General features: G+C 52.5%; 2 protein-coding genes across 5 annotated transcripts; both read right to left on the bottom strand.

The window, feature by feature from the left end:
• Positions 1-12,276: 12,276 nt before the first annotated feature.
• MYL7 (myosin light chain 7) lies at positions 12,277-14,321 on the bottom strand. Its single transcript, XM_061166380.1, has 6 exons — positions 14,214-14,321; positions 13,953-14,028; positions 13,570-13,674; positions 13,070-13,148; positions 12,808-12,856; positions 12,277-12,378 (listed from the first exon to the last, which is right to left on the bottom strand). Exons 1-6 carry the CDS (start codon positions 14,247-14,249, stop codon positions 12,277-12,279), a joined length of 447 nt encoding a protein of 148 aa, XP_061022363.1. The 5' UTR covers positions 14,250-14,321.
• A 2,196-nt stretch (positions 14,322-16,517) lies between these two features.
• GCK (glucokinase) lies at positions 16,518-53,180 on the bottom strand. Of its 4 annotated transcripts, XM_061165617.1 has the most exons (10): positions 53,057-53,180; positions 26,500-26,662; positions 25,799-25,953; positions 24,565-24,684; positions 22,895-22,990; positions 22,589-22,688; positions 20,441-20,624; positions 19,374-19,529; positions 18,501-18,734; positions 16,518-18,246 (listed from the first exon to the last, which is right to left on the bottom strand). In XM_061165617.1, the coding sequence occupies exons 1-10, from the start codon at positions 53,099-53,101 to the stop codon at positions 18,102-18,104; spliced, it is 1,398 nt and encodes a 465-aa protein (XP_061021600.1). In that variant the 5' UTR covers positions 53,102-53,180; the 3' UTR covers positions 16,518-18,101. The 4 variants fall into 4 exon arrangements, with proteins under 4 accessions (XP_061021600.1, XP_061021597.1, XP_061021596.1 ...); XM_061165614.1 differs by lacking the exons at positions 19,374-19,529; positions 20,441-20,624; positions 22,589-22,688; ... (3 more) ...; positions 26,500-26,662; positions 53,057-53,180 and adding an exon at positions 18,832-19,220; XM_061165613.1 differs by lacking the exons at positions 19,374-19,529; positions 20,441-20,624; positions 22,589-22,688; ... (3 more) ...; positions 26,500-26,662; positions 53,057-53,180 and adding an exon at positions 18,860-19,220.
• Positions 53,181-53,547: the final 367 nt, after the last annotated feature.

The following is a 53,547-nucleotide window of genomic DNA, read 5'->3' as shown; positions in this document are numbered from 1 at the left end:
GGACACTGCTGACAACAGGGCGGACTGAGGCCAATGGTCGCACCGCCCACGGGGAGCGATTAACTCCGCCGCAGGCCCGAGGACTAGGTGGGGCATTGGGATACTGGAAGTCTGGAGAGGGTTTGAGTTAGGGTCAGGACTAGGGAAACTGGATGTCTAAGGCCCTTCGCACAGGGCCAACAGGCCTCCCAACCTCCACCCAACACTCCTCAGTCTCTGTTTTCCTCACTGACCCTCGTCTTTCTCACTCCTCCCTACCCACCAAGACTTTCCCATGCCATCCCCCACTTCATGGGGGCTCTTTTCCACATCTCCACCAATCCACAGAATTCCTAAACGAGCCCTAGTGGCCATTCCGCGTGAAGCTGCCTATTGGCTTCAGAGCCGAGATTCAGTCTCATGCCCTCTGGTTCACTCTGCATCTGTTTCCCAAGTACCGGTCTTGTCTTTGGAACAAAGTAGGTAATTGTTACAGATAACACATAAAAGCCCTTTCTGTGGACCTGACACTGTTTTAAATTCTTGACACATACTAATTCAACTAATCCTCAAATAACTCTTTGAAAATGCGGAAACTGAGGCACAGGTCACATGGCAGGAGTCACCCTGTGAGTGACAACCAGGATTCAGCCCGAGGCAGCCTGACTCTTTGCCTTAACATCCTATGTGTTCTGGCCCTCTTGTGCAGGTCAGCTGAACTTCCCATCTAATTATCCATTACTTCATTTTGCCCCTGCCATTTAATTAGGCATTTGTCAAACATCCAATTAGACTGAACTGGAGTTTGCCCTCAGAAGATGTGTGGAAACCTAGTCTAGTTCACTTACCGCAGTACTTGGCACATGGAGACTCCCAGATCTGCTTATATTTATAAGGTATAAATAAATATAAATAGGTGAGCACTTTTTGGGTGCATATTATATACTAAGTGTCCTAAGAGTGAGGCCAGTCCTAGGATTTCCATTTTATAGAAAGATTCATAGTTGCACAAGGTCACACAGCCAGGAAACCAGGACCAAAATTGGAACTAACCTGCCTGATTCTCTTGCTCAGACATAAAGCTGGGCGGCCTCTCCACTGAGCTCTGCTACTGGCAGGCCTGTGTCAGGCACGCAGTTGGGGCAGCTAAGGGGGTCTGGGAGAGACCCTCAAGACAAAAGCCATAGTAGGAATGAATGATGGTGGCTGGTAACGGGGGATGGACAAGTGGGTATAGTTCCTTGGGTGGCTTGCACTTCCCAACTGTCTTCCCCTGGCTGACTGCAAGGATGGAAGGGCTGAAGTGTTGACTTTTTAGGCCTCCCTGGCAGTCATTGGTGATGGTGAGATCAGACCTGGCAGAGACATAGGGGAAGTCTGGCAGGAATGGTTGGAGAGGGGCGGAGCGTGCGGAGGCAGGTTGGGCTTCTGAGAAATCTGGTTTTGTGATAAAAAGGAAAAGCACAGGCCTGGAGGGGAGGGGAGTTTGGGGGGAGACTGGGTATATGTATATGTTTGGCGGAGTCCCTTTGCTGTTCATCTGAACCTATCACAACATTGTTAATCAGCTGTGCCCCAATACAAAATAAAAGTTTAAAAAAGAAGAGACATCAGAGAGCTTTCTCTCTCCTTACCACATGAACACACCAAGAGATCATCCGAGCACACAGCAGTTTCTCTGCAAACCGGGAAGTCTTCATAGAACCCAAGTGTGCTGGCATCCTGATCTGACTTCTAGCTTCCAAAACTATGAGAAAATAAATTTCTCTTGGGTAAAAAAAAAGAAGAAGAAGAACCAGAGCCTACTCCCTTTCCTCCTTCTTTCTGTAATGAATAGAGTTCCTGGCAGTATCCTGCCAAAGATGCCAACCCGGATACCACTTAGCTACTGGATCAGGACCAGCAATTGCTAACTTATTTCACTTTAACAAAGGGACCCCCTAAAGTTTTCTCCACTTTGAGTTTTCTGAACGTGAAACCAAGCATATTCTTAAATGAATTATGTAAGGACTTCCCTGGTTGTCCAGTGGCTAAGACTCCACACTCTAATGCAGGGGGCCCGGATTCCATTCCCTGGTCTGGTAACTAGAACCCACATGCCACAACTAAGAGTTTGCATGCAATGACTAAAGATCCTGCATGCTACAACAAAGATCAAAGATCCATTGTGCCACAGCTAAGACCCAGTGTAACCAAATAAATGAAAGTTTTTTTGAATGGAGTATGTAGGTACATAAAAGAGCAGAGGTCTCCTAAAAGGCTTAACAGAAACAGTGTCTTTGGGGTTGGGCTTCAAAGTAAGTCTCGTTTCCACTGAAAGCAAGGTCTGGGTGGAATGACATTAGAGGGACAGGGCTTTCTGTGATGCTCATTAATGTGTTTTTATTCTTAAAAATTTTTAATTGTGGTGAAACATAATATAAAACAGTGTTTTAGCCATTATGAAGCATACAGTTTATTTGATGTTTTTGTTTTTCTGTCGCTTAGTCATGTCTGACTCTGCAACCCCGTAGACTGCAGCACGCCAAGCCTCCCTGTCCTTCACTATCTCCTGGAGTTTGCTCAAACTCATGTCCATTGAATTGATAATACCATCCAAGTTTATTGGCATAAGTATATGTCATTAAGTATATGCAACCATCACCACTGTCTGTCTCCAGGTGTTTTTCTTGATCCCAAACTGAATCTCTGTATCCGTTAAACAATAACTCTCCATTCCCTCAACCCCAGCCTGTGTTACTCTCAAATCTACTTTCTGTCTTTGTGAATTTGCCTATTCTAGGTACCTCATATAAGTGGAAATTATATTATATGTCTTTTTGTAGCTGGCTTATTTCAATTAAAATAGCTTCAAGGTATATCATGTTGTGGAACGTGTCAGAATTTCATCCCTTTTATGGACAAATAATACTTGGTTGTATGTGTATAACACATTTTGTTTATTTATCCATTGATGGATATTGATTTGGGTTGTTTTCATCTCTTGGCTATTGTGAGCAATGCTGCTAGGAACAGGGACATACAACTATCTGTTTGAGGTCCTGTTTCAATTCTTTTTGGTATATACCAGAAGTAGGATAACTGGATTAAATGGTAATTCTGTTTAGTTTTCTGAGGAACCATCATAATATTTTCCACAGCAACTCTACCACTTTGCATTCACACTAAGAATACACAAGAGTTCCAATTTCTCCAGTCTTTCTACATCATCACCAACACTTGTTTTCTGGGTTTTTTGGATAGTAGACTTTTGCTCCTTGGAAGAACAGCTGTGACCAATGTACACAATGTATTAATAAGCAGAGACATTATTGCTGACAAGGTCCATGTAGTCAAAGCTGTGGTTTTTCCAGTAGTCATGATGGCTGTGAGAGTTGGATCAGAAGCTGAAGCTCCAATACTTTGGCCACCTGATGAAAAGAGCTGACTCATCATAGAAGACCCTGATGCTGGGAAAGATTGAAGGCAGGGGAGAAGGGGATGACAGAGGACAAGATGGTTGGATGACATCATGGACATGAGTTTGAGTAAGCTCCGGGAGATGGTGAAGGACAGGGAAGCCTGATGTGCTGCAGTCCATGGGGTCACAAAGAGTTGGACACCACTGAGTGACTGAATGACAACAACAACAACAAGCCATCTTAGTGGATGTGACACGGTATCTCCTTGTGGTCTTGATTTGCATTTCCCTATTGATTAGTGACATTGCACATTTTTTCATGTGCTTGTTGGCTGATTCATGTCGATAAATGGCAAAAAAATCACAATATTGTAAAGTAATTATTCTTCAATTAAAATAAATTAAGTTTTAAAAAAGGAATTTTCATTCCTGTATCTTCCATTTTTTAAATTGGGTTGTGTTTTTGTTGAGCTTTAGGATTTTTTTATATATTCCAGATGTGAATTCCTTATTAAATATGTGATTTGCAAATATTTTCTTCCATTCCATGGGTTGCCTTTTACTCTGTTGATGGTGTCCTTGGATGCACAAAAGGACTCAGCAGTGTGAGTATACACTGTAGAAATCAAGCAAGCAAAATCAGTAACTGTTTGAACACTATACAAACATTCTCAGTTTCCTGTTGGAGAAGGAAAGGGAAACCCAGTCCAGTACTCTTGCCTGGAAAATCCCTTGGATGCAGATGCCTGGTAGGCTACAGTCCATGCTGTTGCAAAGAGTCGGACACGACTGAGCGACTTCACTTGCACTTTCTTTCGGTTTCCTATATGGCCTAAGACAAAGATTGAATTTCTTGACAGTGATTCTTGAGTTCCTAAAAGTTGTTTCTTCCATAGGCCCAATAATAAGTTTGTAAATTAGCATAAAAGGAAGAAAAGTTATCACCATTGTTTGAAACATTTTTGTATGTAATTAGTATGAGGTGGAAGCAGAACTGGATACACACCTGGCAGACTGGGTGGCCCTCGGCTTCCCTAGGGAGACAGGAGTGTCACTTAAAGGCCACAGTAGGAGACAGGCTGGTTTGATGTCTAAGCCCTGTGGCAGGGTGTGTAGGATGGAGCCACATCACTGGGCAGGGCAGCTTAGGAGCCATAGTGGGGCAGAATGAACAGGAGGAAGAGCCAAAGCAAAGGTCAAAGTGCAGTGGACCAGGGCCAGTAAGCCTGGAGGTAGAGGACCCAGACAGGGAAATCTGGGAGGTAAGGTGGGGGACTCTGAAAACCAGGATGCTTTCAGCCATTCTTTGGTCTTGAGATACCTGGCTCAAGACATGGTGGACATAAGATCAAGATGGTGGCCATCCTCGTGGCTGTGGGATAATATACCCTGAAGGGGACTGACTGCTTGAAAGACTTCAGCCTTTGAAAAGTGCTGAAGTCGGGCAGAGTCAGCTGCAGTTCAGTGTATCACGTGATCATGGCCAACTTAAACCTAAGGTAGTTGATTAGCTGGATATCAGGGATACACAGCATTGGTGGGAGGTTGGAGGATGGGTTTGCAAGCAGATGGGGCCCATAGGAGAGCCATGAAGCTCGAAGCACAGCAACTGTCTCCTATCAGGAATTCTTTGATCTGGTGCCAGCCCTGGGATGGATAGCCTCCAGAGTTCCCACTTCCCTTGGATTTACTCGCTCACGAAACAGTCTGGGAGAGGTGGTCTAGCTGACTGGCAAGTGCCCACTGCCTGCTGTGTAGAAGAGGTCTGAGCCCCTACGTCTCTGTAGGGTTGGTTACCAGGAACTACCCCCACCAGAGCCACACACGGTCTGAGAGCAGTTACTCCCCGTGGGAAACAGTGCTTTGGGAATGTGGACAAGCACTGAGCTGGTAGATGACCCCCTGTCCACTGCAGGGCACCTCCTTGCAGTATGAAAGCAGAAAGCTGTGGGCATCTGTGGGAAGGGTCCCAGGGGTCAGGTCAGACCGACAGCTGGAGTTGGAGCGGTGGAAGTCCCTGGAGGGGTGACATGGGTAAGAGCAAGATGAGGCTGGCTTGGAAGGAGGTGTTCTGGATGGGGGTGTGGGGGATGTGCAGGGGAGATTATAAGGCTGGTCTACTTCCCAGAATCAGTCCTGAAGTAAGGACCTGGGTCCTGATCACAAGTCACAGAAACCAGCTGGAGGCAGATTAAGCACAAACTAGGTCTCATCACAAGGGAAAGCCCCACAGGACCACGGGCAGGACGGGCGGCCCCCTCCTGTCTGTCACTTGACCTCAGGGCTTGTGTCTCTGCCCCTGTCTGATCCCCTGCCTCTCTCTCCCCCTCAGACCTGCTGCCTCTGGTCTGTGTCCCTCTGGGAGCAATGGTCACCCCAGTCCAATTGCCTGGGCCAAGGCAAAGTCCCCATCTCCTAAGGGGGCCACAGCAAGTAGAGGCTCTGAATATAACCCGGTGGGACCTCAATGTGGCTAGACTAGGCAGTGCCTGGAGGGGGCAGGAGGACCAGGCCGACCGGGGCACTTCACTGGGGCCTGGGGTGGCTCTGGGGAGGGCAGCCTGGTAGGGGGAGTGGCGGAAGGGGGAGGAAGTGGAGCATTAAGGAGGGGGTCCCAGGAGGAAGATGGGAGAAGTGTTGCTGACGGCAGAGCAGGGCAGGCGGGGGTGATAAGGTTCTATTTTGGACCTGGGTGTCTCAGCACGTCAGCAGAGCATCTTGTGAGGAGAGGCAGGGCCGAGGCAAATTGGCAGGTGGGAGGTCAGAGCCTGTTCCAGAGCCCTGGGGTGGGGCAGACAGGCACTGAAGGGCATCAGGTGGCAGAGCTGGGGGTGTGGGCAGCAGAAGAGCTTTCCCTTCTTCCCGAAACCACAACTCCTGCCTCTTTCCTCTGTGCCCTTTCCTGCAGCCAAAGCCTTGCTGGAGAGAAACCAGAGATCCCGCCCTCCAGGGACCCACAGAGTCTACAGAGCCTCCTGGTCTCAGACTCCAGAGTCTGGAGAGTCATAGTATCACCTTAACTATTCATGAGACATTCCCTGAGCACTTGCTACATACCACACTTGGTGCTCGGGTGGGATAACTCTCATCTGTCCTTTTGGTGCTGAAGTTGGGAAGCTGGGCCAATCTCAGGGTGGGCTGGATGAGCCCTAGGTGGAGCATGGCCCAGACCTGCATCAGGAGAGGGCTTCCTGGGGAGGTGACACCTGTGCTGGGGCTGAAGCCCAAAGAGGCCAGATGCAGGATCTGTGAAGGGCTGGGCACAGCCCGGATGACGGCCAGAGCCGTTCCAGCACCTTCTGGCTCAGTTCCCTCAAGCCTGGACTCTGGGCACCTCTGTGTCCTGTGTCCCCCATCAGAGGAGCCGATCACAGTAAGTCTCCAAACCAAAACCATGGGCACCTGGGCTACCAGTGAGCCATGAGTCAGTTGGAGTGGGTCTCTTTTCCAGTAACTGAAAGTCAAAATGAAGGAAAGAATCTCAATTTTCAGTTAATCTTTCTTAAAGTTTGCTAAAAGCAAACAAAAGCATTCTTTCTTAAAGAATGCTACTGCTGGGGCTCAGGGCAGACACCCCCAAAATATGCCACAATGGCATATTGATTATTTTGAGTTAAAATCACTTAAGAAATGGCCAATGCAGGAGGGACACCCCAAGCCTCCTGTCTCACTGAAAACAGGAAGTCATCTCTCGTGTGAAAGGTGTGCTCCCTCCATCTAGATGGAGGACACCCTTACCAATAGAGATGGGGAATTCGGGCGAGAAGCCTGTATGAACATATCTTGTGACTCCTTAAATTTACTACCCTAAACCCAAACCCTGCTTAGATTCTTCACCAATTGAGCACTCAAAACCTTACTTTCTTCTTGCTGTTAATGCCTCCCAAATTTGTTTCTTTGTCTAAAAAGTATAAAAACTACCTGCTTTGGCCACTTCTTAGGGCCCCTTCCCATGAAACCTCTATGGGCAGGAATTAAAATGTGTTTCTTTTTCTCCTGTTAATCAGTCTTGTGTCGATTTTATTATTGGTCCAACTACAAGAACTCGAGAGGGGGAAAGTGAAAGTGTTAGTCGCTGATTTGTGTCCGACTCTTTGTGATCCTCTGGACTATAGCCCTCCAATCTCCTCTGTCCTTGGAATTCTCCAGGCAAGAGTACTGGAGTGAGTTGCCATTTCCTACTCCAGGGAACCTTCTCAACAAGAACTAGAGAGGGGGAGTGGTGGAAATTTCCTCCTCCCAGACAGTACTTTAGTATATAGATAAGATGCTGGATGGCATCACCAATGCAATGGACGTGAACTTGGGCAAACTTCAGGAGATGGTGAGGGACAGTGAGACCTGGCATGCTGCAGTCCATGGGGTCGCAAAGAGTCAGACACGACTGGGCAACTGAACAACAACAACAACAGCATAGATAAGATGGATGTGTGCTCAGTCATCTCCCACTCTTTGTAGCCCCATGGACTGTAGCCTACCAGGCTCCTCTGTCCTTGGGATTTTCCAGGCAAGAATACTGCAGTGGGTTGCCATTTCCTACTCCAGGGGATCTTCCAGACCCAGGGACTGAACCCGCATATTCTGCACACTTCCTGCATTGCAGACAGATTGTTTACTGCCGAGCCACCACCAAGGAAGCCCAATAGATAAGATGATGTACTCCTTATGTTCAACTGCAAAACAAACCATCCCACATCTTACTGGCTTAAAGCAACAATAGTTTCCTATTTCTCGTGGTGCAGTGTGTACCCCAGCTGCTCATCTTCTCTTCCTGCTTGAGCTTGGACCAGACATTTGACAGGAACTGGGGGGGGGGGGGGGGGGGAGGGCGGTCCAACCATCTCAGTTCAAAGTCCAGCCTTGGGTGGGTTGGCCAAGGGCCAGATCTCCCTCTCGTGTGATCTTTATCCTGAGCTTTATCTCAACACAGTGACCTCTGGGTTCCAAGAAAGTGAGGACAGAACCACAGACTGCTTGAGGCCAACAAGCCATAAACCAGCTCAGATTTCTGGTTGGAGAAAATAACTTGGTCTCCTGATAGGAGCAGCTCTGCGCGAACGTGACATGCAGAAAGCCTTGACTATGGTGTGATCGCTCCACTGTGGTGAGTGGATGAGCCACGTGGCTCCTAGGGGCTCTGTCATCTCAAGGCAGACAGCAATCCTCCAACTTACCACCCTTTCAAGGTGCTCTCTGTCCCTCCTCTTGTTGCTGCTAGGAAATTGTCATCTGTGCAGACAGCACCTGTGAACTGTCTGGGGTACCAGTCTACCCCCAAGCCATCTGCACGTTCCTCCAGCTGCACATTTAACCAGAAAAACAAAGTCAAGGGCTGTAGTGGCCTCTCATTTGCTGCTTACCAGCACGGCCCAGAAATACACATGTGGGGAAGTCAGTCACAGATAAATGTGGCATCTTTTTTTGCTGATATGACAGGAGATATTCCATTTCATACCACCCTTGAAATGACTGTACAGAAGTGAAACAAACACATCCCCTTGCCTGAGGCTTGCCGTTCTAGGGGACGTTTGCAAGGATTGAATAGTCTTTTTACTTTGTTTCCTCACCCCCCACCCCATCTCAGATCCATAAAAGAACCTGGCATCCAGGTCCCCAAAAGATGGCTATTTTGAGGCACTACCCTCCCATCTTCTCAGCCAGCCAGCTCCCGAATAAAGTCCCCTCCTTATCCCAAAACCTCATTTTGGATTTATTGGCCTATTGTGTGGCAAACAGAGAGAGCCTGGACTCCATAACATATTTAGACCTAAATTGACTAAATTGACTGGTCTCTCCAGGATCACTGTATTCTTGTTGCGGTGAAATCAGAGCAAAGCACCAACACCACCATCTCTCAGATCCTCTCTCTCAGCCTGCTGGGAGAGGCCCAGAGCAGAGGATGGGCAAGGTGGGCTGGGGACCATGACAGCCATCAGACCCTGTCGCCTAGTCCTCCAGACAGGCCACATCTTCTGCAGAAGCAGACGGATCACAGATTTCTCATGCCAGAGCTGGTCTTTATCAGTGGTGTTAAAATAGCTAAAGAAAGAAAGAATGTACACCCTGCCTCCAAGATGGAGTGGGGGCAGGGCAGGGACCAAGGCCCGGATTGGGGGCTGAACAGTCTCAGGATAAATTTAGAAAATACAGTGAACAGAAGCCTGGATCCACACTGCCCACCCAGCCAGGCTGGCGAAGCCACTCAGCCCCCTACTCCCACCCCATCCACTTCCACCCCACCATCCAGGCCGAGGCTCTGGTGGCATGGGACCAAGCTGAGGAGATAATTCAAACAAAACGTCTTGCCAATCCAGAAAACCTCTCTACCAAAGTCACAAGAAGAAGGCAGATGTGGTCCTGAACAACCACTAAGCCCGGCCCTGTGCTCATCACAGAGACATCAGACCAGGAAGTAGTCCCTCCCCTTTCAAGGCAGTTCAACCCATCCTTCCCCAAGAGAAACAGAAACCAGTCCTGTCACATAGCTCACCCCCCACACACCCCCGGCCCCACTGGGACTGGGTGGGGGGCCACCTTTGTTTACTGATTGCCTTATCTGGAGGAAAAGCAAACTTCTCATTTCTTTACAACTGGAAGTACACTCACAAGCCGGGCCATGGTAGTCAGGCTTCTACGTCCCAGGGAAACTGGGCAAGGAGGGTACTACTCTCTTCAGAGAGATGTCCCCAGGTCCTTGGGAAACATTTCAGGGTTGTCACACTGGCGAGAGGCTGATTTAGCTTTTAAACAGATTTATACACACGCGCGCGCACACACACACACAAAGGAAGGGAAAGAACTTACAGGTTTTCTAAAGGAAATGCTCTAAGAAGAGGGAGGAGAAAAGTGTTTACTTTCTTTGCATCGGGGAGTATTAACGTTTTCTCATTTTTAATTTGCATTTGCCTCTACAGCCATCTCTGCATGCACTCAAAGCCCAAGGGACTGAGCAGCACAGCGGGCTGGCCCTGGCTCCAGGCCCTCCTGCAGGTCTCACCAAGGACTCAGCCTGAGAGACAGCTGATAGTTAGCTCTGAGGAACTGCTTGGAAGAGGAAGGGGAGAGGCCAGTTTCTATGTGATTTTCTTTCTTTTTTTTTTTGGCTAGAAAATACCTGCAGTCAAGCATATATCATGGTAAAAGAGTACTGCTAATCACAAAGAACAGACATCTCATGGTAATGATTTTAGAGTTTTTCCATGTATGGGAAGAGATAAGACTCTGGGGTCATTGGAATCCTTCCTGAGATACGCATCTAACTATCTAGGGGCCCCAGTTATCCACAGCACAGAGTGCCTCCTTTTGTTTCCGTCCAGATGGTGGGTGACTGCTGTGGGTTGTGAGTTAACCCTTGTAGAACTGGGTGGTGAATGATACTTTTTTTTCTTTGTTCACACATCTATGATTTTTTTGGTCTGTTTCAGAGTCTTTCACAACTTTTCTTTATAGAGGCTTGAATTATTAAATCACCCCTTACTTCTTTTTTTTTAATATTTATTTTTATTTAGTTAGTTGCACCAGGTCTTAGTTGCAGCATGCTGTATCTTTAGTTGGGGCATCTGGGCTCTAGTTCCCTGATAAGGGATCAAACCCAGGCCCCCAACACTGGGAGCACTGAGTCTTAGCCACTGGATTACCAAGGAAATCCCCATACCCCACTTCTTGAAATCAGTTTGATGAAAAAGCAGAACTCATGAGCTAGAATCATAACACATGCTTGATCTTATTCACCCATCTTCATAGCAAGCATGCTGGGAGGGGCAGTTTGCTTGCTCCCTGATGAAGATTCAGGCAGTGCCATGACTTCTGTGATCACAAATAAGCAGTAGAAGGCACCATTGATAACTTTATATCTGAAGTCTCAATGTAAGAATTAAACTTGCCAAGTTCCAGGTAAACTCAAAATTGAACACCTCTCGGGTGAATTGTTTTTCCTCTTGTTTGCCTTCTGGAGGGACTGTGGTCAGCTCCCCCTTCTCCCTCACCTCCTCCCACCTCCCTAGCCTGTAGTGGGGGCGGGATACTGCATCAGGGCTTGGAGGGGGGGAGGAATCAGGCAGAGAAGGATTTCCTGTGTTCTAGGTCTTGCCCTCCCCTCTGCACCCTCCTGCCCTCTCCTCTCCCCTTCTCTGCTGCTGACACTCTGGAGGTTGCCCTGCTGCCCCTCCTGTTCCTACGATGAGGCTGGGTGCCCCCAGCTCCCGGTTTCTGCAGGTGAGGTGGGGGACGAACACGCACAATTCCCTCCAGAGAAACCCTCTCCTCTCTCCAGCAGCCTCATCTTTTCACCCGGAGGCATGAGGCCCGTTTCGGTGTACTTCCCTTACAAACTGTGTGTGCTCCAGCCTCTCCGTTGGTGTCAGGGCACCTCACTTGTGTTTTCACATGGGTCCTTCAGTGCCTTTCACACAGAGCCCAGCACACCACACGCGTGTACAGAGAAGCCCACCTGAGCCTGGGTGCAAAGATGGGGGCTGTGAGGGGGAGGGGGTTCCCAGGAGGGCAGAGTCCCCGGGCCACTGGCAGGTGTTTGCTGAGCAGAGAAACCTCATGTGGCTCATTCTAGGCCTGGTGGAGATGGGCATAAAGGCCCCCATTTCCTCTCCTAGAGGAGTGGCCTTGGGTGCCATGCCCACCCTCGCAGGCCTCAGTGTCCTCATCTATAACCTGGGCACATCAGGGTTCGTAGGTCACAGGGCAGTGTGGGATGCATGCAGGGGATTGGCAAGGGCCAGGCTGGTTGTCACAGCAATCTCTGCATTGGCCCCTCAGCTCACCTCGGCGCCCCCACCCCATCTGCCACAGACAGGCCACCACTGAGATCTAATTCAGAAATAGTGTTTATTGAGGTGTCCCCACAGGCCTGGCCTTGAGTCCCAGCCGCTGGCACCTCGGGCTCACTCCTCCTTTTCGTCCCCGTGGGTGATGATGTAGCACAGGGACTTGTAGTCGATGTTCCCCGCCAGGTCCATGGGCGTCAGGGCGAACATCTGCTCCACCTGCGGAGGCGCTGGGCAGAGTGATCTGACAGAGGCCTGTGACCTTTGCCCTGCCCCTGGGGCCATGCACTGCCCCTCAGCTTTTTGGGCAGAGGGTTGGGGCAGGAGTGAGGGGTGCAGTGGGCCACAGGGCCCACCCTGCTCACAGAGCCACCCTCCCTCCTGTGTTGGAAATCTTTCAGATGCTAAGGTTCACTGCACTCTCACCCCTGGACCTCTGCACACAGAGCTTACCCAGCCCGCACACCTCTGACTCCACGTCCTTCACCCTCCAGATTTCAACAGAGGCAGCACCTCCTCCGGTAAGTTGGGCTCTAAGCCCACAAGGGTAGTGAGTGGGTCACTGAGGCCCCCACACTCCAGACCCTGTGGGGTGGAGCCCTGTGAAGGGGCCCAGGAGGGATGGTTGAAGGAGCCCAGAATCCTCACCTCGGCTGGAGAGAACTTGTCTGCCTGGGTCAGGAGAAGCTGCTTGAACCTGAGCGAGTAAGTGGGGAACAGTGGGGAGAGCCTGGTGGGGCTGGCTGCACGGGGAGAGGATGGAGGCTCTCACAGCCCAGATGGTCAGCTCCCCCCAAAAGCAGAGAGGACCCCAAAAGACAGGTGGCCACCCTCACAAGGGGACCCACCTCCCTCCCTGCTTCCGGCACGGTGCCCCCCCCACCGCCATCCACTCCGTTGTCCCACTTACTCATCCTTGTTCACCACGCCTTTGCCACTGGGGTCAAAGAGGCGGAAGGCGCTCAGGATGGCTTCTTCAGGGTCTGTCCCTGGGAGGCCAAGGCAGCCAGGTGAGCACCCACACCGCCAGCTTCCCAGCCCCACCGAGGAGGAACCCGGGGTGCAGGAGGGAACCTTCCACATCACAGAGAGGGGGGAGGGTACCCAATACAAAGTGCTCCTTGGGGCTCAGAGAAGCTGGGACTGGCTATCTTTCTGAAATGGCGGGCTTGGCCAGGAGGTTGGGATTGGGGATTTGGGAGTGAAAGCGAAGGCATATTTCCCAGCCCTGAGGCTTGGGGTGATCGGTGCTCATGGAATGCAGAGGTGGGTCCCACATCTTCTGGGTGGGCAAGGGCCAGATGGGGTCTGGACAGGCTCTGGGTGGGATTCAGGCTGGGTCCAGGCAGGGTCCAGGTGGAGTGCACACTTGCTGCCCAGCCAGGGGCTCCAGACCTGCCCCGGGCTCACCATTGAGCTTCTCCCCAAACAGTGTGAGGAAGACGGTGAAGTTGATGGGCCCCTTCCCTTCCTGAAGCATGGCGTCCAGCTCCTCTTCTGGAACATTCACCTTCCCTGTGGGGATGTTAGATGGACACAGGGCCCTTGAGTGTCCCTGAGTAGAGCTGGGCTGCCCCTCCCCTATCCCAGCCACCAAGGATAGAGAACGCTCTCTGGGTGGGGGAGGTGACGTGGAAGGAAGGTGGTCTGGGGGTGGGTGGGTGGTGTGAGCCAGGACAGGAGTAGAGCCAGCTAGCAGCTCTGAGCCGGGTCTGAGCTGGGCCAGCCAGCAGCTCTGAGCCGGGTCCCTGGTGCGAGAGGGGCTGGGCCAGGCAGGAGATGGGTGCCCTCACCGAGCTGGGAGTAGGTCTCTCTAAGGTCCGACTTGCAGATGATGCCATCACGGTTCTGGTCGATGCAGCTGAAGGCCTGTGAGGTTGGGGGGGGGGGGGTGGGCCACAGTCTCCAACGGGAGCAGTCCACACCCCAGGCAAGGCAGGAGTGGTGGGAGGAATAAGGACAGGGGCCAAGACCCCTGATCTACAGGGAAGAAGGGATGTATTGGGGGCATGGTGCCCAGATGGGGCCCAGGCTAGTGGGAGTGGGGCACTCACTTCCTTGAACTCCTGGATCTGGGCTTGCTCGAACATGGAAAAGACGTTGGAAGAGCCTCGCTGGGCCTGCTTGGTGGCCGCGGCCTTACCCCGGGTCCCTGCCTTCCTGCTGGCCTGCAACACCACAGGTGGGGATGGGTCCTCTCCCCAGCTCCCCAAAGACTCCCTGCCATCAACAACCCTAGAACATTCCCAGGAGAACCGGGGCACAGGCTCCTGCTTCTCTCCCTGGAGACCACCTCTCTGGGCCCAGCACAGGCACAGAAGTACCGGCTCCACGCCCCCAGCCCAGAGGACAGCACCTGGGAGTCCGCCAGCCTGGAGTCCCCCACCTGGCACTCACCATCCTCTCTCTCTGCAGCGGCCTGGTTGCCTCGAGGGGCCCACAACCCCCTTTATGTCTCAGCCTTATCACCTGGAACGCCAAATAAGGACAGGAGGAGAGGATAGGCCCAAACTTGGCAGCCTCTGCTTGGGCTGGGGGAGGACAGGGCCCCCGAGCGGATTCCAGCCACGTTCCCAGCGACCTTCAGGCCCCCGACAGACGTGTGACATGCAGTGTCCACCCGTCCCGGCACTGCTGAGTGCACCGGCTCCTGAGAGAAGAGCAGGCTCGCAGCTCTCGCCGCTCCAGGGCTGAATGAGGGGCCCCTGTTACCCTCACCAGACGTCCTTCCTGCAATTCCAGCCCAGGCCACAGGGACAGCTGGGCTTGGGAAGGGAGTCAGTGGTTCTGAGGATGGTCTCTGGCCCGAGACCCTCCCCCCCGACCAGGGATTCCCTGAGGTGAGGACACTTGGCCCTGGCCTCTCGCCCCTCTGACCAAGGGGCAAAAGGCAGCCCTAAGCTAATGGTGACCCCGACGAGAACTTGCATGTGATGCTGTTGGAGCATGGAGCACTGCCTGGACCCGAGCATCCCCTGTGACCCCCATGGAAGTGGGTCCCAAGCCCTTCTTGTGGAGCTTCACTACAGAGTGAGGGGCCTGGGCTCCATCCACTGTGCCAGAGCAGCAGCCTCTCAGCTCCCTGTGGGCCCAGGGCAGAAAGGGGTTGGGGGGCTGGGGACTTGCCAGAGCAGGAAGAGTGAGCAGTTGGCAGCTCCCCTGAACCCATATCAGGAGAGGGCCCATGGCTGTCCCTCTGCCCATTGAGGCGAGGATGCAGGGAGGCCAGCTAGGAGAGCAGGGTTCTTGTCCATCAGACCCAAGGTCCCTTTTGTGTAACAAGTAGCTTGTAACACCTCTTTTACTCTTCTAAAATGAAATTCATAGGCTATACCTATAACCTACCTCCATGGAGAATTTTAAACAATCAATACAGGGCTCTGAATTATAACATAAAGGACACCTAGAAAATAATTTATGGTAACATGAGATCCAATACTGTAGGTGAATGCTGGAACGTGAGGACATTAGTACTGATAATGACATCATCAAAGACTCGAACAGACTTCCAATGCATAATTTAGACTTGAGAGAAAGAAAAAGATCAGAAGTAATTCCACATGTGGCATACCATAAAATGGGATAGCATCTCAAGGAGGACATGAAAACTCAAAATCACAACTTTGGGTTAAGTACTGAATGAAACAACATAGTCATTCCAGATTTGCTGGTTTCTCTCATTGAAAAGTGAATGTAATACACACTACGCATGTGCGCTCAGTTACTTCAGACATGCCCGACTGTGCGATCCTATGGACTGTAGCCTACCAGGCCCCTCTGTCCATGGGATTCTCCAGACAAGAATACTGCAGTGGGTTGCCATGCCCTCCTCCAGCAGATCTTCCTGACCTAGGGATTGAACCCATGTCTCGTGCATCGCAGGTGAATTTTTTTAACCACTGAGCCACAGGGGAAGCCCTACTATGTATAAAATAGATAATCAACAAAGACCTACTGTATAGCAAAGGGAACTCTACTCAGTATTCTGTAATAACTGAGAGGGGAAAATAATCCGAAAAAGAATGGATATAACTGAACCACTTTGCTGTATACCTAAAACTAACACAACACTGTAAATCAACAATGTGTTAAGTCTCTTCAGTCATGTCCGACTACTCCAACATAAAATAAAAATTAAATTAAAAAAGATAACAGCATCCAAAAACCTGGAAAAAAAAGTGAGTGTATGTTAAAATCTTACATGTTCATATGTAACTGGGTTTGTGTGTAAGAAGATCTTAGCCCTGAGGCTTGGCTAATGTGAAATAGGCATTTCTTTCAGGAGCAAGCTTGAAAGGATCACAGAAATCATGTGACTTCTTTTAAAAAATATATTTATTTGGTTGCACTGGGCCTTAACTGCAGCCCACAGGATCTTTAGTTGCAGCATGAAAACTCTTAGTTGTGGCATGTGGGATCTAGTTCCCAGACCAGAGATGGAACCCAGGCCCCCTTCATTGGGAGTGCGGAGTCTTAGCCACTGAACCACCAGGGAAGTCCCCATGTGACTTCTTGTAATTCTTTCTCCCACCCCTTCCATCACTGTCACAACCTAAGTGGCTCCAGGGACTCCCTGCTGAGACCAATCTGCAGCAGGACCAGTCCCCAGAGATCAGCCCTGTCCCCCTTCTTAGAGTAGCCCCACTCCCTCCAGGATTGCACCTGAAGTTCTCAGAGACCTCAGAGCTGCTGAGTGATTACAGACATGTGGAACCACACCCTGAATCCCACAGGCTGGTGGGCAGAGGCCTGGTCAAGTCCAGGACCCCTAACCACACCCCCCACACTGCCCCCAAGCCATTCCTGTTCCTGCAGCCTTGTGTGTTACTCTTCATACTCCCCAGCATGGCTCACCAGAGAGGATGGCAAATTTCAAGACACACCTTGGCCTGCAGAGTGTCTGTGTGCACAGGATCACGTCTATATGTGTGCTGTCCCACAGTCTCATACACAGAGGTCAAAGAACAGTGGACAAGGTCATGTTCTAAACTTTTAAAACTTTTAATTAAAAAAAAAAAAAAAAACCACACAGTTCCAGGTTGGGCATGGATATGTTGGTGTGGTACATGGAAGTCTGCTGAGAAGAAAGATGCCTAGCTTGTCCCTTGGGGTGTGTGCTGAGTGCTGCTGGGCTTTTTGAGTGCCCAGGGCCATGGGAGCCAGGGACTCGATCTCAGAGATGCTCCCAGGCCTGTCTGTGGGTGGGGGGACTCCTCCTTTTCCTGGGCCCCTCTGGGCAGAGACTTTGGGGACTCTGTCTCCTGCATCTCCTGTGAGGGTCCATCCCAGAACCACAGACCACTCAGGGATGGCAGGATAGGAGGGAAAAGGCTGCCATCTCCAGGCCTCAGGGTAACCACAGCCTCCACTGTGGAGCTTGCCCCTTCCATTTCATGGGCCTGAGTGATCAGCAGCTCCCCAGGGCCCCTGTGGAATCCAGGTCTAGGTCTGGCCAGGTGATGAGGGCTGCCTCCCCACACAGGCTGAGCTCATGGGGAAGCCAGGCTGTAGTAGGATCCAGAGGGCACCCCCTTCTCAGAGCCAGGGCTGAGCCAGGCTGAAAGCTCCAAGAGACAAGCAGTGCAGAAATGCAACAAAATCCTGAGTGAATAACTCCCTTCTGGGTCCTTAATTCCAGCAAGAAAGGCGAGGTACTTTGAGGGTTCTCCATTCCTGTTCATTTCTGCTCCCAACCCAGTCAGGGCCCTAGGGCTATCTCACCAACTGACCCTGAGAGAAGAGGCCTGCCTGGACCCTCCGCAACCTCTCCAGAGGCTTTCCCCCATCTTCTGGGGGTGACAACCGGGATGGAAGGCATCCAAGGTCCTCACAAGGAGAAGCCTCTCAATTGGGCCAGGTCGGGGAGACTTGTAAGGAGAGTGTCCCCTGGCGCCCAGGTCCAATAGCCGGCCACAGCTTCCTTCCTGCTTTGCAGCCTTTCTTTACTGGCCCAGCATGCAAGCCTTCTTGCAGGCCACCGCAGAGATCAAGGCCGCGCCCCGACCGCTGCCCTCCTCGGACTCAATGAAGGTGATTTCACAGCTGGGCGTCAGCCTGCGCACGATGGTGTGGAACCGCTCCTTGAAGCTGCGTAGAGGGGAAGCTTGGCTGCTGCTACCGCGCTGAATGCAGCTCAGGGGGTAAAACAAGGGAACCCTCCTCCTGTGTCTGGGGGCCAAGGGAGTACGGAGAGTTTAAGAATTCTCGGGACCTCGGAGAGCTTCCGTCTCAGCCTGCGTATCATAGATGGAGACCAACGCCCGGGTTCTGCCCTAAGGATGCAAACTCACAAGGCGCAGGCTGGACCAGGGCTGGACCGGCAGAAGGCCGCGCGGGCTCACCTGGGGTGCAGCTTGTACACGGAGCCGTCCACACCCACGGTGATGCGCATCACGTCCTCGCTGCGGCTCTCGCGCATCCGGTTGATGACGCCCGCCAGTCCCGCGGCGCACATGTGCGCGGCGCGCGTTGACACGCTCTCGCAGGCTCGGCGCACGATGTCACAGTCAGTGGCCGAGGGCCGCAGCCCTAGTGTGCTCAGGATATTGTAGATCTGCTTGCGGTCACCGGAATCGCTGCAGGGAGGGAATGGGAGGGCATTGAGGGAGGGTCTCTTGGCCTGGGACCAGACAGATTCCCACCGCGGCGGCCTCTGCCCCTCCCCCTGCCCACCTCTCCCAGGCAGAGAGCTTGGGTCTACCGAGTCCCGAGGGGAGCGGGTCTGACTTCGCCAGGGACCAGCAGTAATTTGGTCATTACTCATCTCTCTAAGTCCAGGGTCTCCACCCTAACGTGGACGATAACTGCCGCGCCTCTGGGCTGTTGTGTGGATGAAATGAGCCTAGGTCCACGGCGTGTCGGGGAGCCACAGAAGGGAGGCTTGGTTTCCGTCGACTGTCCCGCAGGGAGTTCCCTTGGAGCCGGAAGGCATACCCACCCCCAGTGCCCCAACCCGGGACCTTAGCCGGTCCTGAGCCCCTGCGCCCTGCGCCTTGCCCTCTGAGCCCGGCTCCCCGCACGCGTCCCAGGACCTCACTGCTACCATGGGACCCCGACTCGGGTCCCGGCCCCGCCCTCTGCCCCCCTGAGCTCCGCCCGGGCCCGGCCCGCACTTGGAGCCCCGCCCCTCCATGACTTCCGCGTTTGGGTCCTGGAAATTCTGCGTGCACACCGCCACCCGTACCCTACCACTAGCCCCTGAGCGCCCCACGCACCTCTCCACCTGCGACACGAAGCGTGTCTCGAAGGCGCCGCGCGTGCGCAGCTGCTCTGAGGCCTCTCCGTGGAAGAGCAAATTCTCGTCCACAAGCTTCAGCAGCACAAGCCGCACCAGTTCGCCCATGTACTTGCCACCGATGAGCTTCTCGTACCTGGGCAGAGAACAGCCAGGTCATTCCCCGCAGGGAGGTCCCCACGAGCGGACGGAGGTCGGCCACCGCCCCCATCACAGCCAAAAGGAGGCCATGTGGGACGCTGTGACTCTGGGTTCAAGCCCATTCTGGCATCAATCCACCTGTGCTTTGGGGCCTTGGGAGAATGCTCCATGGTGGGGCCGCCGTTCAGTCCCTCTAACACCTTCCTCCAGAAGGACCCTGAGCTGAGCCCACCTCGATTTCCCCGCATGTATGTGATAGGAGCTCTTCTCATCACCCAGAGACAGTTGGGGAAGCTCAGGCTCAGAGTGGCTAGTGGCCAGCCTGGAGCGGGCCTTTGCCCACTTGCTAGGGCTCCTAGGGTCCCTGTGCTCCTGGAATCCACTGAGTTGGCACGTCAGCCCTAGAGTCTGTAGGCCTCCAGTGTTTTCCTCTTTCACTGAATACTACTGACCTCGCTGAGGTTTAGGAGAGCCAGAGAAGAAGCTCAGGTGCCTGGTGCAGAGTAGGCAGTTGATAAAGGAAAGCCCTGACTCAGGACAAGCTCTGTGAACCGTAATATCCTCCAGATTACTCCAGTTCATTCTGGCAGGTTGTTTAGAGCCGGACTTTGGGGACCTCTGGATTAAGCCCAGTCAGCGTTGCTGGGGGCTTCTCAGAGTCTTCCTGTGCCAGTGGTCACCTGCTGGAACAGGGGAGGTCCCTGCTCATCTGTCCATAGATCCTCTTTTTAAAGACTAATCTTGGCATTTCTCACTATTTCCAGTTCACAGAGGGGCACTCGTGTCTGAGCTGAAGGCTTATGAAGAGATTGTCAGTTTGCTTTTCCCCAGAGCTGTTTAAAAACAAGCCCATTATCTGCTGGCAGGCCCCATCTGCCGCGCGGTCGGGGGAGGGGCGGTCCTTACAGCTGCTGCCCGGGATTCAGGGAGTTCTCATCCACCACGCGGTCGTACTCCAGCAGGAACTCGTCCAGCTCGCCTGAGTCCCCGAAGGCGCCCCACTCGGTGTTGACACACATGCGGCCCTCGTCCCCTTCCACCAGCTCCACGTTCTGCATCTCCTCCATGTAGCAAGCGTTGCAGCCGGTGCCTATGGGAAGTGGCATCATCAGACCCCACCTGGGATGCCAGTTGTCCTGGGTGCATCACCCCTGTAGGAAGCCCTATGTGGCCCTGTCTTCCCAGCTTCTTTGAGCCCTCCATCCTCACCACTCCCTCCATCCCCCTGCAGCAAAGGAAAACCAGCTCTCCCAGGAGCTGGGAGGTCAGGGTTTGCTGTGTGACCTCAGGTTGATAAGCCCACCTCCCTGGGTGGTTCCTCTTCCCCAAAAGGGATTGGTATCACCTACTCCTCCTGTTACCTGGAGTTGAGAGAAGTGAGGGAAAGAATGTATGTTAAAGTGCTTTGCCAATTACAGATGTGAGTGGAATGTTATGATTTTGTCTTGTCTGTGCATCTCTCTTGTTTTCTGGCACTTTCTAAACGTTTATTTGAGCTTCTCTGTCTCAGCTCCTGTTCTTTTTTTTTTGGGGGGGGGGGCACCCAGAGGTAGGGCTTCCCAGGTGACTCAGTGGTAAAGAATCCATCTGCCAATGCAGGAGATGCAGGAGGCGTGGGTCCAATCCCTGGGTTGGGAGGATCCGCTGAAAGAGGAAATGGCAACCCACTCTAGTATTCTTGCCTGGAGAATTCCATGGACAGAGGCGCCTGGCAGGCTACAGTCCACAGGGTCACTAAGAGTTGGACACAACTGAGCAACTGAGCACGCACGCACATACCCAGTGGTGACTGAGGCAGAGTGTGGGTCCTTGGGAGCAGCACACGGGCCACTGCAGGTGGGCCTGGCTATGGAATTTATAATCTGCAGGGTCCCATGCAAAGTGAAAACATGGAGTCCTTTGTTCATAAATTGAGTTTCAAAATGGTGACAGCAGAGCATCAATCTGAACGTGACTGCACACCCCTCAAGCTGTGAGGGACAGCCACTCAGTCATGCCAACCTCATACCAGCAGTGGAGCTGCCTGGTATGAGGGAAAAAAATACAGAAATCCAGCCTTTGACATGATTCCTCCCAACTTTTAACTCTTGGTAATTATCATAAACGTGTTTAACCACAGAGCAGAGACACCTAGAGTGTTGCAGGGCAAATGTGATCATGGGCCACTCTACCATCTCTGCTCCAGGGGCAGAGGCCATCGGCCACAGAGCCCAGGTGGAGGTGGGCTGGGGAACTGACCCAGGCGGTTCTCTCTCCTCTCAGGGAGGAGAGAGCCAGGGCCCCTGGAGCTTCTGTTCAGGGGTGGACTTAACTTTCAGCTGGAAGGTGAAGGTGGAAGGAAGAGATGTGAGAAACTAGAGGAGAGGCAGAGTCGACCAGGCTGCCCCTTAGGACATGTTCATATAGTTGCAGAGGGATGGTAAGAACATGAATGCAGACCCCTCAGGGCTGACTCTGAAGGGGCCATAGAAGCAAACAAACTTAACGCTGCCTTTCTGGGTAACCAGGGCCCAGAGAGTCCAGGGAAATACCCACATGCCTGTGTGTTCAAGCGTTGCAGTAAACATTGTAAAGGCCTCGGGAACTTCTGGGAAAGGCCCACGGTTGGTGGGAAGGGCCCACTGGGGCCCACATTGTCCCCTTTCCCGGTACCTGCCTTCATTTCCAGCAGGGTGGCCAGCTGCCCTGGGGTGTGGTAAGACTGTCCAGGAAGGGATGACGCCACTCGGGTTTATCCTCTTCCACTTGGACAAATCTGTCCACATTGGTCAATTTACCAGATGAGGTGATTTAATCAAATCCTGACGGGCCAGGTGGACATGCAGCTGGTGTGCCATCTGAGGCAGTGACTTGCGAGTGTTGAAATGCTTCCTACCAATAAATAGCACGTGCGTTTGGGACACCCCTGCTGCTCACAAGACCACCCTGGGCTCCAGCAGCTCGGGTGGCTGTGACTGGCACAGAGATCCCTGTGCAGCCTGCTGTAGATGAGAAGCCTCAGCTCTGTCTTTGGGTGGCTGGGGCCCCTGGGTCGGGCAGCGCGTGCATCCTTACCCACAATCATGCCAACCTCACACCGGCGGTCTTCATAGTAGCAGGAGATCATTGTGGCCACAGTGTCATTCACCATCGCCACCACGTCCATCTCAAAGTCCTGCCAAGAGGTGGAGAGACAGTGGTGATGGGGCTGGTTGGGGGTGGGGGTCTCAGCTTAGTGGGCTCCAAGCTGTTCCAACCAGGAACAGGAGGCAGAGACCCCTTCCTGAGGGGACACCCAGCAGGCCCTCGCTAGCATCCTGGCCTAAGGTGAGGGGAGAAGGGTCCAGGGCAGTCACAGGTGCAGGTGCAGATGCCACTTACACCTCTCCGTTTGATGGCATCTCGCAGGAGCCCCACGATGTTGTTGCCTTCTGCTCCCGAGGCCTTGAAACCCTTGGTCCAGTTGAGAAGGATGCCCTGGGGGGAGAGGAGGGTCTCAGTGACTGCTGGATGCTAGGGTTAGATGTGAGGGTATGGGAGCTAACTTGGACCACAGGGATGTGCACCCACTTTATTTATTTATTTTAAATTTTTGGCCATGTGGCTCAGCATGCGAGTTCTTAATTCCCTGACCAGGGATCAAACCTATGCCTCATGCATTGGAAGCATGGAATCTTAACCACTGGGTCGCCAGGGAAGTACAAGGTGCACCCACTTTAAAGCTGAGGAAACTGAGGCTCAAAGCAGCCATATAACTTTGAAAAGTGTTGGAGACAATTCTCTATCCATATCTCATATTTCTGCAGAGCTGGGTTCCAGCCAATTTAAGAATGCCTATATAGTTAAGCCTAGAGTCATCATCCCTGAGTGAGAAGGCAGTCCGGAGGGGAGCAGCCAATGTAAGACCAGGGCTCTTCCCCTGTGTGCAGCTCCTGTGTGTGAAGGTCCCATCTGGCCCCCAGTGTCCAGTGGGGACTGGGGATGGGAAAACCAACATAAGATGTTGCTCCCACAGCTGCTTCTGCCAGGAGTACTGACTTTGGCTTTCTCTCTGACCCAGAGGTCTCGTGTGTTGTGTATAATTGTGTGTATGTATGTATGTATAATTCACACACACATGTATATATATTTGTATAATTAATATGTGTAAATGAGTATGTATCATTTACCTGTGAATGTGTGTATATGTATATATGATCACATGCATATACACATGTAGGTATGATTGACATGTGTAAATATGCAGGTGTAATTTACATGTGTATATGTATATATACTTGATGTGTATAATTTACATGTATATATGAATGTATAATTGACATGTGTAGATATATACAAATATATAACTGACCTGTGTGTGTATATATGTATGTGTAATATATTTATGTATAAAAATATGCATGTACAACTTATGTGTTTATATATGTATAATCAGCATGAGTGCATACATGTGTGTAATTTAAACACATGCAGTGCATGCATATATAATTTATGTGCACACATGTTATTCACATGTATAACTTATGCACATATATACACATAATTTACATGTGTCTATGTGTGTGTCATTTACATATATGTGCGTGTGTGTGGAGGCATGTATAACTGGCAGGCTAACTTACCTGCCAGAAGGCAGGGTAGAGCTGCAGCCCTGGGACATTGTCGCCTCCCCAACAGAAGGTATAGTGTAGTGATGACATGCTGGTGTGTTGGAGCCTGGCTGCCTGAGTTTGAGCCCCAGAGCTGCCACTTCCCACTGTGGGCAAGTTGCTATGCCTCAGTTTCCTACTCTGTAATGGGGGTGTTATACATACCTCATAGGGTTGCGAGAAGGCTTGAGTCAAATAGTAAGAATCAGCTAATATTATGACTATTTCCCAGAGTCTCACAGGAGTTAAGTGATGGAGCTTGTTTGAATCCAAGGCTCTTTCCCAACATGGGGTGCTGCATTTGAAAGCAGCCCAGGGCAGAGTTCATGGGCCCTTTTTTCTGGGGTGCCTGTCCACCCATCCATCCATCTCCTCCCCTGCCAACCTCACACCTAGCCCCACCTTGTCGATGTCTTCATGCCTCACGGGAAAGGAGAAAGTGAAGCCCAAGGGCAGCTTCTTATGCTTCATCTGATGTTTATCCAGGAAGTCAGAGATGCACTCAGAGATGTAGTCAAAGAGCTGGAAGACAACACCAAGGTGGCCATCAGCTGCAGAGGGCAAGCCTCATGCCAAGATGCTCCTCAGCCCTTGCTGAACTGTAGGTGCCTAAAAGCATGGCCTCTGGACCTGCCCTCAGTCCCCTGCTCCTGATCACCACTGCTTGTCGGGACTCAAGCAAGCCCTGTGCGCAACCCCCATGCCAGAGTCCCACAGACAGCAGTCCTCAGGACAGGCAATGCCAGGACAATAGGGCTGGTCCCCAGCCCAGCTGTGCTCTGCCAGTCTGGCCCTCCCAGCTGGACCCAGCAGCATCTAGCCTCAGACTTTGGACAGAAGTGTATCCCTGGCTATAACTATGGTTTCTGGCTTCAAAACTCAAAATGTTCTTTGCTGCCTCCAAGTGTCCTGGCCGCCCAACCCCTGGACCTGTGAGGACTGGCCACCACCCCACTCACATAGGCCTGTCCACAGAGCTGGGCATTACTGAGTGCCTGCTGGTCGATTAAGCTTCCCAGTGGGTTCCAGGCCCAGGGAGGCAGCAACCCATCCTGCTTCCTTGGTGCACGCCCCGTCCTGCAGCATTCCAGGGTATGGCAAGGACGAGGCTGCCATGGGCCTGTCCCTCAAGGAAATTGGCTCTTAAAACCCTGTGCCTCAAGGAAATTGGCTCTGGCTCCATCCATGTCCCCTAGGGCTCATTCTACTTCTGTGGTCCTTCTTGAGTCCTCCCCATGGGCAGATGTTATCATTGCAGTCACGCCACCTGGCATCTGTGTTGGTGGAGGATGAGGGAACGCCACGTGGGGAGGAAGTAGAATGCGTGCATGGACTGTGAGCCTGTTGGACCAGAGTGTTCTCTTGACTGTCCTACCATGTTTCTGATTCTTCTGGGAAACTGGGCAGGGGTGCAACTTTCTGGGGCCATGCCCCACGGCCATCCACCTAGGCCTCTCAGCGGCTTCCCTTTCCTGTAGCAGGGCCCCCTGAAGTTGGGCCCCCAGCCACCTGCCCTTGATGAACAGGTAGGCCCTAACACCAGGACTAACCAAGCTCCAAGATCCTGGATGGCCTTGACCTTGGTCACTGCACCACCCGCCCCCGATCCCCTTATTCCCTAGCCCAGGGTGCTCACCATCTCAGCAGTGCCCGTCATGGCATCCTCGGGGATGGAGTACATCTGGTGCTTGGTTTTCACACTCCACTGTCCCGCCTCGCCTTCTCCCACCTTCACCAGCATCACCCGGAAGTTGGTGCCACCCAGGTCCAGGGAGAGGAAGTCCCCAACTTCTGTAGCCACAGACAGAAGTACATCAGTCTCATGGGCACCGCCTGGCAGGACCCCTGAGACTGGAGAAGAGGAGGTAAAGGCATGGTGGGGGCACCAGAGGGGCCCCTGGTACCGGACCCCAGAGTAAACTGTGGAAAGGGTCAAAGGTGAACTGGGTGAGTCAGCAGGAATTCCTTGCCTTGGACTGAAGTCCCCCCAAGCCCAGAGCCCACCCGAAGATCTAGGAAAATGGTCCAGACTCAGGATTGGGCTGAGAGTCCCCCAAATGACTATAGGAAACCATGTTTCTCCTTGTGAAATGAAAAAAGCCAGTTTCTCTGAGGTCAGAATGAGCCTGAAGGCCCCAGGGTTGGGCCAATGGAGCCAAGAGTAAGAACAGGCCAGTGTCTGGGGCCCAGCACACTGAGGCTGCTAGGGACAGTCAGGGCTATTAGGAAGGGCCTAGGGCACTTCTCCCTGCCGGAGCCAGGGGACAGCTGCCTATGGCTGAGGACCTTCTGGCTCCCCCGTGGGTTCCATCCCAGCCCTGTCCTGGACCACAGTACCTGAGCCCTCTGGGGTGGAGCGCACGTAGGTGGGCAGCATCTTCACACTGGCCTCCTCGTGGGTCTCCAGCCTCAGGCCTCGGTCCATCTCCTTCTGCATCCGCCTCATCACCTTCTTCAAGTCCTCCTCCTGCAGCTGGAACTCCGCCAGGATCTGTTCCGCCTGCACAGGGAGGGGGATGGGGAGCAGTTGGGTGGGAGAGGAGCTGTGCAGAGTTGGGGAGGGGAGACCTGCGGAGAGGGTGTTTCTCACCCACACCAAGGGTCTCCTTTTGCCCCCTAACCCTGAGTCCAGGATGACCCATCATTTCAAACTACCGCAGCTAAAACCAGTTGGAAAATTAAGACAGTGGAGTCCCAACACTCCTTCTAAACAAATGCAGCCTGGGGGTGAGGGGCAGAGGGCAGATGAGGCACCTCCCTTTGTACCCCTGATCCAGGTCAGGGGAAGAGGGAGGTGCTAACCAGGAGAGTGGGTAAGACACAGGCTGGAAGAGCCTGTCTAGAGGGTGATGGGCAGCTGGCATTATTGTCTAAAAGATCCGATCACTCTACCTCTAGGAGTTTATGCTAAAGGAGTAAATGGGCCAGTGGTGCAAATTTTCATTGTTAGTCAAGGCACCAGTTAGAGGTGACACCAGTTAGTTAGAGGTGTCTGTTGGGCATGGTGTCCACAGCCTGGAAGTTGCTAGAGGGAGGAAGGGTCCCTATGTATAAAAGATAGATTCAATGTCACCATTCCTGTGAGTATGGACAGCCTGGGCGAGGGTCTTTTCCCAACACTCTTTGGAGGAGTGGCCATTCACTCACCCCTTCGTGGTGGCACGAGGTTGGGTGTAAACACAGTACCCGTGCCCATGAATCCCCAGGAAGCAGAGACCCTGCTCTGACCTTGCATGTGGACAGTGGTATGGTGGCCCTTCCTTCTTTGCACAATAGCACGTATTCATGCAGAAAAGGCCATTTTGATTCCCTGGATATTCGGACCAAAAAAGAAAGGGCAGATACTCAAATAAAAGCCATGGATCCACTCTTCAACAACCTCACCCTCTTTTGCTGGCAGTTTTCCATGTGAGCTCGGGGGTGAAGATGCTCTGAATTCCAATAAGGAGACGACACAGCTATTTGCTCCTTCTTCCTCAGTTTTGATAGCCCACATTTTGTTGGGAGACTGCCCCTCACCAGGCTGAGGGGACATCCCATGATTGAGCTAAGCCAAGCCCAGTTATCCTGTCCCGTTTTTGCTGGTGATTTGGTTAATAGTTGGGCTTGTGGCCCAGTTCTGGCCAATGGCAGGTGAAGGGAAGCCTGTTTTTAGCAGGAGGAGGGCCCTCTGGGGAAGGTCAGTGCCCTGCCAACTTTGTGTACATAGCTGTATAAGGGTGTGATAACCGGCACTGTAGCAGCTATCCCGAACCATGAGGAGACAAGGCTGAAGAGAAAAGGCTGTTAGCATATTATGGATGGCAGTGAAGAGAGGCAGAGTGAGCCCAGCCCTGATGACGTCACTGACATGCTGAGTCAGCCCTGGACCCACACACCTCCCTGTGCCGGTTGTGGAAGCGAGCACTCATCACTTAAGGCCATGGTTAGTCAGGTCTTTCATTTCCTGAAGCCCAAAGCATTTCTAATGGATACAGATCCTTACTTAGGAACCAATTCTCTTACCAAGACCCCTTGCTTAAAACTTAAACTCACAGAAGGTCATACAGGAATGGGGCTGACAAAGTCTACAACAAAGCACGCAGATTCAAACATCAATGTTTGCTAAGCTATTCTGCAGCTCTGGGCATGAGGTGGGGTGCAGCTTGCCCCAAGGCTCTTCTCACAGGACACAGCCCTGGAGAGGCCCCCATGCTCTGTGAATCCATCCAGGCTGTCCTCAGAGGCCCACACCTACAGCTTGGACCCCTCTCTCTCTCACACACACACTTTCAAACATAAAACATGCCAAGAAGGAATAGTAACATTAACATTCGTTAAATCCTTCCAGTATGCCAGGCGCTGAGCTGAATATACTACACAAGCTGCCTCGCATCCCTGGCACAAGAGGAGGTGTTAGAGTCTGCTCATCTTTTAAATGGTGGCCACAGGCAGCCAACACACAGCATGGGTCCAGCACCCAAGGCCAGGTACACAAGGGCTGCCTGGCATCTTTACCCAAACAGGACTGTGGGACATCACGGGCTCTTATCAAAAGCAATGCTAATCCTGCAGAGGCCCAGCCCTCAGGCCCCGCTGGGTTTTATCCCCTCTCCTTCCATCACGGCAGCCTGTCCAATAGCCGTAAGCCTGGCCCCATGAGGGGTCGTGACCCAGTGGCTTCACTCCCTGTGTCCAGGCCCATGTGGGCACATGTTTGGAAAGGGTCTGGAAGGTTCCGTGGCTGCAGACCAACACTGCAGGTGGCCATAGACTGACATGGGGATCATCCTCCAAGACGGTGCAAACCCCTTCCTTGAGTATCTGCAGGCACCACGCTTAGCCTGCAACCCCAAGAGGAGGTGCTCCTAACTGCACAGTCCCTCAACTCTCAAGGCTGTGTGTCCAGGTGGGTACAGGTGGGGTTCAAGTCACAGGGAAGAGGTCTGCCTCACAGACCCCCTGCGAACATCCCCAGAAGCAGGCACTGTGCACCAGACCCTGCCCAGGGCATCTCCAGTTCTCCTTTATGCTTAATCCCCTGGGACCCAAGCATTTTATTACCCCTACTTCCTTTCTGAGGCCACAGATCTAGACAGCTCAGATCTGGCTTTGAACCCGGGCACTGGCTCTGAGACCACCTCCCCTCCCCACCCCACTGGGCTGCCCAGCCCTTCCCAGAGCCCGGGCTTGGTGTCCAGGAGCCCTGGCTTAAAGGTCTTGTTGAGCAGCCTAGGGACTGCAGGGAGTTGCCTGAGGAACCCCAAGAAGCCACCTGTCCCCCAGGTCACAGACAGAGCCTGTCTCCCACTCTCACCCCACAGATGCACCCCTGCCTGCTCACCAAGAGGTCACAGGACACAGCATCAAGGCTCACGGCTACACCCGAATATTGTGTGTGTGTGTGTGGGGGGGGGTCTCTTGCCTGAGCAACTCTACTATGCTCCAGGCAGGGCCACCACCACCATCTGACAGTGCCATGGCCCCCAGGATCCCGGCTTCTGGTGCCCCAGCCCTCTGGCTCTCCTGGGTGCTCCCATCTTGGCTCTCCTGGGATTCTCAAGGCAGGTCTGGGGTTGGCAGATTGGGGAACTGCTTCCCCAGGAGTACGTGGCAGCTGGCCCAGGGTCACCCTCTGTGTGTACACAGCCATCCAGTGGCTGCAGCAGAACGCACATGGGGCTCACACTGCCCTCCAGGGAAATGGATGGCCTCTAAAGCCCCCAGGGTGTCCAGCATTTGCCCAGGGGTCCCATGCCCTGGCCCTCTGGGGCCCTCCCAGTACTATGCTGGGGTGGGAGGCACTCTCACACCTTCACCTGTCTCATCCATCAGAAGGAAGCCCGGCAGCATGTCCTGCCTTCTTTCCTGAGCCAAGGAAGTGGGGTCCCAAAGCGCCAAATATGGCATAAAGAGGGCAGTCGTCCTCAACCAAGTCCCACAGACCCAGCCCCCATCATCTCTGCCCAACCAAACTGGCCCCTCCCACTTTGCTTCCAACCTATACATCCAATGGCTTTGTCCAGACCTGTGGCCTTAAGGACTATCTGCACACGGATGGCTGCGCACTAGGAGGGGAGGTCCCACGGACCGAGAAGTATGGGTAGGGCTGGGGGAATCCACCCGGTCTTGGCATGTCAGTGTGTCTGCTAGTCAAGGGGATGTCGGTGCCAAGGAGCAGTTGGATTTGTGAGGCCAGAGCACAGCAGACAGTCTGGCTCTGTCAGCCCAGGAGCAAGTCCCCAAGAAGACACTGTCCATGGAGACCCCTCCTAGAGAGGCTGGACAGTGGAGGGATCAGCTGCTGCCTAGCTTCCGTGCCTCCTTCCAGGGGGTCCAGCGTCACCCCGACCTCTGCTGTCCCAGCCGTGGCCCCAGGGACCACTCACCTGGCTTTGCAGTGACCCTCACCAGGTTCAAAGCTGTCTGGACCTGGCTCCTTGTGGCTTCCACCACCACTTCTCTGAGAGGCCAAGAGGTAGGTTTGGGGGGAGGTGGAGACACTTGCACCTGCTGTGGCACAGGGCTGGCCTGTAGCCTGGAAGTCAGGGGCCCACCTGTGCAGCTATGGGCCTTGGAGCAGAGAGCTGCCCACTCAGGCTGCCAGGGGCTTTTGCAGAGAACATTCAGCAGGCAGCTGCTAAAATATTCTGCCCACTGCCACAGAGTCAGGCAGGGCCGAAAGAGCAAAGGAGGCCTGCGTGGGGTCAGGAGTGACAACGGCTGTGGAGTGGTGCCCCATGCCTTCAGCCCACGGGGGTGGAGATTTGTTGCCCAGAGTTTCTGGAGAGGGGGCAGAACCAGTCTATGTCCCCTCCAGTCCTTGGACATCCAGGATGGACAGTCTTCACACTGCCCAGGTCAGGAAAGCACATTGAAGAGCTGGCAGGCTGGGAGGGGGCTGCTGAGGGCCTGATCCTTTGTGGGATGAAGAATCTGGACCTGGTCTTGGTCTTGGACCATGGGGACCCCTGGCCAATTTTCCCCTGAGGTCTGTACTGCGCTTGGGAGGGGAGAGGCAGGCTGGTGGCAGGGAGGCCTGGCCTGAGGACCTGAGCAAGGCAGACTCCTTGTGAAACTGGGGTGCAAAGGGTGAGAGACCTCCTGAGACTCTCGGCTCCTCTCCTGAGCCCTCAAAGCCATCATTTGTCCAATCAGGCAGGTGGGTTGAATGAAGGGTTGGAGGGTGTACCTAAGACATCATTTGGGTCATTGAGAGCCAGGCTCAGGCCTGGGCTGAGGCAGGGGTAGGCTGGGGGTGAGGATTGATGGTCGCTGGGGGCTGGGGGTGGGGCCAGGAGGTGGGAAGGGGAGGGGTGGGGCAAGGGTGGGGAGTAGATGGAGGCAGGGCACCACTCTGATGACTGACTCCACCCTTACCTCAGGCCCATGCCCCCTCCTCCCCGCCCAAGTAGAAAATGCTTATTTTCATCAAAAGTCTTCAACTGTAAATCATCAAAACCTGCCTCAAAAGGTGGGGAAGGTCATTCTTGGGTTTGGGGTCTGCAAAGTCCAGGCCAGCGCTCACTTTGAGAACCATCCCTCCTCCCCACCTCCCAGCTCCTTGCCTGGGAGTGAACTTTTCTAGTGGGACTTGCCTGCAGCTGCCAAGCACTGCTAAAATTAGCAAGAGCTCACAAGTGGGCCGGGTGTCTGGACAGAATGCCAGGCTCTCCAGCCAATGGCCAGTGTGGTCATCCCCAAGGAAGCCCTTGACATGATTGATCTCTTTCCCAAAATAGAGCAAAACGGGCTTCACCAGACCCACATGTGACAGATCACTGTCCCACCAGACCCTGGCTCTGTGCCTCTGTCTTCACAGAGGGGGCAGGACTCATCCCTGGGTTTGGAGTCCCCACACTGGCCTTCTGGACGGGCCAGACCAAGGAGCAGCTGCCCTTCTATTGGTCCAGGCTCACAGCACCTGACAGGAGGATCAGAATCCCCCAGCTCTGTCCTCTGGGAGGCTGGAGAGGACAGGGCTGGGCAGAGATCACTGGGTCCCTTTCTGGTTTGCTGGACTTCCAGGGCCCTCTCTGGCTTTCAATTTGACCAGTGAGCATCCTTCCCCAGACCCCTTTCCTGGGCCTCCTCCTTACACCTGTGAGGGCAAGAAGGAAGGAGGCCAACACACCCACTTGCCCACACTAGTTAATCCTCCAGAGCCAGACTCTCATGCCTCAGCCAGCTCTCCTATGCTCCCACCACAGGAGGTGTGCCCTGGCTCATCACTTCCCTTTCAGGTGAGGGAGTGACACCAGAGGGTCAGCACTGGGCTGGAGTCAAGGATCACTGTAGCAAGCGACAGACCTGTCCAGGGAAGAGAGGCCAGGAGAGGGAGGACATCAAAGATAATAGCTCCTGAGGGATGCCCGGGACACAGAGTTTTCAGTATCACAAGGGTTGTTCTAAGGAAGTTGGATGAATGTGGTCTCTGCTTAGACTTTCTCAAAAATAAAACAACAGAGCTGCCCAGCAATGGGCTAGGATGTCTCAGCAGATAGTGAGCTCCTGACTTAATGGGAGAGAGAGAGATGTGGGGTATTAGAGAGAGTAGGAGCTGAAGGACTTCTATGTCCTCATTAGTGTCCTCATCCTTTGGTTGCTCAAGGAGCTGATTGATAGGCATGATTTAATTTTCTTTTTAATTTATCTCTAGGAAATAATCTAACAAATTCAGTGATAGATATTCCAGGTTACTCTTTATAGGATCAAAAAATGAGACATAATCCACACACCCAACTTTAGGAAATTGGTTAAATAAACTATGCTACATTTATATGCAGTCGTTTAAAATGATAAGATTGATCTGCTTCAGTTGGCATGGAAAGATGTTAATGACACTTTGTTTAAAGAGAATGTGGGACTTCCCTGGTGGTCCAGTAGCTAAGACGCCATGCTCCCAATGCAGGGGGCCCGGGTGTGATCCCTCACCAGGGAACTAGATCCCATATGCCACAGCTAAGAGTCCAAATGCCACCGTGAAGATCAAGGGTCCTATATGCCCCAACTAAGACCCAGCAAGGCCAAATAAATAATTTTTTTTAAAGGAGAGAACATGGTGGCTACCCTCTGAAAGGTCCTCCAGTGAGCCTCATATCTGGCATTCAAGCCACTGTGTAGGCCCCACCCATGCTGAATAGGTCTAACTTGTGTAACTAACAAGCTATTGCAGAAATGATGGACTGAAGTGTGAGGCTAGGCCATCAAAGACAAAGAAGCTTCCGCATTTCTCTATTGGCTTCTTCACTCTATGGGAAGCCAGCACCAGGTCATGAAGACACTCAGGTTCTATCAGGAGGTCTACTGAGAAAAACTGAGGCCACCTGCTAACGGGCATCTCCAACTTGCCAGGCAGGTGAGCGAACCACCTTGGAAGCAGATCCAACAGCCCCAGTCGAGCCTTCAGATGATGCAGCCCCAGGCAACATCTTGACTGCAACCTCAGGAGAGATGCTGAGCCAGAACCTCCCAGCTGAGCCACTCCTGGATTCCAGACCCACAGAAATGGTGTGAGATTAAGTTTTGTTGTTTCAAGCCACTAAGTGTTTATATAGTAATAGATGACAAATACAGAGGAAAAACAGGTTAAAAATATAACACAATCCATTTTTCCCATATTTATTTATACATACATATATATATGTATACATATATACCTATACATACATATATATATTTAAATCTCTCTCTTTTTTTTTGGCCACACCACACAGCATGCAGATCTTAATTCCCCAACCAGGGATTGAATCTGTGCCTTCTGCAGTGGAGGCTTGGAGTCTTAACCGCTGGGTCACCAGGGAAGACCCTGTCATATATGTGTATATATGATATACACGTGGGAGGAAATACAGAAAAATAGTAATAGTAGTTATCTTGATGATGGAAATATGAGTGACTTTATTTTCCTCTTTGCTTATCTATATGTCCTGCACTTTCTGCAATGGATTTGTACTAATGAAATAGCATTTAAAAATCAAGTTAAAAACAAAAGGTTGGGCCTTATCTGCTATCTTTGCACAGAGGCTCTGAGGATGGAGGCTCAAAGTTGAATGGGTCAGATTACCAGACTCCATATTCCATGGGAAAGAAAGTGAGGCTGGGAACCAGAGAACCCCGCCTGCAAGCGCCTTCCCCACTAGCCTGACAGCCCTCCCCACCAGCTGGGCAACAGTGTGGGCACTCCCTGACCTGATGCAACAGGGCCTGGAGGTCAGTATGGTGTTGCAAGTGTTTGTTTACAGTAGGGTTGCCGGGAGACTGGCTGCGCCCTCGTGTAAGGGCAGACCAGGGGCCTGGTGATGAGAGGGTATCAGGTAGTGTGGCCATGTCAGGGACAGAGGAAGGGGGAGATGAGCCAAGAGACAGCAGACTGGGCTGGGGTCCCGGTAACCACGGCTGGTGAGGACCCAGTGCCTTCCATGGGCCAGCTGCTGTGCTAGATGCTTACATGGATCACAACTGGCCGGCAAGCTCAGGGCCGTCCTTTTAAATGTGGGGACACTGGGACCCAGGGGAGTGAAGGGATTTCTGATACACAGCAGCCATCAGTGACTTAACCAGGATTCACCCCCGGTTCAGCCTGACTCTGGGTGTGCTGGAAGATGAGTCTGACTAGATGGGGATGGTCCCTCCAGGGTCAAGCACATGCTGGGGGTCAGGAAGTAGCTCTGGAGCTGCTTCCATGATGGAGATGTTCAGAGACCTCAGCTTCAGCCAGGGGAGGTGGGGAGGAGTGGAGGGGTGGCTGGGGGGAGCCGCAGCAGCCGCAGAGGTCTGTCCAGCACAGTGCTTGCCTCTGACAACAGGTGGGCCTGAAGGCCTGGGGCCAGATGTGGGGGTGAAACCTAAAGGCTGGGGCCATGGGAGGGATCGGGGCAGAGACTGGGTGAGGAACAGGGTGTGTCCTGCACATCGGCTAGCTGCAGGATCATTCAGGACCCAAAGGAGGCAGGATAGTGCTGAGGTAACATGGGAGCAAACACAATTCGGCTCTGTAGATCCATTTCCTGTTTGGTATTGGTTACAGCGATTAAACCTGCCCTAATTAACTCTCAGAATGAAAGCACTAATGACCCAAACAGAGCTTCGGAAGGGATTGAATCACACATTTATTTAAGATTTATTGAGCACCTAATTTGTGTTCAGTCCGAGGTTATGAAAATGACTAGTTTTTAGTTCTCAAGGACCTTACAATCTGGCAGAAGAGACAAGCAAATAACAAATACTAACTGATACTGGCAGAGCTGCAGAGTCTTGGGGGAACATGAAAGAGGCTGGGAGGGTTCTCTGGAGAACAGGGTTTCTCAGGACCTCTTCCTGCAGCCCTTGATGTATGAGCAGGAAATGGCCAGCAGAGAAGCACATTCTAGATTGAGGGGCCAGCAGAACAAAGTCAGAGGCATTTGGAGCAATACATATATTTATAGTGACTTGAAATAATGCACTCAAAGGGTACACAAAGGAAATTAGGCTGTTGTAAATGGCACTTCGGCTAAAGAGGAAATCTGAGTTGGGTTACAGCCCTTTTTATAAATGTATAACCATGAGTGTACCAAATATAAAAAGTACAAATAATAGCTAAAGCAAAACTCAAAGGAACCCTTAATTCACTTACAAAAAAGAAAAATCAACGAGCAAAGAATTTCTCTAAAGATATTTAAAAAAAAACCCAACACATAGAATATAAAGTAAACCTAAGAATAAAGGAATCAACAACGATAAAAATAGAAACAAATTAACAGAAAATACGCAAATATGGGTGTACCTATGGCTGATTCTTCTTGATGTATGACAGAAAACCACAAAATTCTGTAAAGCAATTATCCTTCAATTAAAAATTAAAAAAAAAAATACAATAGCAAACTTGAGGGACTTCCCTGGCGGTCCAGTGGCTAAGACTCCATGCTCCCAATGCAGGGGGCCCAGGTTTGATCTCTGTTTAGGGAACTAGATCCCACACGCCACAACTGAAGATTGAAAATCCCACAACTGGGACTTCTTTGGTGGTCCAGTGGTTAACAGTCTACCTGCCAATGCAGGAGACATGGGTTCGATCCCTGGTCCAGGAGTATCCCTCATGTTGTGGGGCAGCTGAGCCTGTGAGCAGCAACCACTGAGCCTGTGCCCTACAGCCCATGAGCAACAGCTACTCAGCCCACGTGCTGCAGCTACTGAAGCCTGAGTGTCCTAGAACCCATGCTCTGCAACAAGAGAAGCCACTACAATGAGAAGTCCGTAGCACTGCAACTAGAGAGTGGCCCCTGCTTGCCACAACTAGAGAAAACTCTCTCTCCTGGCAATGAAGACCCCATGGACTGTAGCCCACCAGGCTCCTCCATCCAGGGATTCTCCAGGCAAGAATACTGGAGTGGTTTGCCATTCCCTTCTCCAGGAGATCTTCTTGACCCAGGGATCGAACCTGGGTCTCCTGTTTGCAAGAAGATTCTTTACCATCTGAGCCACCAGGAAAGCCCAATGAAGACCCAGCACAGTCAAAAATAAGCAAATAAAAAAATTTTTAAAAGAAAATCCCACAACTAAGACCTGGTACAGCCAAATGAATAAATAAATATTTTTAAATTATATCTATAAAAACAAAAAGTAATCTTGATTAAAAAGGTGAATTTCATTGCATGTATTTTATATCAACATTAAAATAAGAAGAGTAACAGACGAAGTAGAAGAGTCAGGGGTCCGAATTACTGATGGAAAAAGACAGGGGCCCCTGGAGAGAGCTGCCTCATCCTCAAGCCTCCCTGGGCAGTGGTCTTTCCCTTGTAGGAACCATGACCCTGGAAGTCCTGTTCCAGCTCCTTCATGGCACTTGGAACAGGAAGAGGGAGCTGGAATCTACCTGATATTGCAACCTACCTGATCTCAGATAAGTGATATATTCAAAATTTCAGTTTCTGTGCCTATAAAACAGTCCTGAGCCTTGGTCCTGGTCAGGTGGGTGGCCTGCTCCCGGGCAGTACCCTAGATATGTGTGCTCTTAGGGGTAGGGGCAAACATTGTTTCTTGCCACCCACAGCTGGTTCCCCTTCATTCTTACTCAAAGAGCCTCCGTTTGTGGCAACGCACCCAGTGCTGGGAGTTGGACCTGCCTGGCCTCACCCCCTTCCTCTTCTGGAGACAATAGGAGGGAGGCAGCTAGAGAACATGTGGCAGCGGAAGCCCCACCCCTCTTGCATTTGGAGCATCACTGGATCTGTTGGTACCCCATACAGTCATGATGGGGAGGACAAGACAAACCGCGGGGTTGACCCAGAGTCTGCCATCGGGGTGTCACTGTATTGGGGTGGGAGCCACCTCTGGACTATTTTTTATGTGAGATTATGAGCCTATCAAAGAATTCAGTGTTCGTTGATGTCAGGTAGAGCCTGCTGCTGCTGCTGCTAAACTGCTTCAGTCGTGTCCGACTCTGTGCGACCCCATAGATGGCAGCCCACCAGGCTCCCCAGTCCCTGGGATTCTCCAGGCAAGAACACTGGAGTGGGTTGCCATTTCCTTCTCCAATGCATGAACGTGAAAAGTGAAAGTGAAGTCGCTCAGTCGTGTCTGACTCTTCGAGACCTCCTGGACTGCAGCCTACCAGGTTCCTCTGTCCATGGGATTTTCCAGGCAAGAGCACTGGAGTGGGGTGCCATTGCCTTCTCCACGGGTACAGCCTAACAGACCATAATTGTCGCATGAGGACTAACAAGTTATTCTGCTTTTCTTCATGTGAGCAAGCCCAAAGAGGGGCACATGTTGGTAATCACCCTCAACAGAGTGGCTCAGGAAAGCCCCCAGCAGGTGGGGCAGGAACTGGACTCCACGCCCTTCAAGGTTATGGAAACTCAGCTGGAAAGTGTTTAACAACTGGCTCTCCAGGGGAAAAGGCCCGAGTGGAGGAAGTGAGCGGAGACGGGCTGCAGCCACCGCCCCCAGCCTCCCTAGGACCTGGTCCTCTGACATAGCTGGGCCACCTCGCAGAGGCTGCGGTTCTGGCGGTGGCTGTGGGACCACAGCACGAGGGGTCTGCCACACGCACTCCTGTTGCTCTAGCCCTACCACCTGCAGACGGAGTGGGGGCTCTGTCCCACCCTCTGACTTACACCAGGTCTGACGATGCCACTGGTCAAGCTGGGTCTGCTGCTGCTCCCCACATGGATTCCCTGCATGGTCGAGCTATATTCAGGAGCTTTACAATCACTTTGAAAACATCTTAGAGAACTAATTTACAACAGCAAGAGCCTACATTCCTTGTTTTATTTATTTGTTTTTTCATTCCTTGTTTTAAATGAAAGGCAAAGATGCCCATCCAAAAACTCCATCCAATTATCCAGATATCACTAAAACTCTGTTCATATATAGCAACCCACCAGTGATTTTTGCATAATATGGAACATTCAAAACACCAATTACCTAATTATTTAACTCTTAAAGAGTTCAATGGTGGCTATAATTGTATGGAGTACACACAATCCTGTTCATGTCACAACCTATCACGTTGTAGATGTTGGAGGCTGCCATGATCCCCTTGTACAGGCACTGTACCCGCCCCCACCTGCCCCAGCTGGCTCCCAACAGCTCACAGCTGGGCCCTTCTCCTAAGACTTGCCTTCAATCTACAAAGTCATCCCATTCAGAAATACCTGGGAGGTTATCTGCCTCCAGGGTTGGCAGAGAAAATACAGTATGTCGTGCAATATTTGGGACATATGTTAAAATTTTATTTGCTGTTTATCTGAAATTCAAATATAACTGGGCTTTTTTTTTTTTTTTTTGCTACATTTTTATTTGCTGAATCTGGCAGCCCCTACCCTCCTACCAGGGCCCCCAACCAATAACTGCCCAGTGTAGAAGGGCAAAGGCTACCTGGCCTCAGGAGAGACAACTCACACATGAGGCCATTCATGCCCCAGAGCTCCCCATGGGATTAGACTGCAGCTTGACTTCTGCTAAATGTGAATCTGCCTCCATCCTTGTCTTGCCATGTCCCCCATGCACCCAGCCTCAGTCTGTGAATTCTCCTGCTCTCCGTCACAGTATGGTCCCAAGAGACCGAAACCATCTGATCTACACAGACCACCGAACATTATATCAGCTCACCACATTGATGACATCATCCTAGTTGGACATCATGCTAGTTGAACACAAGAGTCAAGTACCATGGATGTCTCGTGGTGAGGCACATCTCAAAAAGCCTCAGGGGTTGCCACCTCCGTAAAATTTGCAGGGGCCCAGTGGTCTGAGACATGCCAGGGGCAATTACTTTAAAGTGAGTAACAAATGATTGTGCCTTGTTTCTCTTATCACTAAGAAAGGTGTGTAGTGCTTGATAAGCCTCTTCAGATTTTGGAAGCAGCATATTCTGCACTTGGTGATACTATTCTAACATATTTATTGGATGAAACAGAAGGCTGATAGGTTAAGTGGAGCCAGAGAAAGAAAGCGCTCTGCAGCCAGTCGGCCACAGTCAGCCCTGACTCTGAGGCCATGTGACCTGGCAGCTGTGATACTTGAGATGTTACACTGTGTGGAGTATGATAAACCCCAAGAGGAGTGTCACAGACCGGACCCCAGGCTCTAGACCAAGGGCCCACCAGCTGCAGCAGAGAACAAAACACCACTTGAAAGGCAGCTCCTGGTCTGTCACTGGGCCCCAATAGAGACAGAACATCTAACCACGGGACACTGAGTGACCGGTCATGTGGCCAGAACTGCCCATCCTGAGCTGGGTGATGTCAGAGCTGCTAAGTCATCAGATCAGGCAGATGCCACAGCCACCCATCATAAGACGGAAGAAGGGTGTCTGCAGTCAGGCTCAAGCAGGAGCAGGAGGCTCACACCCACCTCCTGTCACTACCACTCCTGCACAGATGCCCCCATGCCCCCCTCAGCTCACACGGATGGCCTTCCCTCTGTCTGGCTGCCGGAGGGGGGCAAAATCCACCCACTTGGCCCACAGACAGGTCAGCTTGGCCTGTTGGTGCAAGCTGGAAACCGGCATTTGGCAGATAGCAGTCCCACTCAGGGGTGTGGCCGTGGAAGACAGAAATGGGGAGAAAGGCTCTCAAGAGTCAGAGTTTGGGGCAGGCACCCAGTGACTCCCCTTGTGAGGAGAGAGAAATGGCCCACACGTGAAGGTACCCACAGACCATGGACAGGAGTGAACAGCTTAGCTGGAAGGAGCGAGATTAGAGGACTGGGGACAGGAATGGGGCGGGGAGGAGGAGTGTAGAGAAATCCAGGTGCTCAGGAACAAGTCGGCAGAGTTCCAGCCTGTGAGAAGCCACCTACTAGAGAAGAGGCACGGCACAAGCCCGCGGAGGGCTGGCTGGCAGCTTCTCATGTCAGTAGCTTCTCGGCGTTACCACGATGCCACCACAAACCATTAACCATGGCGGCGGATGTGGAAGCTGTGTCTACGCCCCAAAGCATAAGCTCCGTCTTGCCAAGGCCAGCCTAGCTTTTGCTGTTGTCAAATGTATGACCTGCCAGTGTCAGAGACCAACCTTAAACCCCTGGGGTGACACAGTTCCTCCAGGGGACCAACCAGCCACAACCTGGTACAAGTTGATCACACAGAACCGTTCCACTCTAGAAGGGGCAACCACTCATCTGCTCTTCCAGGCACACATCTGCCTTTCCTACCTTCACTGTCTCAGCCAGTGCCAGTACCACCAACCAAGGGACCTCAAATCTACTGATCCGAGATCCCCCACAACACGACCGCAGAGCAAGGACCTGCTTCATGGCAAAGGAGGCTTGGCAGTGAGCACACAATCAGGACGCACTAGTCCTCCCACCTAGCAGCTGCCCCCGATAGAGCAGTCAAACAACCTCCTGAAGGCACAGCTGAGCTGTCAGCTTGAAGATGCCCGCCCCCAAGTAGAAGGGACCCGTGTCCTCCAGGGTGCAGTGTCCACTCTAACCACCACTGGGTGATGCTGTGTCCCTAAAAGGTAAAATACATGGTCTGGGAACCAAGGGCTCTTCATCACTCCTCATGACTGATGTGAGGGGATTTGTTCTTTCTGTACCTGCAACCTGACGTTTTGTGGGCCCAGGGGTCCTGGTTCTCAGAGGAGGGATGCTTCCACAAGAGATACAGGAAGAGCCCCACAGAATTTAAAGTTATGACTGCAACCTGGTCAGCCCTGCTCCTGGGGCCAGTAGCCAGGCAGGACACCTACAGGAGCCAAGTCCCAGGAGCTGGGCTGGGTACAGTGAATGCACTGGGTCTAGGGTAGCCAGAGTGTGGTGGCAGATTTCAGGCTGTGAGGCTACAGTCAGGGCTGTCTTCTCAGAGTCTGGCTCTGCGCTGAGGTCATGGGAGGCTCTGTGCAGGGGAAGCCCCGCTGGAATTGCACTGATAATGGCTCACTCTGGACCCTGTAGGGAAAGTAAGCTGACTTACAAGGCGAGGATCTGGAGTGGGACAGCCAGCATAGGCAAGGGGAGTGGGGAGGACAGGAGAGCAGAAAGGCTGCTGGGGGCCAGCTGGCCACAGGAGAACACACAGCAACAATGTACTTTGCGAGACAGACAGGCGGCCTTGGGCCAAAGCTGAGAGCACCCACGTGAGTGGCTTGGTGAAGGGAGCTGGGCTGCCTGGAGACCACACTGCAGTAAGGACAGGCGTGGACGAGGGTCAGGGGGCCTGCCCAGAACAGGACCCCTGTCCTGTGTCCCGCACCAGCTCTCTGACTCCATAAGGCAGCTGATTCTAGTGCCTCAGGGAGCCAGCACCTTGGGAACTCCAGTGGGTACGCTGCCCCAGCAGAGCCCCCAGTCCTTCCTGGGAATCATGTGTAGCGGAACTCACGGAGAAGAGTTCTCCTTTTGCTCTGATTGTAACACTGTAAGGCTGTGAGTCTGGAGTTTCTATGGCCGCATCGTCCGGAGGGGAAAGCGACACCAGCCCCGGACAGAGGTGGACAGAGGGCCCTCGGCCACCCTTGGACCTCAGATCCTGCTCCCCTCCCTTCATCTCACCTCAGCACATGGAACTTGGTCCCATCAGCCAGTCCATCCCCTCTTTGCTTCCCCTGCTTCCATTGAGTTTGCATTGCTTATGGCCAGAGATCCTGACGAATCCCTGGACAATCATCTATCAGAGAAGCTGTCAACTGCACTATTCAGGGTGGTAGCCACTGACTACATGTGGCTCTTGGTCACTTGACACGTGGCAAGTCCAAATTGGGAGAAGCTGTACGTGGAAAATATACATGGCTTTGGAAGGCAATATAAACCACAGCGTGTAAAATATTTCATTAACAATTTTTATGTGGATTGCATGTTTCACTGATAATATTCTGGATTTTTGTTTTGTTTATATATATATGTAATCTTTTGACCATGCTGCATAGCATGGATGCTGCAGGATCTTAGTTCCCTGACTAGGGATCAAACCTGAGCCCTCAACAGTGTAGTGGAGTCCTAACCACTGGACCACCAGGGAAGTCCCAATAATATTCTGTTTGTGTGTGCTAGTCTCTCAGTCATGTCTGACTCTTTGCGACCCCATGGACTGTAGCCCACCAAGCTCCTCTGTCCATGGTATTCTCCAGGCAAGAATACTGGGGTGGGTAGCCATTTCCTTCTCCAGGGGATCTTCCCAACCCAGGGATCAAACCCAGGTCTCCTGCATTGCAGGCAGATTCTTTACCATCTGAGCCACCAGGGAAGCCCTTAATATTCTGTTTATAGTGGGTTAAATAAAGCTTTATGAAAATTAATCTTCCTATTTCTTTTTACTTCTGTAACACAGCTGCTAGAAAACCCTGCATTTCCCCTGGACAGTGATGTGTGGAGTTGTGCCTGCATTAGAGAGAAGGCTAGCACCTTGAGAGTCACCTTCAGACACAAGCAGAACACTCAGCCGTGCACAAGGGAAAAAGCAGTCAACTCCTGTGTTGCTGTCCCTTCATCCTCACAGACAGGAAGTGCCAAGTCCAAGTGCCTGTCCCCTAGGACAGTGATTCTCTCCAGCACTAGTGATTCTTTCCTGTCACCCACGGTGTCCCCTCCTGGACGTTCTCCCTGCCTCCAAGCCCTCACAGACATATCCTGTCTGGCTAGCTTCCTCCACAGGTCCCTATGCAGTATCCCTTCTTGCCGGCCTTCCTGGCCAACCCATCTGGAAAGGAACAGACAGGAAGGCCAGGACTTATACCTCATCCCAAACTCTCTAAGATGCCCACAAGCCACCCTTCCTGGTCCTCAGTCCCTTCCTTCTACTGTTAGTGGACCCCTAGCCCCTCCCCTAGCCTGGTCCCTCCTGCCCTCCACTGGGCCATGCAGGACACTGGTACCAATTTCCAAATGCAAAGAAAATTTCAAGCTGTGACCTTGCATGGGTCTGGGTTTGGGAAGCCTCCTCTTTTGCCCTCCTCAGGGCTGCCCATGAGGGGAAATAGCTCTGTATGTTCTCTTTTATTTTATTTTGACTAAACGTGTCAGAATTTGATTAAGTGTGTGTGTATGTATGTTGGGATGGGGGAGGTGATGTACAGCTGAAAAGAAAAAGTCCTCGAAGCCAGTGAGCCAAAGTGTAAGGCAGGCAGGCAGGGCTGCACTCATCACTGAGGTGGGGGTGGGGGCAGCGTGGGAGGCAGAGCCACAGCCCCCAAGACATTCTAGTCCTTGGAATCTGTGAAACGTGACCTTACATGGCAAAAGGGACGTGGCAGATGTTTAAGAACCCTGAGATGGGGAGATGGTCCTGGATTATTTCATGGGCCCAATAATGTCATAAGCATCCTTATAAGCGGGAGGCAGGAATGTCAGAGAAGATGTAATGACAGACGTAGAGGCTGGAGGGAGCAGCTGCCAACTTTGAAGGTGGAAGAAGGGGCATGAGCCAAGGAATGCACATGGACTTCAGAAGCCAGAAAGACCAAGAACATGGACTCTCCTCTAGAACCTGCAGAGGAACTGGCTCTGCTGACACATTGATTCTAGCCCAGAAGACCCATTTCAGACTTCTGACCTCCAGAACCGTCAGTTGATAAATTTGTTTTGTTTTAAACCACTATTTGTGATCATTTCTTACAGAAGCTATAAGAAACTCATGCAAAGAGGGGCCAGCATTTATATTTTTATCTCAACTGTGTGAATATGTGCTCAGTCGTGTATGACTTTTTGCAACCCCATGGACCATAGCCTGTCAGGCTCCCCTGTCCATGGGATTCTCCAGGCAAGAATAGTAGAGTGGGTTGCCATTTCCCACCACAGGGGTTCTTCCTGACCCAGTGACTGAACCCACGTCTCTTAGTCTCCTGCATTGGCAGGTGGATTCTTTACCACTGCGCCACCTGGGAATCCCTTTTAGCACTAATAAAAGTATCCACATTAATAAATATAACTCTGGGCAATTGTGCTTCCCAGACATGCTGTGAGGGATGAGCAGTGTTGTGAGGTAGGAAGGGATCACCCTACCACATGTGTCCCCAGCTGGTACCCGCCTTTAAGAGGACTGCCAAGCCTCAGAGTCCCCCGGAGGAGGACTGTACACAGCAGCAGGAGGTCACTGGTCCAGAGCATGGCAGAGAACCTGTGAGGCCTGGCATCCAGGCTGAATGGGTCCAGGCTTTCTTGGAAGTCCAGAGGTCTGGCTATATCTCGGCTCCGCACGTGCCCACCTGTGTGACCTTGGGCACAACCTCTGACGGCTCCCGATTCATCACAAGCAAATACAGGTATAGAGGTGCACCCCATCCCATGGAGCAGTTTGAACATAAACTGGCTGGACCACAAAAGGAGCAGACACGGCCACCAGCACCTGTTGGACCAAGACACCACATGTGGGCATGTGGACCTCACTGGACCCAGGGGTCTCAGAGAGAGGGTGCTGGCCACTCTCTCATGTCCCCCCTGACATATCTTTCCCTGCCTGAGGTCTCATGGTGGCTTACGAGCGTTTGCTGTACCATGGGATGAGACGTGGGCCTGTGACAGACCTGGTCAAGCAGGTTCCAGGCAGGTGCCCTCTCTCAGGTGTGGAGGTAGTAAATGTACACCCACAGAGGGAGCTGGATGACACAGGGGAGGGGCTGGCACCCAGGGCTGCAATGCTGCTCCTGTCCCATAATCTCCTCCTGGGCAGACTCAGGTTCGGTCATTGGAAACCCCGAGTCCTGCCTGATGGTATTTTTTTCACACTACTATTATAATTTCCAAGTGATTTGCTTCTATCAGTGATTATATGATTGTGTGTGTGTGAGTGTGTGAATAGGGAAACATTCACTATTTCTTTGTAATGGACTGAAATCACCGCAAAATAGTGGGCCCCTCGTGGGCTATTTTAAAAGACATCTATCACCATTCTCATTGACTTTTTCTTTACAAATGTATGCACTGGCTTTTTTCATAGTATATTTAAGGGACCCCCTGCCTGCAGGTGAGCCTAAGGGGGTTACACGGGCCAGGGCCAGGGGAAGAAAGCAGCTGCTCTCCCCCAGCACACTGGTCTTGATGTTTCTCCCTGTGTGCATGGCCCTCAGCCCCATCAGCTGAAACAATGCTGCCCTGGAACCTCTGGAGGAAACAGGACCTTGGCTAGATCCAGGAGCCATGCGGGTCATATACATATATATTTGATGTATATGACACGAGTTTCATGTGAGCCTGTGGATGGGAAAATGATGTCCCAAGACATAGAGTGAGGATACTGTATCATCAGGAAGAGGGTGTGTCACAGTGTGGCATCACCTTCCTTCTGCCTGTCTACTTGTGGGACTTCTCTGCCTTCTACTCAGTGGGAAGCTCTTCTGGAAAGGTCAGTGCTTGGTTACCCAGCATGAGGGGCTCCTCTACTCACCCCTTTGAGAGGCACACACTTAGGGGCTCACGCCCCCACAGTAGCCCTGGCAGGTCATAGTACAGGAGGGGAAACTGAGGTCTGGAGGGATTTCAAAGTTACCAAGTCCTCCCTGCTAGGAAAGGAAAGAGTGGGTTTGAACCCACAGCCTTGCCAGGCACAGGCTGGGGGCAGAGGGCAGTCCTTGGAGGTGGAGCCGCCTCCTTCCCTGCTGGGTGCCCAGACTGGTTCTTCTTTTCTGGGAGTGCTAACCAAAGGAGTTCTTTATTTTCTCCCACCCCTCCCCTCCCCTGGAGATGAAGGACAGATCTGCTGGGTCTTCATGGGCAGGAAGCACATTCACCCAGGTCTGTCCCCACTGTCCTGTGGGGGGTCAGCAGAGCTCCCCCCTGGGCAGGATGGCCAGCAGGAGTGGGCCCCCACGGGCCCTGCATGAAGGACCAAAGCCCGTGGGGAGCTAGCTCCACCACTCCTCAGCATTTATGTGGTTTGCCCAGGGCTTAGGGGTCTGCCAAGCTGTGGAGGGTCAGGGTCAACTGGAAGGTCAGCAGGCATCTATAGGCATTCGTTGGACATAAGGCTGTGGTCCTGACTACATATCCCCAGGTAGGCTGTGCTAGGCCCCTTGGAGGGGTGGGAGCCAAGGAGCAGTGTAGTCAGTGTCCACGCTGGAGCAGTGAGCAGCGCCTTCCTTCACAGAGTTGGGTGGGTGTGGGGATGCTTCCTCCACCCAGAGCCCTGGGGCTCTCAGACAGCATAACTTCAAAAGCTCCTGGTTTCCCCAGTCTCCATCCGATCGCCCTCTGACCCCACCTCGCAGAAGTCTCCACACCCAGCCCATGCGGCACACGCTGCTATTAACCCATTTTACAGACCAGGCAAGTGAGGCCCAGAGCCGCCCAGATCTCACAAGGCCTCAAGGAAGCTGACTCCAGAGCCCGGGCAGGCTCTGCCCTCACCAGCAGCTGCCTTTGGGCTCATGAAGTCACTGCTGAAGAACAAATGTGCTCGCTGAACCCAGGTCTCCATCACTCACCCCTGTGACTTCAGCAAGTCACTTGGCTTCTCTGCCTGCAGAGCCTTCTTTCTGTGACATTAGGGGCAGGACAGCTTCTGAGCAGAACAGCCAGTGCAGTTGAGCATCGGGCAGACCCGGCCGGTGGGGACCTGGGACCAAGGACCCCATCACGGAGGCCCTTCCCCTCTTGCTTGCGTCCAGCACTGGGGGCGGATACTTGGAACACCCTGTCTGTCCCTGCCCCCGCCTGGGCAGGTGTCAGCTAAGAGAGCAAAGCAGAGATGGACTAAGATGCATGAGGAGCATGGGAACGGACTGGGGATCAAGAGCAGGGCAGGACGACTGCGGAGGGGCTGAGGAATTGGGGTCCAGGGGGTGCTAGCTGCCCACCTGGAAAGGTAGGCTCTCTGGTATGGCCAGCCCCCACATCTGGCCCCTCATCCCCCTTATCCCACAGGATTGCTCTGGCTCCAGGAACACCCTCCAACCTTCATGGCCTCTGTAGCCCCGCTCCTTCCAGTGCCCCTTCCCAGGTACCTCCCTGCAGTCTAGCTTATGGCTGGTGCAATTCCCGCTGATTCCAGCTGCTGGCGGGACCCCCAGCATCCAGCTCAAGGAGCCTGTGGGAAGATTCAGAGCTGGAGCACCCTGGCCCAGCCCAGCCCTCAGGAGGACAGCCAGGACCTCTGGCATCGATGGCTGGAGGTAGATGAGCCAGACAGGCCTTTTTAGGGGTCAGGGAGAGGCCTGGACCAGGAGCTCGACTCTGTTGGAAAGGAGGGTCCAAGACCAAAGAGAGGAAATGTAAACACTTGTCCAAAAAGCAAAAAAGGACACCCCCACCACCAAAAAAGCCATCATCTGAGTCAGGGGGAAGTGGTCCATTTTCTGGGGTAGAAGGTACATCTCTTTCCAGATATAAACCCCGCTTTTTAAGAAACATGCCAGATGGGTTTAAACCTCACTGAGAAAAGGGGAGGCTGGAGCTAGTGCTGTAGCTATATTTGAAACGTGAGTGGCTGCAGCGAGGGATTCCTTGGAGCAGAAGTAAACAAACAGAAATGGATCCTCACCAGGCACGTGTACTTACTGGAACTTAGTCCTATAAAACAGGCTTTTCCAAATAGCTCAATGGCCTGTACACAAACTGGTCGCCAGGAAACAGCTGCTGTTTCAGAAATAAAGGGATAGAATACATGGCATAAGAGAAGAGGTGGCAGCAGTCAGAGCTCCAGGGGCCTTGGCTGACGCCAAGCAGCATCCCCAGAGGCCCTCAGAGGCTGAGGAGGGAAGGGGCCTGGGAGAGGAGTGTGTGGGCCCAGGGACACCCTGGGGCTGAGTACAGCAGGGGTGCAGAGCAGGGGCCAAGGGGATTCCAGTCTTGGAGGGACCTGCGCAGGGGGTGATGTGGAAGGGAGGGGGTTTGGGGAGGAAAAGGGGGCCTCTTTTCACTGTGTGTCCAGCCAGAGAAAGAGAGAAAGAGAAACGAGACACATAGAGACAGTGAGAGACACACGGAGATGAAGAGACAGGAGGAGAGAGACAGAAAAACAGAGAGAAAGCGAGACAGAGGAAGAGACAGACAGACAGACAGACACACACACACACACACACACAGAACTGTATTGTCCTTAGGATCAGTATCTATCTGAGACGGGAAGGGAGATGAAGGTGGAGGGGAGGGGCCGGGCCTGTTCCTCTGACACAGGACTGGGGGGGCGGGTATTCCAGATCCTTCCCGGAGGGCCTCCCTTCATCACAACTCTCATCTCTCTTGCCTCAGGGTGGTTTCAGGGCAGCTCTGCAGAAACTGGGGGAGGAGGCCGAGAGCACTCTGTGCCTCTCTCTCTCTTCCTCTCTCTTCCTCTCTCTTCCTCTCTCTTCCTCTCTGTTCTTCTCTCTCTCAGCCCTTCTGCCCTCCGGTCCTGCTCTTGCCGGAGCAGGCATGGGCCTCGCCGGGTCCCTACTGCCTCTCACTGCTGGGTCCCCTTGGCCTGCTCCTGACCCCAGAAACCCCAGACGACAATGCCTCTCTGGAGCAGGGAGATGTTTGGAATTCTAATTCTGTTTCTGAGGCGCCTGGACCCTGGGGCCTGGGATGCAGGCGGCTTGCTCAGCTCTCCTGGAGCAGTCTCTGCTTCACAGTCTGCCAGCCCAGCCCCCCTGCGGGACCGCAGGGACAGCGTGTCACATGCTCAGAGCCAGCAGCTCCTGCTTGAGAGGGGCCCACGGCAGGCAGGCATGGCCCCAGCCCCCACTGCTGAATCCACACCTTACTGGGTCCCAAGAGCCCGGTCGCCCCATGCTCAGGGTCTTATCACCACTCTGCTCGGGGGAGCCATCTGCTCCTCCCCACTCTGGCCCCTCTGCCAACACATCTGCTTGGGGGCCACCTGGAGCTTTGTGTCCTGAGCATCTGGCAGTAGTAGGGCCTCCAACCAGCTCAGGGGGCAGGGGCCCCAGATAGGCTGGGACAAGTTCTGCGGGGGAAACTGGGAGAGCATGCCTGCTGAGTGATGCACTCTCACCCCATCTCTGAGCCTTCTGCTTCAGCAGCACAGTGCCCAGGGCAGCTGTGGAGGCTGAATGAAGAGAGGTCCGCCCCCTCCCCAGCTCTCCCCCCACCCCAGTGCTATAGACTGAATCTGTGTTCCCTCAAATCCATATGCCAAAGCCCTAACCCCCAGTGTATAGTATCAGGGTGTGGGGCCTTTGGGAAATGATCAGTTAGGTGAGGTCATGAGAGTGGAGTCCCCACAAGAGGAAGAGACCAGCATGCTGTCTTACCTTTGCATCCCCCCTCTATTATGTGAAGACCCAGCAATAAAGAAGCAGTCTGCAAGCCAAGAAGTGAGCCCTCCCCAGAAGCTGACCATGCTGGTACCCTGATCTCAGACTTCCAGTCTTCAGAGCTGTGAGGAAGCAATGTCTGTTGGTTAAGTCACCTGGTCCATGGTATTTTATTTTGGCACCTGGGCAGAGTAAAACACCTCCCCAGTTTTCCTCCTGAAAAGTGCTCCCCAAATCCACCACACACAGCTAACTAAATGGGCCATGGAGCCCCCATCCCTTCTGCCCACTAGCAGAGGGGCACAGATGAGAGAGGGTAAAGAATAGACCAGAAACTTCCAAGGGGGCTCCAAGAACCCAACCTGAGGCCACTCAGAAGTGGTGGCCATCAAGAGATAGAACTCTATAGCAACCTAAATGTCCACTGCCAGATGACCAGGTGAAGAAGATGTGGTGTGTGTGTGCTCACTTGCTCAGTTGTGTCCGACTCTTTGCGACCCCATGGACTCTAGCCCTCCAGGCTTCTCTGTCCATGGACTTATCCTGGCAAGAATACTGGAGTGGGTTGCCATTTCCTCCTCCAGGGGATCTTCCTGACCCAGGGATCAAATCCTAGTCTCATTTGCAGGCAGATTCTTTATCACTGGGCCACCTGGGAAGCCCTAAAGAAGATGTGGTACATATATACAATGGAATACTACTCAGCCATAAAAAAGATAAAAATAATGCCACTTTGTAGCAACAAGGATAGACCTAGAAATTATCACACTAAGTGAAGTAAGTCAAACAGAGACGAATACCATATGATATCACTTATATGTGGAACCTAAAAAAATAATACAAATGAACTAACTTACAAAACAAAAATAGACTCACTGGCATAGAAAACAAACATATGGTTACCAAAGAGGAAAAGAGAGGGAGGGAGGGGTAAATTAGGAATTGGGGATTAATAGATACACACTACTATATAAAAAATTGATAAAAACAAGGATCTACCGTATAGCATCAGAAACTATATTTAATATCTTGTAATAACCTATAATGGAAAAGAACATGAAAAAGGATATATATATATATATATATATATATATATTCAGTCCATGGAATTCTCCAGGCCAGAATACTGGAATGGGTAGCCTTTCCCTTCTCCAGGGGATCCTCCCAACCCAGGGATTGAGCCCAGGACTCCCACATTGCAGGTGGGTTCTTTACCAGCTGAGTCACAAGGGAAGCCCACATATATATCTGACTCACTTTGCTGTATACCTGAACTAATACAAATCAAAAAATTCTTTTAAAAAAAGAAAAAGATATTTTTAACCTGTCTACAGATGATGGAACTATGGGGCAAAGATAGAGCTCCACGCCAAGGGAATGACTCAGAGTATTGAGGTTCCACAGCCACAGGCTGGAGGTGGGGGGAAGCGGCATCACAGGAGCAGGCCTGCTCCCAAGGAGCTCTAGAAGAACCATGTATGAAGCTGCCATCCCCCCGGGGAAGTCACTAAAAATGGTATTGAGGCCACACAGTCCTGCAGACTTAGAGGATGACCCCAGGTGATCTGAGATGTCAGCATAGGCAAGAGGCACCAGGGAAACAGAAAGAGCAAAATCAGCCACACTTGAGGCCCCTCCAATGCAACCAGAACACTCTCTTTCTGGGAGCCTGCAGTGGATACAGCCCCAGCCAACCTGCTGGGGACAATTTTGAAATTGCTCACTGCTCCAGGCCAAATGGCTAGTGGTGAGGATAGCATTTGCCAGGGGCACAGGGCTGGACCTGGGCAGGCCTGGCAGCAAGACCTCAGACCCTTAGGAGGGCCCTGAAACCAAGCTGAAGCTTCCCAGCTCCCAGACAAGAGGTGGGCCCTCTGGGCAGCCGGGACAGACAGGAGGGGTGTGCGCATCGCCAACAGCCCCTACCTCCCTTGTCTGGCCCTGGCAGCCTGCTGACTGGCGCTGTAAGGGCAGCCAGCACAGGCCTGAGACAAGTGAACAAATCAGCAGTACTTGGGCCCTCTTTCTTTGGAAATTCGGCATTTTGCTCATCAGAATTTTTTGCATTTATTTTTGATTCTTTAGAATTTGCATTAAAATATTTATCTTGACGATTGATGTTTCTGGTGCCCCTTTAAAGAATGGGCCAGAGGAGAGGCCTCCCTCTCCTCTTGACCCTGACAAGGCTGTTGGTGACCCCCATCCCCCCAGTACTCTGGAGCCAACCAGCACCCCACGCATGTGGAACAGAAACAGTTTACCATGGGGAGCATTGTATCCCCGGGACAAACAAGAAGGCGGCATGGGCCAGCCCCTGTCTGATGTGGTGGGCTCCCCCACAGCAGGCCACAGGCCCCACCTCTCACTGCCACCGTGCCAGCTCTCTGCTTGTGCCAAAGACCCCCTCTCCCTTCTCTCCAGCTGCCCCCCCCCCCCCCCCGCCCATGGCCCCTCCGCATAGGATTTCTCATCCAAACTCCGGTCAGAGCCCCGGTGACCAGCAGATGCGGGCTTCCTGCTGCCTGCAGCTTGTGGGCGCCCCGACCCGGGCTGGTTGTTTTTCTCCTAACATCATTAGCCCTGCCAGGAGCAGAACCAGGCCAGTGTTTATGCTGACCTCGTCATTTCACAGAAGAAGGAGAAGGAAAGACATGTGAGGGGGAAACCATGCCAAAGGGACTGGATCCGGGCCCTCTCCCCCATCTCCCCCACCCTGCCTGGCTGAGGGGAGCGGGCAGGCGCTCCCCTCCACCCTGTCACCAGTTCTGGCTCCTTTCCTCATTGCTTGGGCACAGAGCTGGCTCACAGGATGTCTGGATTTTTCTTTGTTTTGGAAAAAGTAACTGCTCTCCACTTCTTACCAGGAGCAACAGTTCTTGGGCTTAAGTGATTCTTGAGGGGAGGTGTGGGCATCTGAGAGCTCTCACGATGTCTGCTGAGTCTTGCCTCAGTGGCTAGGTAGTTGGTTCTGCCACTAAGATCCCACATCCCACCACCCCCCTCCCCAGCTGGGGTTTTAAATTCTCCAGACCCTCCACCCAGCAGGGGTCACTTCCCAGGCCTCCTGGCAGCAGTGACTCCCAGGTCACAGGGCTGGACTCTAGAGCAGCAGGTAGAGGACTCAGCGTGCCCAGCCAAGCCAGTGCCCCACAATTCACTCCCAGCAGATTGTCCCTAAAGCGCCTGCGCATACACTCAGCTACGGAGGCACAAACACTCGGTCAAGTTAAACAAGCCACGGAATGTAAGAACATGGAAGAAACTCTTCTAGAAAACTGACTGTGGCAGAGAGCTACCTTTTCCTTCTTGGCGATCTCCATCCTGGCTCTGTCATCCAGCATTTGTGCCGCAGCCAGCCCAGGGGAGCTGGGACCCCTCAGCGTTCCTCGACAGGCTTCCAAGGCAGAAATATCCCCGCGCTTCTCCCAACCAAGGGTCACGGCTGACCCAGGTATCTGGTTGAGTATGGTCCACCTTCTGGCTGGTTTCTGGCTTGATGTTCAATCACAGAGTTTCCTCCTTTTCATTGCTCTCCAGTTTTCTCTCCTGGGTCATAGTCGGGACCTTTCCCCACTGAGGCCTCGTCAGGCTAGGTATGGTCAGGGGAGGGCCATTGCTGGGCTCCCAGGGCTGGTCAGCTTTCTCTTTGGGCTGTGCTGAGCTGTGACGGTGTGGTGCTCTCTAAACAGACTCAGCAGAAAAGGTCCTCCTTCCTCCCGTGTCTGGGGGACAGCCTTTGAGTCATGAGGCTGCAGACGACTGTGCGTCTCTCACACACCAACCTGCT

The sequence above is a fragment of the Dama dama genome, chromosome 18, assembly GCF_033118175.1.
Source record: "Dama dama isolate Ldn47 chromosome 18, ASM3311817v1, whole genome shotgun sequence".
NCBI lineage: Eukaryota > Metazoa > Chordata > Mammalia > Artiodactyla > Cervidae > Dama > Dama dama.
Note: the sequence above shows the minus strand (reverse complement) of the source record. Positions and strands in the feature narration are given on the sequence as shown.

Excerpts from the sequence above, each read along its gene's own strand:
- MYL7 (XM_061166380.1), bottom strand. The coding sequence starts at position 14,249 with ATGTTCGAGCAAGCCCAGATCCAGGAGTTCAAGGAA. Across the intron at positions 13,675-13,952 it reads AGAGACCTACTCCCAGCTCG|GGAAGGTGAATGTTCCAGAA; the intron begins GTGAGGGCACCC and ends ACATCCCCACAG. Across the intron at positions 13,149-13,569 it reads GTTTGGGGAGAAGCTCAATG|GGACAGACCCTGAAGAAGCC; the intron begins GTGAGCCCGGGG and ends TTGGCCTCCCAG.
- GCK (XM_061165617.1), bottom strand. The coding sequence starts at position 53,101 with ATGCTGGATGACAGAGCCAGGATGGAGATCGCCAAGAAGGAAAAG. Across the intron at positions 26,663-53,056 it reads AGATCGCCAAGAAGGAAAAG|GCGGAACAGATCCTGGCGGA; the intron begins GTAGCTCTCTGC and ends CTCCCTGTGCAG. Across the intron at positions 22,991-24,564 it reads GGCATGAAGACATCGACAAG|GGCATCCTTCTCAACTGGAC; the intron begins GTGGGGCTAGGT and ends CTCTCCCCCCAG.